The 52,440-nt window shown below is 39.7% G+C and overlaps 1 protein-coding gene across 2 annotated transcripts; it reads right to left on the reverse strand.

The window, feature by feature from the left end:
• Positions 1-10,778: 10,778 nt before the first annotated feature.
• Positions 10,779-48,326, reverse strand: LPIN1 (lipin 1). 2 transcript variants are annotated; one of them, XM_008943329.1, is made up of 20 exons: positions 48,132-48,326; positions 47,036-47,131; positions 45,446-45,780; positions 44,965-45,084; positions 43,749-43,856; positions 37,955-38,084; positions 35,301-35,610; positions 33,699-33,792; positions 32,312-32,499; positions 31,409-31,502; positions 29,957-30,026; positions 27,936-28,028; positions 26,477-26,553; positions 24,247-24,391; positions 22,521-22,669; positions 20,725-20,811; positions 17,408-17,560; positions 15,470-15,584; positions 11,754-11,857; positions 10,779-10,948 (listed from the first exon to the last, which is right to left on the reverse strand). In XM_008943329.1, the coding sequence occupies exons 1-20, from the start codon at positions 48,321-48,323 to the stop codon at positions 10,789-10,791; spliced, it is 2,820 nt and encodes a 939-aa protein (XP_008941577.1). In that variant the 5' UTR covers positions 48,324-48,326; the 3' UTR covers positions 10,779-10,788. The 2 variants fall into 2 exon arrangements, with proteins under 2 accessions (XP_008941577.1, XP_008941576.1); XM_008943328.1 differs by lacking the exon at positions 43,749-43,856.
• Positions 48,327-52,440: the final 4,114 nt, after the last annotated feature.

Below are 52,440 nucleotides of genomic sequence, written 5' to 3' on the forward strand. Positions count from 1 at the left end.
AGTCCTCCAGAAAATATGTTGATCCTGGCATGCCTGTTTATGCATCATGGTAACAGGTCTGATAGGTATCATGGCATATCTAGTTTAACGTGAAATTCTTTATCCGTACTGGAAAATCATGAAAGAATGAGTAGATAGAGATTTCAAAATGTAATCCCTGGAACAAGAAAGACATGGACCTGTTAGAGTGGGTCCAGAGGAGGGCAATGAAAATGGTCAGAAGGCTGGAACACCTCTTGTGTGAGGAAAGGCTGAGAGAGTTGGGGTTGTTCAGCCTGGGGAAGAGAAGGCTCCAGGGGGACCTTACTGCAGCCTTCCAGTACTTCAAGGGGGCCTATAAGAATGAAGGGAGGGACTCTTTACCAGGGGGTGTAGTGATAGGGTGAAGGGTAATGGATTCAGACTGAAAGAGGGTAGATTTAGATTAGATGTAAGGAAGAAATTCTTTATTGTGAGGGTGGTGGGACACTGGAAGAGGTTGGCGGGACACTGGAAGAGGTTGGCCAGATTAGTTGTAGATGTGCCATCCCTGGAAACATTCAGGGTCAGATTGGACAGGGCTCTGAGCAACCTGATCTAGTTGAAGATGTCCCACCTCCCCGTAGGGGGCTTGGACTAGATGGCCTTTGAAGTCCAACCCAAATCATCCTGTGATTCTGTGACATTGCTGAGTTGGGGGTCTTGCTGGGAACAACTGCCTTGGAAATCGCTCTTGCCGGAGCCTCCATCAAGTCTGAGCTACACTTACAGTTTAGTACAGTAAGAATAACTTTGGTGGGAGTGCTGAGTGTTTCTTGACATATCAGTGTAACTTTTAGGTTGGGTTATTTTCAGCATTATAGTTTGTTCTCCTTTTTAATGTAACTAGTAATAATAAAGTACCGTCAGGTATACATGAGAAAACTTGAAGCAGCATTACTGCAGAGTTAACAATACGTATATGCATAATGGTGCAATACTTTTTGCATACATCAAGCCAGTGTCTATTTAAAATTTGGCCCAACAGCCCTGAATGGCTGAAAGTAGCTATAAATGCATGCTTCTCTGCTGAGCAGATTGTGGGTCATGGCCATCTCTCTGCACATCTTGACCCTCTCCACCAGCAACCAGCTCTGCCTTGGCTACCTATCACTTGGCTGGTGCAGACAGTGCAGGGTATGGAGGGAAACTGAGGAAGGACTGCATGTAGCTGGAGACACCTTGTACTGTGGTCTGGGCAGCAAAGAGGGCCTCATGAGGACTATGGATGGTGGGTGTATGAAGTAGGATGTCAGTGCTCAGGTCCCTCAGCCAAGGTCAGGCTGCAGCTGGGGCTGAAAGCCAAGAGCTGGCTAAGCCTGCTGCATGGGTACAAGTCATGCCCAGCCCCCCTGGCAGGAGGGGGTCCCCATCCCCAGCTGAGAACTTCCTCCTGGGCACCCTGGGAGGCACCAAGCAGGAGACACAGGTGTGTCAGCCTCTTTGAGTGCTTTTTTTCCCACAAGACAGGACTAAAAAAGGAAATGAGAAGTGGCCTCCTTCATGGCTGAGATTCGTTCTGGAGGGCTGCTTCTTGCCTGCCTCTCTCCTCCTATGTTGCAACACAGGAAATTTGCTTCTGCTAACACCTGGTGTTGTTTCAAACAGCCAGATGGTCCTAACCTCAGCCTCCTGTAATTGATGGCCTCCTTGTCTAACCCTGTAACTATCTCTCACTTTGGACACAGATGCTGCACGTCTCTAAATACAGCTCCACATTAAAACACCCAACCTTCCTGTTTCGCATATCAATCAATACAGCAGTGCTTACAGGCACCAGTGTGGCCTGTCTAAACCAGCAGACACTGGGTGCAAGCAAGCAGAGCTCAAATTATGCAGCCTTAAATTACAAACTGGACGTGCAGTTCAAGGATTTGGACTCACATTGCAAAAACATCTGGGACATACCAGCAAGCAAATAAACATTATGCAGTGACCCCAGGGTAAGATCTTCTAGCTGTTTGGATTTAGTCCACAAAAGCCATGATGCCCTAGTATACCCTACTCTCTGTTACACTGACTAATGTTAATTTGGTATTTCTACACACCACCCTATCTATCTTCCCATCTAGCAAATCCAAACAGCCTTATGATTGCAATATCAATTTTCTGGGTTCTTCTGGTAGGTGTCTCTCTCTGGGTCTCTTACTGCAGGGATCATGACGAGACATCCTAGAGGCCATCACAGTACCACTAGTAAAGCAGTGACACTTCATTAGCTTGAAGGCCAGAAGCTTTTTACTTGACAAATTAGGGTCTTCCCTTAGCTCTCTGCTTTCTCTCAATCCTTGTTCTGAACAGACCAAAGGCTGACGTAATACCTGGGACCCTGACAATGGACTCAGAAAATTGAAGCTGAAGTTACTGATACTGCCAAGACCTTTTGCTCCCCAATGTTAAATAGAGACAGTGTTCTTCCCTCTCCCATGGGCCAGCAAGGACAAAACTTGACCATCGGGTCTTCAGAAGCTGAGAGAATGATGATGGCTCAAGCATCTTTCTTGGATAACCCCTCGCTTTCATCTCACAGCCTCTTATAGGTGCTAATGCCTCACCTCAGAGCATGCCTGGAACAGAGGAACTGCCACCATCCCCACCTTCTGTACAGGAACTGAGGCACAAAGCACATTGGAAGATTCACCTCGGCCAGCACAAAATATCTGTCAGGACACAGACAGGATCCTCTTCCTGACCTGGGGCCAGGATTTTCCTTCCCAAGCAGTCCTTCCATCTTGGGCAGATGTTTTTGATCCTGTGATTTCTTTACTCATGCCATGTCACTGCTTATGGTCTCACCTGGATGTGGTTATGCCCACGCTCTCAAGTTCATTCTTAAACACCAGGCATGTCACTTTATAAAGTCTGCCTTCAATTATACAAAATTACTATAAGAATAAAGAGATCAGATGTAGGATGGAGATGGACATAGTAAAATTTAGATTACATTTTCATGAGATATAGACAAAAGCAGAAGGTTCTGCTTCCCTCTGAACACATTTAACTCACAAATGCAGAACAAAACTATGCCAGGAGTACAGTGAGGAGGTGGTACGGGGAATCAGGAGGAGCAAAGGAGGAGACATAGTGACTTTTTCCTTTAGGCAGTAAAAAAAACCAGTGGATCAGATCAGCTGCCCGTGAAACCACAGCCTTGGTTTACAAGAATTTACTAAGTCAAAACAAAATGGAAGCAATTCCATGCCAACGATCTGTAGAGAGGAACAGTCCAGAGTGAGAAGAAATGAGCCTTTCAGGGAGGTGTAATACCCTCCAGAGAGCTCTCAGGTTTTGCAGAAAGTGCATTAGAAAGCAGCATGGGTTTGAAGAGCTGAACTGCTCCCTGCCTTAGCCTATCTTGGTACAATTTGTTACTGGTACAAATCAAACAAACAACCTCCCCCCCCAGAAAACCACGTCATCCTATCATACTTAGAAATAAGGACGTTTCCCATGTTACTTCCATTCATGCAGTACACGGATCAAAAATGAAGCCCACAATACATGGCATTGTATCTTCACATACCTGGATGCCTACAGGAGCTGGAGTATGACAGTATTTTGTCTCCCTCTGCCTTTCCACTCAGTACTTGCCTGATAAAGCTGCTTCAGTTTCTGAGCCTCAGAGTTTTTCTTTCCAACCAGCTTGAACTCAGCAGTTGAGGTGGGTAACTGGAAGATCATATTTTTAATGTGATCTGGTGAATTTCTGTTTTCTCAATGTGCTTAGTTACTCCCAAGTATGATATTCTGTACACTTCCATCCACACTTTGTCTCTAAGAGGCCTTTGCTAGCAGAGCTTTTTTATTTTTATGGCCCTTTTGCAGAACTGCAGGGATGCTCTCAGCCTCCCTAACATGCTTTAATATTTCACAGGCTTGCACTAGACAGGGGTGAAATCAGTTCAGGACCAGATAGTGCCTCCTCTTGAGAGCAAACTGAACCACAGAACTGAAGCCCCTCCTCAATCCCATAGGAAAAGGCCAGCTCATCCCAGAGCCTCTGGAAGGAGAGGTCCAAATACCTCCTTATCTGGCCAGCTGGGATGCACATGGGGAGAGGAACTAGCCCAGACCTACATGCCAGACCCAGCTCCTTGCCCAGTACAGCGTGGACACATCAGCAAGCCTGCAGAGCACAAGCACAGGCTCTGGCACACAATGACCCGTCCAGAATGCTGCCAGCATGGTGCCCAGCACGGTGCCCAGCACCACCTCGGCCAGCCCAGCTACTGCTCCTCCCACCAACGCCTGGGCACAGCCTGAGGGTCAGCAGAGGCCAGCGGTTGGTTACCCTGACTTGGCAGACAGGCAGCTGGACACTTGCCAAAGCGTGCCAGTTGGCAGGAGGGCCAAAAAATGGTCCCTGCCCGTTGCAGGGCAGCAATTTATCTGCACAGATAAAACCACTGAGCCTGACACATAAATAGTTGCATCTAGCAAAGGGGAAAGAAAACTGTCCTGGTCATTGGTTTTGATATATTTATGTCAGCTTCTAAACCTAAGATTTTACTGCTAACAGTCCAAGCTTGCAGAGGATTCTCTCCTTCTGCCACCATAATTTTGCCAAAAGTCAAAAAGAAATACATCCACATCTCCTACCTCTTTGCCTGCAGTATCTTCAAGCGGTGGGACTGGGAACTGAATGGAAATCTGTAACACTCGCTATTCACACTTCAGGGTGCAGCTGTAGCTGCACGTATCTGCGCAGCCACCCAGACTCTGATGGAGTTGCTCCTGTGTTAGTTAGATCAGAGAAAAGCCTCCACTGTTTAATTTTTGGATCTTTATTGGCTGTAAATCAAAGGGCTAACACATATTGAGATATCAGAGAAAATGTCTTTTTTTGCCTGTGTTAACAGCAATGTTCTAAGATAAAGCTGTTATTTTAAAACATGACCTATTTTCACTTTGCACCATTCTTTTTAACTGCCCTGAAAAGAAGGATGTTTATACAATTTTGCAAAGAAACGTGAACCGTTCTACTCCATTTACATTTCTTTGTTCCAAAATGTATTCCTCTTGTTGAGATTCCAGCAGACAAGGAAAGCAGACACAGCGGTTACTTTCCAACGTGAAACTTAAAACCACAATCTCCCGCTCAGAAAACACAGAATGAGTCACAGGAAGGGGCCACTTGCTTGCAAAACTCATTAAAAGCAAGGCAAGGCAAAATGGATTTCCTGTATCAATAAATAGATTTCTGGCAGCAGGCAGAACACCTGACAGTGCTGAAGGCTAAAAACTGGTCCAAGGGTAACCATTAGGAAATCCAGATCAATTCTTCAGCTCAGAAGCTGTATCTCCCCAGTACACAGCTTTCTCGGTATTAGCTGACTTAATCTAGCAAAGTGCTTAAGAATATGTAGAACTTTCAGTGCAAGGAGGGGTGACTTAAGCATGTGCTTAAATAAGCTGCTAAAGTGCATCTGTACTTATTTTCCAAAGCAAGCCTTCTTCTAAAGGTGCACGCATGGTACCACAAAGATATATATACTGCAGGTACAAGCTTTGTTTCCCAGGTTCATGAAAAAATACAGAAGCCTTATTCCTTGCCTAAGCTTAAAATTTAGCTGTAATTGCAACTTTGTTTTGCTGTTAGCAGTGCCCCTTGGACACTTAAGCATAGATTTCCTTTTGGTCAATGTTAATCTCTCCTGCTTGGCAAATGAAGATGAAATGGCCTTCTCACCCCTTCTGCACAATGCAGAGGCAGGATTTCAGGCACAAATGCTTAAGAGGTGAAAGGCAGAGCTCAGCACCTGACCTGCTAACACCTAAGTTCAGCACTGGGATAGAAACAAGAAGCTGATTTTTGGCCACTTGCTCTGTTTTCGTTCCCTTTCTTTAGTTCCTCCTAGAAGAAAACTAATTTCTCAATTATCACTCTTTTTCTCGCTCATATCTCAGTATCTGGAAAGGTCTGGATGAGGAGCCCTTCCTCAAAGGATCCAGGAGCTGTAATTCTCCTGCACCCCTGCCAGCTTTTCTTTAGAGCCAGCCTCTCCTCTCTCATTTACAACTAGCCCTTTCCTTGTGGATCTCCAATAGGTTACAGCACAATATGAGGGGCTGGGTGTTACTGAAAGCAAAACAGCCAGGACTGCCCGAGGTTGTGGCACTGTGAGTGTACTCCCTTCACCACCATGCTTTCCTGGGTTTCTGTGAGGAAAAAAAAAAAAAAAATCAGAAAAAAAAAACCACACCAAGAATAACCTCCAGGCTTCACCTTCTTAGACATTTGCAGAAGAGTTGAAAGTTACATTAGTTATATTTTTAGGCACTAGCTCTCAGCACTAACGGTCTTCAGCCTCTTGCAACGTATTGTCCTGAGGTACTTGATGGCATCCGCAATGCATATTGAATTAAGAATATTTATTTATAAGGAAAAAATTATTGTAGCATTCTGCAAATATTGCCTACATTCCCCATGACATAAAAAAACTCCTCACAACTTCATGGTGTTTGTTCCTTAGAAGGCCTCCTCCCTCAGACTTTTTTACCTCTAATGTTAATTGGGATATTCCAGGAGCAGTGAATATGTCCTTATAAAGTTTGGTTTGCTGATGCTAAAGCACCATTTCTCTGACTTTTAATTAAAAAGGCACCTTCATTTCAAAGCCTGTCTCCAGAGTTCCAGTGTAAATGTTTATACAAGCCAGAGACATACAGAAAATAGAGAAGATTGAAGCAGCAGTGACTACAGGCTGCCCAAATACGGCTGCTCTTGTATTTTTAACACAGAACTCGAACAGCCGCAGAGCCTTATCAACCACAAACATCTTTGTTTTCATACCAACAAGCCTGGCAGGATCATCACGCTGCCGTTAGTTTGCTCAGCAAACCTGCCAGAGGGAGGGAGCGAAAGGCAAGGCTGTGTTCTCAGGGCAGGAGGAAAGGGTGTTTGCCTCTCACCGGCAGAATGGCCAATGTCAAAGAGAAGAAAGGAAAAGAAAAGAGAAGCCTATCCAGTCTCATTGCCATGAATGACAACACTAACATTCAAGAGAGACAGCTAGTTTTTCCTTAGGTCACACCAGGAATTAGAAAAAAGGAAGATTCAAAAAAATATTCTAGGATGCTGTAGGATTCCTGACTGGTCCAATTTGCTCTAGCTCCCACCTGGATACTCTCAGGTCCTCAGTACTGCTCCCATACCCTGAAAAAGCTTAGAGTCCAGATCCCGGCCGTGTCTCTTTCAGTAAACTCTTTCCACCTGAAAAGCCTCTGCCTCAAACACTGTAGCTCAGCACCAAAAATGTTGCCAGTGCTGGAAATTGCACCAGACAGCTCCAACAAGAGACAGGCGATAGAGACTGGAGCTAAAAAAGCCACGCTTCACAGTTTCAGCAGTTATGCAGAAGCACTCTGCCATTTTCAACGCATACACAAAAACAGAAAAGTCAGGGAAAAAATTATATTTGCCTTTATTACAATATATATTTCTACCCTTGATGCATTCAGCAGATCAAAATGAGGTGTTAAAATGTTTTTTCATCATTGCAGTAGCACACACATATACAGAGTAAATGTTTTATATAAACAGGCTTTGAAATAATAACCCATATCTACAAATAAAAAATATCCAATACTTTTTTTCTCCTCCCTCCCCAAATTACAGTAGTAACATTTTATCTTCAATGTAAGTAACGCAACAAGTATGGTATTCTTTCCCTCACATGACACAGCTGGAGTGGTATGGTTATCGGCCTCAAGAACATAAATATTAGTTATTCAACAGTGCTGTGTATTTCACTTTGCATGTATTGTATACATAGGATATACTGTGGTTTTGTGTGTCTGCATATTTATGTTAGCCAAATATTCTTTCTGTAACAGAAACCGGCATTACACTGCAAGCAAGTTTGATTGTTTTCTTTCACAGAAAGAGTAGGAATATGTTAAACCATCTCTTTTTCTTCTACATGAGTTAACAATGCAGTTTAAATGTTATGCATAGAATTGCTCAGCTACCAGATCAAAAGGTCTTACACTCTGAAAAAGCATGGTGATGTTTCTATCAGGTCAAAACTCTGATTTTCCTAAGAGTCTTTTCTGCAAGCAAATGTGCTAAATGTTGGTTATAGAAACACATCCGTTTCACTGTCCATCTGTATTTCAGCTTTCAGACACAAAGATACAACATATCAGAAGTAAGGCCTTTAACTTCACAGAACCACAGAAATGTTGGTCAAAAGGGACCCCTGGAGGTCATCCGGTCCAACTTCATGCTTGAAGCTGATGATTGCCCACACTTGATCACAAGAGCAATAGCTCTGTTTAACCAAGCCTCGTGGAACTGCGGGATGGAGCTTCCGCAGCACCGCAGGGTTCCCTGCACCAGTGCTGCACTGCCCCTACACACCTGACAGAACTACAATTCATGCCATCATTTGGTTTGAAATACTAATGGCAACAAACAACCCTGGATTCCATTATAGTTAAGTTACAAAGAAAGTTATAAATAAATACAGCACAGGCTTTAGTTGTGGAGAACTTTCAGGAACCATCTTTTCTCGTGGAAGCTGCTGCGTGTGGTACCTGCGGAAAATAGATCTTAACTACTGTTATGGATAAACCCCACAAAACTGATAGCCTCTCACTGAACAGGGGGTGGGGTTGGTTTTATTCTGCATAATAAGTGGATTGAAATAGGCCTTTACCAAAACTGAATGAAAACAGCATGCAGTTAGTTTATTCATCCACTCATTCAATCATTGAAGACAAATAAGTGTAGCTATATTTAGAGATGGAAGCATCTCAGTTTGGCAGCCTGAAATCCCCACTGATTGTCTTTCAAAAAATCCATACCACATTTCTTCCATCTTGAAGTAAAAAGATCTTTATGTATCCTTTAAATTTCAAGAGAGAATGAGCAGTTTGGGTCATTAAACATGCATTTCTTCCCCTTTGTCTAACCCTGGTATCTCCAAGGTGGACATGTACCTTGCTCAAAGCAACAACGTTCATGTGAACAGGGAGACTCAGGAAGGGCTCACCACTGCACAGTGCAGCTGTATAAAGGATTGCACTTATATTCATTACTACTGAAGGCACAGAAGAATCACATATTGGCCCCCTGACATTCCAGATAAAGTCTGCAGCACTAAACAATAGAAAACTCCTACTGCAGAGTTACCAGCCTACCTATGTTGCCATCACTCTTGACATGCAAAACCAGTATTTGTTGAAACAGAACAGATGTAATACAGAGCAGCTGTTCCCAAACCTTTGGGTGCTAACTGACCACAATCACATCTTAAAAATTCCTCCTGGACCACTCTGCCTTGCTATTAAACTCTTAACTAAAACACCATAAAGCAGCTGCAAAACATGTACCATAGCCTCACAGATCACAAGGTGGCAGAGACCACTGTTTGTGAACCACTGTTTCACCCATACTGAAATACAATACACACGGAATCCCATGATGCTATTTTCAGTGTTTCAGAGAACAATCAGACTTTAAAATGTATTTTAAAAGGAGAAAGCTACAAGTACATTGAGACTCATTTGGGGCATGGTCACTTGATGTCCACATTTTAAGTGAAGTACTGCATTGTTTAAAAGCAGACCATTTGGAAAACATTATCAACTGATCTGCAGTATTGCTTTTAGCACACACGATGAAGTCTTAAGGCTGTCAGAAGCAGGTAGCAAAAACAAATCTACAGCTTGTGTCTGGACAAATAAGGAAAGAAAAAAAGATGGAAGAGAAGATTTCATTACCTTGGAGGAGAGTAAATTGCACTGCAAGTATCCATTCTTTATGGTACAAACAAAAAAAAAAATCTAACAGTAAAAACCTGAGATGCATCATTCACCAGCAAAGTTCACATTTTATCCAAAATAACATTTCAAATAATACTACTCTCATTTTGACAAAATCAGTGTCCTTGGCTCAGTAACAATCTTGAAACTCTGCACATTCTGTGGGCAAGATGTCTTTATTGAAAATCTGTGACTTCAGTAAGATGGGAACTAAGCACAGTAGCCTGCATGTTCCACCTGCATGCTTACCTTAATCCAAATAGCTATTCTTGAAGCATAGTACTTCATAGATTGAGAAAAGATGGTCAGATTCTGGCCATCTTATTTCATTTGCTTTCTATTTAGATTACACATCATTTCTTTCCTCAGAAAAGTGCTACCAAGTCAAAACAACAGGCCAGAATAAATCAACACGGCTCAGCTGGCTTTGATAGCTACACTGATGTGCAGCAGCTGAAGACCTAGACCAGTAATTAACTCTTAAACAGTTGTTGGTCAAGCAAGGGGAAAGAGGAAAAATCATTTGCTCCTTCAGAGAAAGGATTTTTGACACAGGTATTTCAGTCCCTCTGTCCATGCCACCAGAAGATGAGAAGTGGTGAGCACCTTCAGCTCCCTTTACTTGCAGGGGCTCTGATGAGATGAAAGGTGATTTCAGTGACACAGAAAAGATACAGAACCACTTTGTGACCTTATGGCATGTTTCACTGCAACTCCAACATCACTTTTATTTGACCTTAAATAATGAAACTGTTTGGCACAACTTGAGGAGCTGGGTGAAGAGCTAGAAACGCAGCTCCTATTCTTGGTAAGACTCCTTCTTGTCATCTGGAAATGTGACTAAGTATGAAAAAGCATTCCTAAATTTGCTCACAGCAAAAGAAAACAATGCTCACAACATCACAGATTCCAGCTGAACTGTCAACAGCAAAAGCCAAGTGGTGTCTCCTCAATACAAGACAACTCATTCTTTGAGCTCAAGCCAACTGTTTGGAGATGCAGCTAAGATGAGGCTGGATGTACATCCTGAGTTTCAAAAGGTGGTAAAGGTTCTCTCCAGAAGGTGAACTGACTGTAGGTATCAGAACAAGGGAAGTCTGAAGAATGGCTTCTTTTCAACAAAGGGAAAATGTGATCTACCACTTCACATAGTCTGACGTAGCTGGAAAACAGAGAAATAAAAAGAACACTGAACCATTTCAGATCTTATTTTGAATTCTTACAAGTTCCACACTAAGGCATGGCCACGTCACCCTCCTCAAACGAACAAAACTAAACTTGTTTACAGTGCCTAGTTTCCAGAGAGAGTTCACAGTTCAGGTAAGAAATCCATCCATTCTAAGCAGTAATACTTGCCTGCTAAGAAACAGATGTCCCACATCACCTGCTAAAATATTCAAGCCCCACATTCTGCTTCTCCATTTCTGTCCAGTTGGCTAAAGCAGCTCCCTGCTCAATCAATTATTCATATTTTATACCCATATGGCTCCCTTTCAATTAAGGACACTCTCAACATTACGAAAGGCCATTTCCATTCAGAGCTAGGTGCTCCTGTGCCTAAGCATCTTGCTGGAAGCTCTCAGCCCTATCTTGAGACTTTGTTTTCTGGGTCTTCTAGATAAGGGCTCCAGGAAAAGGAACTTTTGAAGAGACCATGAAAAGGAATATGGCTTCAGGAAACTAGCTAATCTTCATGAAGACTAAATCTTACACGAAAAATTCTTTTATATTATTAAAGTAGATGAAACATACTGAACTAAATACTTAATTTCTTTTTATCATTTTTTGGTGGCATTTTAACTGACAGTGAAAAGTCTGAATTTTATTCTACATTTTTTAAGCTTACTTTGAAATGTTCTGAAGAATCTTTCATTAGTAAAATCAAATGCATCTTTGGGTAATTTGAGTCAAACTAGAACAGCAAATTCATTTAGTCTATAAGGTGTTAGGGATAAGAGATTACTCACGATGAGATATTTGTCTTTGCATGCTCTTGTATAAGTTCTCCTTTGGGGTTAACTGTAAATATCCTGTTTAAAGAAACTCCCACCTGTTTGTATGAATAAACATCCTAAACACAAGAGAGAAAAGAAAAATCATTATATTTGCACAGTATTGGTACCAAATTTACCTACTGATTATATATCTGAAATTCTCCACTACGTTACCAACAAAGTCTAACAAAGCACTCATGAAACAGACAACTTGCAGTTGAGTAAGGAGTTTGCCACTTCAGTTTCAACTACTGATCAAAACCATATTCATTTTATCAGTAACTTGTTTTCACAGAAAAATAACATTAAGTACTCGTACTAAGTATCTTGCCACAGTGTGGAGAGGTTAAAACACAACTGACATGTAAAAAGTTATTAGTTTGTAAGGGCAAGGTGAGAAAAGGAACTCGTAATAACCATTGTCTACACTAGAACTCCTGGAAACATCTCTTAGCACCCAAGTTCAGATTAGTGCTGTGTCCATATATTGACTCCCTGTCAGAGCAAGGGGGAAAGAAAAGAAAAGAAAGCAAGGAATATATGACAAACTAGCAGCAGTGACCCACAGCAGGTAATGCAGATGCAACTCTGGGAAGTACAATTATAAGTAAAGAAATTAAAATTGTTAAGGAAAGGAATGAATAAGTTTTGACGTGTTCTGAAGCAAAGCATGACAAAGGAAGAGGTGAAAATAACTCCCAGAAGACTAGAGCAAAAACACTTTACTAATATAAATCATAGAATCATAGAATCATTTAGGTTGGAAGGGACCTCCAAGACCATCAAGTCCAACCATTGAGCCATTAGGGCTCTAAAGTCCTCTGCTAAAACAGATCAGAATCTGTCAGGGTTGGAAGGGACCACAAGGATCCCCCAGTTCCAACCCCTCTGCCATAAGCAGGGACACCTCCCAGTAGATCATGGTTTTAAAAGCTGTCCAAGTGAAAGACTGGAATGTTAATAAAGATATAAAGATTATTTTTATCTCTATATCCTAAAGACTTCCAAAAAACCTAAGTAACTGAACAAAAGTGAACAGCGGTCACTTCAAGAACTCAGCACCCTGGCAGTCCATGCACTATCTACACCTGTAATATCCATGAGTACTTAAATTTTACCAAGTTTGTTCTGGGAAGGAAGAAAAAAAAAAAACAAACCACACCAACACACAAAATGAGAAAGCAATGACAAAGTCAGTGGCACATCGCACATCTCACATCTGCAGGTGGCACTCCAACAGCGATCAGAGGAGTGAGTTTCCAATAATATCTTTAAAAACTTTATCTTAGTCTAATTTCTAAAGAAATGTACCTTTCGTTAGAAACATGCTTTACTTGAAATTTTATTGAAATATGTATGAAAATAATTATTTTATTACCCTGAAGCGCAAAAGAAAAAAAATAGAACTAGAGGTAGACATCATCCATAATACAAACCCACAAAAGTATTTAAAAAATTATTTCAGAACCATGTCTAAAGGTAGCTTGACAATGGAAGCTAAGCTGCGTATGACACAATTTAGTACAGCAATTGGACAGGGAGGACCTCCTGTCCTCTCTGATACAATGCTTTTAAAAAAATAATTTGCTAGAAGATGAAGCTGAAAAGGTCACTGCTCATAAATGTCAGCAACCCTAGAAAAAATATGAGACAGATGTAGAAACAATCCCATTAGAAAGGCATGTTGGGACCTCCCAAAATGTTCTATGCCAAACCAGGACACCCCTTCTGAAAGCAGGATGCTTACAAAGATTCTTAGTGAAACAAATTCTTAGTCCTTCCTTAGGCACCTACAATGATATCTGCACTAGTCAATTAAACAGTGTGAGAGTTCATTCCCAGTCTTGGAAGTCTCTTGAGATTACGTATTAGTAAACTCTCTATACCACTCTACTCAAAAAAAACCCCAAAACAAACAAACAAACCCCAAACAAACAAACAAAAAAACCCCACACAACTCCCCAGAACTGCCCCACCCTCACATACGCATCCCCCCAATGTGGCTATATGCAACGTCCATCAGGAGAAGCCCATAGCCCACACTAACACCCCAGTTACATCCACAGACTGCCTGGCAGCCTGCTAGCTGCCTGGATCAGAACAGTCTCTTGGACCACACTAACACTTTAAAAGGGCTTCCCACATGCCAGGTCCATACCTCTGCCCTGGCATCTGAGACTGTTTCCTCTTCTGAATGCATAAAGTATTCTTGGGAAGTAAGAAAAGCCCATAATGCCATTATGCAGCCTTCAAAGGGGTGACAGAGACCTGCCCTCCCTTCACAGAATCACAGACTCTTCAGGGTTGGGAGGAACCTCTAAAGATCATCTAATCCAACCTCCTCCCAAAGCAGGACTACCTAGAGCAGGTCACATAGGAACATGTCCAGGCAGGTTTTAAATGTCCTCACAGAAGGAGACTCCACAGCCCTTCTGGGCAGCCTGTTCAGTGCTGTCCCCCTCACAGCGAAAAAGTTTTTGCTTATGTTTCTGCAGAACCTTTTATGCTTCAGCTTGCACCCATTGCCTCTTGTCCTACCATTGAACGTCACAGAGAAGAAGCTGGTTCCATCCTTCTGACACTCACCCTTTGCATATTTATAAACATTAATGAGGTTACCCCTCAGTGTGCTCCAGGCTAAAGAGACCTCGCTCCCTCAGCCTTTCCTCATAGGGGAGATGTCACACTCCCTTAGTCATCTCTGTGGCTCCGTGCTGGACTCTCTCCAGCAGTTCCCTGTCCTTCTTGAACTGAGGGGCCCAGAACTCAGCACAATATTCTAGATGTGGCATCGTTAGGGCAGAGCAGACGAGGAGGAGAACCTCTCCTGACCTACTAACCACTCCTCTTTGAATACACCCCAGGATGCCACTGGCCTTCTTGGCCATGAGGGTGTGTTGCTGGCTCATGGTCATTCTGCTCTCCAGCAGGTCCCCCAGGTCCCTTTCCCCTGTGCTTCTCTCTAACAGGTCAGTCCCCACCCTATACTGGTACACGGGGTTATTCTTTCCCAGATGCAAGCTCTACACTTGCCCTTGTTGTACTTCAATAGGTTTCTCCCTGCCCAACTCTCCAGCCTGTCCAGGTCTCACTGAATGGCAGCACAGCCTTCAGGTGTGTCAGTCACTCCTCCCACTTTTGTATCATCAGCATATTTGCTGACAGTGCTCTCTGTTCCCTCACCCAGGCTACTGATGAATAGATTGAATAGTACTGGCCCCTCTGTGTCAAACAACGCACTACTTTGCATGCAAAGCAGAACCTTTTGCTTTCAGGGGGACATCCAAGTTGTTTTGAGTGTACTTAAGAGTTAGAAGTCTAAGTCCCACCTTTATTCATTGGAAAAATTTTACTGTCTGTTCAGAATAATCTCACTGACACTCTATCAGTGTGAAGTAAAATGAAATCAGTGTTTTCAGACAAGCTTCCTTTTACATAGTTAAGGTTTCAACCAGTATTTACTCTCATGCTAAGTTATGCAGACATAACAGTTACCTTGCTGCCCTTCCATCTCTGCATCCTATGTTGCGAGGTCTTTGAGGAAGAAGCTTTATATTTTCTTTTGCACAGGGCCTAATAAAATATTCTTAACTCGTATTTAAAGATTCTAGATTTTCATGTAACAGAACTATGAAATAACAGCAACCTTTCTGTTCTCTTCAACAGAAATAAATTCAGCTATTACTTACAGCAGGTCTGTTTCCAAAAGCAGCATAGAAGGGTTCTGTGTTAGGATAAAATAAATTTTTGATGTCTGTAAAACACTGAACTTTAAATTTTTCTGGCTTCTTTTCTATCACTTCCCTGAAATGATAAAAAAGGGAGGCTGAATAGGTACACATGAAATACAGCACAAATAATTTCATTTTCTTTATTCAACATTTTTCACCTAGCTAGATACTCCTGCAGAGCTGCCCCCCACCTCCTTCTCCAATAAATCTTCATTTGGAAAACATAGTGCCCATGAAGAAAAAATAGTATTTGCGAGCTTACATAATGGTCACAGTAAATAAATCCTCTAAAACAAGGGAACTTCTATCAAATACTATGTTGCCGAGATGTCTACTGAGCAAGGATAGTTGATTACAAGCAGTACCTGCTAAATAAGGACTAATAAAACAGATTGTCATCAAGTAAACTGCTTCCTGAGAACTGCAGAATGATTCATAGACTATATTAGCCTTCATCATGTATATATTTTTTTTAAAGGATTGCAATTATCGCATGTGCCAGAAGCACCCCCACCTACTAAAATACTTCTACAGTGAGGGCTCTCCATCACTGCTAATTAGCAGAAGTTAAGGAATCCTCTATTTCTCTTCAGTTGCTCCTTACAGAATACAGAATTCATTAATGAACAGAGAAGTTCTCATCTCTAGGCAAAAGCCCTTCCACACCAGCTTCTCTTGGCAAGGAGATTGAACAGGTGGTAGAGTCTGGAGTTCCCGTAACGTAGGGAGACGCCAGCATGACACAAAAGCCCTTCAGAAGCTCAGAATCCCACATCCTAGCACCAACACATATGTCAAGGAAGATGTGAATAGCAGAGAACTTCACAGGAGTAATACAGCCCTTTGGAACAGCAGCTCCATCTGTAAATCACAGAGCTTGGGAATGCGTAGAAGAGGAATAAAACCATCTTTTCTCACTCTCACATACACCTGATCTCAAAAGCTCTCAAAACCACAATGACTCCCTCTATGGTAACAACAAAGCTATCTGTTGCCCACACATCACAGTAGTTACAACAGTGTACAGTGAAAGATGGGCATTCTTTAGTCTAAACAAGATACCAAAAAGAGTATTACTTTAAATATATTTCTAGATATGAGGACCAGAAGATAACAGTAACTACCCTTTCACTGCATTTATTATTTAATCAGCCTAAGAAGTGCACTATAATACCACCAGTCTCTTATATTTAGAACATGACTGGTGAGACAGCCTGTAGCATGTCACTCAATCAGAAGAACATATCAACAACCTTCCATTAAAAATTCTAATGAATATATCCTGTCACGGCAGCTCTTAAGAGCTTAAAATATTTTCAGTAATCACTTCACATGCTTCACTGAATTAGGAAGAAGGTATGATATTCATAATCTATGCCATTATTATTCAGTTATTACAGTTCAACACCTAGAAAGAAGAGCACTGTCCAAGCAGAATATCACAATGCAGTTAGTAACATGAAAAGTTCATTTCACTTTCACATGAACTTCTTCTAAACCCACCAAGAAATATTCTTCCTCGAAAACAGACTTCTGCTAATTGGAACACCTTACAAGTCATGACTAGAGTGAAAGTTATTAATATGTGAACCTTTTTTTCCTACAGTTAAATATTAATATATCATGTTAAAAACTTGAGGTCAACAAGCAGTGCTTGCTAGTAAACAGTGAACACAGATGTATATTGAGGCATGTTTCAGAGATAAACTAAGTAATGTGAGTATCTACTGAATTTTGGCCTAACAAAATTTCTTCTTTATTAAATTTTGCATCAATATGTAAGAAAAAACCCCAAACATTATGAATGTTTTCATGCATTCCCGTAAAAAAAAAGCTGAGAATTTAACCTCCACCAACCTCTGAGTTTCTTTCTGCACAAAAGTGAAATTCCATTACCTGTGAAAAGCTGAGAATAAGCTGCTTGGACTCAGCAACACTGGCCCTTGAGGCAGCACAGTTCCTCGTTCGTTGACCCAGTGCAAGTACCCTCTGGTCATGTCTGCCATTCCAATGGCACGGGCTGAGCAGTACAAAAATTTATACCCATTTCTGTGAATGGAAGTAAAAGAATAACTTACTACAAAAACAAAGGAGGTATTTTGACATTAACAATTTTGTGGATTTATTTTTACATGAATCAAACCATGACTGTTAAGCAGACTTTTATTTAACCTAGACTTACTTAAAAGGAATAAAAATATTTATGCCAGAAACTTGGACAATTAAAATCTATCTAGCTCCACTGCAGTTAGTGATTTACACCTAAAGAGGGCTCATTTATCTCTGGTCTCCCCACAACTTACGACTGCTATGGTCTTCTATCCACCCCTGCACAGTGAAACCACACTCCTCAGAATTAACTGAAATGACATTTGTTAAGGGGAAAACACTTGGCATAAAGCAGACAATGGTGTAATAGCCTCTGCTATATTAACAGTGTTGTAATCCTGTCTCTTGGGCCTCTGCAAAAAACAACTACTCTGTGTGCAGCAGTAACATATTCAAGTCAGAGCAAATCTGAACTGCAAATCACAGTATGAGAAGTAATCTTTGACTTGACACTGAAATAAAAGCTTTGGCAGAAGTCACAGGTTACCCTTGTTTCTATTCATGACAGAAAAGATTCCAATTATGTTAGTCCAACTTAATAGCAATTTACTTTGCAAACCCCATAAAGAAGTTATTGTTCATAGAATAAAGATATATTGTATTCAGTGCACGCATGACCATTAAATCTAACTATTGAACACTTAGATGGTGTTCAGCTGTAATATCTAGCCACTACGTAATTAACTTGGTAATTTGAAAAACAATATGACTCAAATCTATTTTTTTCTTCTATGTTTATCATCACCAAACCCCTAACAATTGACAGTGCTGGCAGGCATAGAAATAACAACTGCAATTAAAAAAAATAAAGAATGTTTTCACCAAACATAATGCAGAGGTTATACACAGAACTAAATATTGTTCAGCATGTGAATTCCCTGGCTGTCCTGCCTTTTCTGTGACCATGTAGGTCTATAGAGAATAAAAGCACAGACAAATCTCTGGCATAATTTAGATTCCTTCATTCCTAATTTATAATTCATCATCCATGTAAAACAAAAGCCATAAACAAACCTTAGCATATAACTAGTACACAGAGCAAATCAGATTAACTAAATGGACAATTGTGATGTGTACCAGAAGCACTTCAAACATTTATGGTAATTTGAATATGTAAGAACAGCTGAATTTAACATAATGAAAGAAAACTAACTTTATTTTCTGTTTAAAGCAGAAATATCAACCTCAACAAACAGCAATCAGTTGTCTTCCTTGTAAAAGTCATATAATTTATTTGATCCCATTCAGACATCAATTCATTTTTCTCTTCATTTCCTTTTTTCTCTCAATTGCTGATCACAGAACTCACCACACTCTGTCTTTGTACCTCTAGTGCACACAATGGCTTGACTACATTGTAAAGTGTGTTGAGGGAACCAACAATGCACCTGTACTCTTGCACTGACCTTGCTCACCTAGGGGCATTCCCATACATCACCCCATGTGACTTGGTCTGATTATTTTTCTCCTGTTCACTAATATCAGAGGAAATATGCCCAGGTTTTTTTTTTTTAATACATTGTTCTAGGCCACACCATGACACTCTCCCTCTTAACATTAACTGCCCCAAAGCACAACTGATATACTACTGCCCAAGACTGCTTCAATGGAACAAATATTTTTTTTCAAAACATTATTAGATACCGGGTATCCTGAGCCATTTTTTGAAGATGATTGTCTTTCTCCACAGATTACATGAAGTGTACAAGTCACAAGTAATGCCCAGGGTTTTTGTTTTTTTTAATACATTGTTCTAGACCACACCATGACACTCTCCCTCTTAACATTAACTGCCCCAAAGCACAACTGATATACTACTGCCCAAGACTGCTTCAATAGTTAATGGAACAAATATTTTTTTTCAAAACATCATTAGATACCAGGTATCCTGAGCCATTTTTTGAAGATGACTGTCTTTCTCCACAGATTACATGGAGCATACAAGTCACAAGTAAACACAATGAATCCAGGTCCTTCCACCCACAGTGGCACAGAAGATATTTATTACTGTGTACCAACAGTCACTAGTGCAGGTCAACTACTGAGCTATAAGACAGCAGCTCAGCCTGGTGTTGCCAGGTAAAAGCCTGTTCCTCATGCTCTTCACAGCATGTCTTACTGGCTTTTAATACCTTTAGATTGCACTTTAAGCAATGTTTACTTATCACCTACTCTCAAAATTAACCAAAGACACAAAAATATTCTGAGACTGATCCTTCCTAACGCTGTAGTTTAACAATGGAATAACAACAAATACTCATACGTGGGAATAACTAAATAAATTGTACAATCATCAGTAGTACAGGTCATAGAAACAGAAAGTATTGGGTTGGAAGGGACCCCTAAACGCCATCTAGTCCCTACAGTAAGCAGGGATCATCAATGTCTTTGAAGCTCATCATTATTTATACGATAAATAAAAAATCAAGAATATTAGCAGTAAGTATCTGAAGTGGGTCCATTTCTACTCAAGACAAGACACTGTGCTGTGCTTTAAGATGAAAAGCCTAACGTTGAGACAGTTCCAGACCAAGACGTTTCACTAAACTCCCCTTCTACACACTGGAAAGAGAGGGATCTCCCCCAGACAGATTCATTCCCTTTTTTTTTAGATTCCATCCCCCCATGACTCCAGGTGAGTCAAGTTTAGCAAGAACTCCATCTACAGTGACCACCCTAAGCTAAACTGTTCTTATGCATTTCACATTGTCCTCAGCGAGGAAAGGGAAGGTGGGTTAGCATCTTAAAAATTAATGCTGCTGGCAACTCCCTAGTTTACAGGAAAGTTCCACTTGCTGCAACTGTACAACTCACTCAAATGACTACAGTTTTTAGAACTAACAGTGTCTATATGTTTGTGATGGCTGGAAGAGCAATCACTACTAATTGATAAGGGCCTTTTGGTTTTGATAGCACAAAGCAGGGTTTGCTCTGCATCATACAGCAGATGTTTACACTGCATAAGCATCACTGAAGTGACAAGAAATTGATGAAACTGCCACTTTTATAGGTTAAGAGAAGCCTAGAGCAATTTTAATGTTTATGTGCAAATGAATAAACACAAACAAGCCACAGATGCATGAACAGATGTACTGAATACTCACTGGCTCACTTTATGGTACAACTTTGCAATCCCTTGGTGTGTCCAGTCTTTGCCAAGAGTCGGTAAAATATGACCTAAAGTATCTGACCTGAATAAAGGAAAAACAATACAATTGAACTGAATAATAAACCAAAACCAATACTTATAATAATTGTTGAGGCTAATACAGTCTCTGCTAACTTACTTGGCTAGCAGCAAAGGAAAATAAGGTTTTCTGTAAGGTACTGATTGTAATTAGAAGAGAATGATTTTATTTGCCTTTCTTCTGAGATGGGCTGGCATGCCCAGCCTTGGCCATGTCATTTTAATTACTCTTGTCCCCCAGGACTTGTCTGCACGGATAAGCTCATGAAACATAATGCAACATGGAAGTGTAATATCAAAGTTACAGCATATAGGCTGTCAAAATCAGAACTGGGTAGCAGGCTGGCCAGTACTAAGCATACTTTTTGAGACTTACAATAAATGTTTTCTAAAGAAACCACATCCAGCCATAAGGGAAGTTTGTGGGAATTTGCAAGCACGAGGTAAGTCATATTCATGCTTACTTCAAAATAACTTCTCCACATAAAGCTAGAAGTTGGTCACATAGAAAAGTATTATGAAATACTTATACTGGTTTCAATGTATTTCCCATTTTACATGAGAGAAAATTATTTACACTATAGTAACATTTGGAAATTCAAACTAACAAGCACCCCACTTGACTAAGCATTATACAGATACGCAGCAAGAAACCCACACCTGAATTCCTGCATGTTCAAAGAGAAAAACATTGGGCACTGGCTTAGGATGGATTTGCAATGGTCTTGTAAGATAAAGTGATTCTGTAACTCTCTGGTTACAACAGCAGAGAGAATAGATCCCATTCACTTTACTGAAACTTAAGACAACAAAGCAGGGTGGATATCTCTCTGGTCAGCTCAACAGCAGAGAGAATAGATCCCATTCACTTTACTGAAACTTAAGACAACAAAGCAGGGTGGATATTAATTTGTATTGGCACAAAAAAAAAAAAGTTTGCCCTACAATGGACAAATCACATGGAAGAAAAGAGTTTCAGTTTAAATCAAGTATTTTAATTCATCCCAGATTGCTCTTGGAAATTATTTTGCCTTGTTCTTTTTTCTAATTAAATACAGCTAAGTTGGATTTTGAAAGAAATTGATTCTGAAACAAATCTAAGCATTTCATTTTAAAAGGTCAAAAGACAATGCTTACATTTTTATTATGTGTTTCTGTGTTCCATACACAATTGGTTTCCCCAATGTCAAATAAAGAAATAAATAAAAATCAACAAGTGAATGAATCACTTTGGTCACTCCAAAATGACACGTTTTAACCAAAGGAGTAATCTGAAACTTTCCATCAAATTCCAATCCTGACACTGATTTTGGAGTTTTTTCTTCTAAATAATAAGCGCTTTCACTGGCACACTCAAGTAATGCCTTTTAAAGCAGAATTCAAGTGTTTCTTCTTTCTAATGAAGCCAGCATACTTCATTAGAGTGATGCAGCAAAGAGCTGATTATTTTGCAAAGGTCCTTCAATAGTAAATATTATCATGAAACATCAACAGGTGACAAACCATGGGCACATATGGCATGTGTCTTTATTAAGATTTCGGCCAGTGATTCTTGCATTGTTTGAAAGCCAAATAAAAAAAAAATACCACCCTGCCCAATACACTAGAATATAATAATTATGTGACTTCAGATATCCTGTTGGATACTTTTTCCTTTAGTCCAAAAGACAACTTACCCTCACAGATAAAGCCTCTCCCTGCTCATGAACTCACCGTGTGATTGTTCCATCAATGTCAGAAATAACAACTTTATCATCCCAATTCCAAAGGTAAATGGTGCCTTCACAGCGGCAAGTGCCTTGATACTGCGTTGTAACACTAAAGGTCACATCATTGGGGCCATTTTTGAGCTTTAAGCTTTTCTGCAAGACATTATCAGCAAGATAATCAACAAACGGAGCATGTGAAACTGGCACAGTGCAAACACAAAGTCACAGATGACCGCTGACTTGGTCACACTGAATCAGATTTAGACAATAGCTCTGCTCAAGGCAGTAAGGGCAGCAGAGGTTTCCCCTGTGTGGTTACATTAGGCATTGATTTATAGAGCAGAACAAATGAACCAACCAAAAACTGGTTCATGGTCAGAGATATAAAAAAAAAAATAAAATAAATCCAAGACCTAAAAGTTCACAGAAACGATAACAGATTAAGGAACAGCAACTATCTATGGGAGTTTTCCATTCTGAGAAAGAAATACATATGCAGAGAGAAATGTGGGTAACGAGGAGTTCCATGAGCTCTAATCAAGAGTGTTTATATGGAGTTTGGTGTTCTATGGTATTAAATCGCTCTCCTACAACAACCCACCCATGGTATTATATGGCCTATTGCCCTTCAGTCTCCACCAGCTTTCCTTAACTCTCCCACTTCCCCGCCCTTCCCTCCCACTGTCTCTTGTGTCACCAAGCAACATGCTGGGCAAGAGATTTGATTCTCACTGTGGGTCTGACTATTCATTTTCACAAAACCTAACAGAGTGGATTTAAGTGTCTCTTTCTCTTAGTTATACTTCACTGTAATTTTCCTATTAGTTAAAACGTGAAAAGGAGGTGAGAATGCAGAATCACTAATGGGTAACTGATGAATCTCACTCACTGTTTCATCACAAGATCAATCTAAAAGTAGTTTTAGCTTCAGCTAATTTCTGCAATTTTTCTAAATCTGAAAAGTATCAATATATTCATGTAACCCTTACTTTTTGTTTGCTAAAGAAAATTACCAACACATCCTATTTCTCAGGAAAAAATCCACATTTCTTACAAACTATTCAGGCAGTGAGTGATGGGCTGTTTAATGCCATATGCCTTGTATGCGTTTCCTTCAGAAAATCAATTGTCTGTAGATAAGACAACAAAAAAGTATTTCCCTGAAGTAGCCCATGTTTCCAGATCAAACTGGAATGTGCAGAACGTAAAACACCTGTCACAGAGGAAGAGAACTGGCTCCAAAGAAATTAATAGCCTGGCCTCAGAGTAAATTCACAAGCAACTCTTTCAAAAGTTACTAACAGAAAACCTGTGTTTATGTGAAATGTGACTGACTCCCTGTGAATGAAGGGAAAGGAAAGGAGAGAATAAAATAAAAAAGCAAAGAAAGGTCTGTGGTTTAACGTATACACATTTACATAATACAAAAAGGATGTGGTTCCAATATGCTTATTTAGGTGACAAACACATACTCTGGAATTTAATTTGGTATTTTTTTAAACTGGATCCCTGTCTCCCAATCTCTGAACCCCAGAACTTGCTGCAAGGTACAACAGTCATGCTTAATACTGAAAAGAGAAGGGAAAACATTTTTTTTTAAGAAAATATAACAAGACAGTGAATTAAACTTAAGACATAAGAGCTAATTAAGCCTTGCAAGCCTGAATAACAATATTGATCATGTTGTATTAGAAATGACATTTCAGGATGAGGATGTAAAATTAACTCACAAGCTGGTCAGAAGTGAGTCGGAGTGTTTTTTTGTAACTGATGCCAGACAATAATGAGAGATGACTTGAGTTGGTTTGTAATGACCCGAGGTTTTGTTTAGCAGCTCTAGGGTCTTCGTCGCTTGAAGAAGACTCATCTTTTATTCTGGAACATTGCACACACAGAAAATGATGTTATCATGTCAGTAAATGCATCTCAGTATCCATTAAAAATGCATTAACAGTGAGTCACCAAATAAGTCATTGATTCTCTGCTCCTAAGCACTGTCTCACAGGAGGTCATTCACATCATAGCTCTAAATATATCAATGAAGTGCTGAATTTTCATTCACACATACTACTCATTATCCATACTTGGATTGCTCTAACCATTCACCCATCTATAAGCTAGTTTTCATTACTTTTAAATTTAAACAGATGTAAATTAATGTACCATACTGACTTAAAAATCTCATAAGTAGTAAAAAAATCATACCCAGACACTAACTACAAAAATTCCTCAGTTCTCAGAAGAAGAAAGGGGCATTTGTTATGCTGGGTTTTTCTTCCTCCCTTTCTCTTCTCCCCCAGAGAATGTAGCAACTGATGAAAAAATTCAGATGACGGTAAATTTACTATAGAAAATAATTCCTCTTCTTTCAACGACCTACTTTACATCACTGGATTATTTTTTTCCAGGATTTGCAGGATTATTTCCAGGATTCAGGATATTATGATGAAAAGTCATAAAACCTGAGCTCCTTAATGCAATTCTGTTTAAATCCACATCAGTATAACTGCTGCTTTTTCTGCTACATTTTTGTCTGAGAAATTTGTTAAGGATACTTTTCTTCAAAGAGAAACTTTTCCTACAGTAAACAAATTATCATCTTAGGGGGAAGGTAAAATACCCTTTCAGATTCTACAAATGGCATCTTTAAAACAACCAGCATTTGGCCTCTTATTTCAATCACACCTAGATGTTGCTTAATGTTAGGAAGTCTTGACCCAGCACCAAGGTACCATATGTCATGACTAGTAACATTTAAAAGCCTTTTATCCTTTGTAACATCAGATCTCAAAAGCTTTACTCAATATCCCACTTGCCACATTTTGATTGCAAGCAATAAATTCTTCATGACAGATTCCTAAGGTCAGTTAAAATTTAAACAAAGAATACTAATTACAGAATGTAGTCTGCTTGAAGTCTTAATCCCGCTTTAAAGCTTATCTTTAAACAACCACGTAAGAAACAGACCTAAATGTCACTTGTCATCCTTAAAAAGAAAATCAGCCTTTCCAATCTATTCTGTGGCTCTCACAAACTCAAGAGAGACAACTGAGACAACAGCTTGTCTTCCATAGAATGCGGAATCTTTCTTCCAGTACAGTTGCCTGAACTGCAACTGCTGATCCCCAGAAAGAATGACAGCTGATGCCTTTTTGTTTCATAAAGGTGATCCTTGAACTTAAGCTAATGAGCATAAAGGGTATTTGAATCTAGCCCTTTCCAGCTCTAAGTACAGGCAGCACACAGACAGGCTGTCTTTACAGTAAGAACTGTATGTACAGAAACCTGTCAAGGTAGGCGAGCTGTCTCTGGCTAACTCATCCCTCCAAAGCCTCCAAATCAAGTCAAAGCTCATCTTATGGAACCCTCCTCCTGATGGAGAGGTTCGGGCCGTGCAGTTTGTTTACTGAAGCATGAGAATGAAGAGACTTCTGCAGTGCTTCAAAGCAGTAACAGAAAACCATGACTATTGCCCGTGAAAAAGACTCTGGAAAGTCTTAGGCCTCTGAACTTCCCAAAATATTCAGGAACAAATTAAGTTGTCAGGCCATGAATAAGTAAATCAGAAATTTTAGCAACTAGGATCTGACAATAGCATGGGGTCATCTACAGTGTTCCTCTGAAAATGCTATAGAGAAATACACACAGCTTTGGAGAACTTCTCCAATTATTGTTTGTTTTCAAAGGGCTGGAATGTGTGTCACAGAGCTGCCAGTCAAACCACAGAACTGCCAGAGCACACTCGCAAGGTCTGCACCCTGTCAGGGGTGGAGCCTTCCCACCTGCGCCTCTTCGGTGCAGCGAATAACTCATTACACGTGTTTCACTGACACAGTATCGCTTTGGTCAAATATATCAGTATATATGTGTTATATATTATTTAACAAATATAAACTGTATCAGGTTCATTTTTAACTGATAACTCCTGCTCATTTTGGGTAGAAATAATTTTGGAGGTACCTGTTTGCCATGTTCATCTGTGAAGAGCCTTCTCCTGTAAGTCCACTCCCACTCATACCTTGCTCTGGCTTTGTCTCCTGTAAAAATACAAGTATGAGAAGCTGTGCATCTCCTGCTGGGGACAGACCAAATGTTTGTAGAACAATATTGGAAACATAAATTCTGTTTTCTATATAGACTTGGTAAAAATCAACAGCATGTTTATTTCCTTTGCTGGTAGGCAGAGTAAAGCCTCATGGTTTTCTTAAAGAATAAAGGCTGCACAAAGAACTAAAAATTGCCAATATAAAACTCAGAAGAAAAACTAAGATTTAGTTCTACATGGAAGAAGTACAGAAACATCAGATTTCACATCTAGTACTGCTGAAGTTCTGGGATAAAACCCATAACCACTCAGTTCATGCACCTGAAATAGCTAGATTTCACCTGAAAAAGCAAAGCAACACTTTGGAGGAGAAAAAAAAAAAAAGCCTTTCACAGAATCATTGATTTCTTTAATCCAGTCAAACTTTCCAAACTGCTTTACCCTGAGTAAGTGCTAAACTCTATCAATTTTTAAATAGTCAATGATTTTGAGACACTCAAACAACAATAACATCTCCATTTATCAGTTCATGGCTACCACAGCTCAAGATATAACCAAATACTTCCACTCCAAGAGAAATCCTAAAAACTTCAACAAACTGTAAAAACTACAATCTTGTGCTCTGAAGTCCATACCCACAGAAAAGTACAATGGTTATTGTTCACAAGGCTAAAAAAGTTCATAGACTGCGGCACAACCATAAAACTGCATTAGAAATCATTTTCTGTTCTCAAGTACTAATGCTTCAGTAGTATAAATTAATATGAAGAGGTTTTATTAGCCAACTTTAAAGATTAAATATGTCTAGACAGGAGATCAATATTTCATCTAAAGTTCTGCTTTTTTTCACTGTTCTTTAATGTTCATCCATGGCTTTGAGACTGTTGCCACAAACTTTTAATGCTCAGAAAAGAAATTCAAAAAGACTTTAAAAGTAATATATCATCTGTTTCCACCTTAGGTTTTGCTGAATTTTACAGCTTACACTACTCATAAACATGTCTGGTCTCCAACTATCAAAAGCAACTGCATAATGGTAGGTAATCTGCGTGAAAACATTTAATTAATGGCATGGCTCTTCATTTCTATGTTCCAAAACATAAATTTAATCATTCAGATAATACTGCCTCAGGTTTGTGTAATGAAAGTTAACGCAAAACTAAAACACTGCAGGCAACTGTTTCAGGGAGAGTCTGATCCAAAGCTTTCTGAAGTCAAACCTTAGACCCTGTTTAAATATCTTTTAATGCATATATGCTCAGCCAAATTGAATGTTGAGTTACTCTCAGAAGCAAGGTTCCGAGGGATGAATATGGAGGTATCCAGCCCTCCCACCACCACCAGAAGGAAACTCTGCTTGCTTGTTAAACCTACCTCTTTAATAGTGCTGTTTCTCCCACGCCATGAAAACCACCACCTTCCACCTTTTTTGGGCATCTTGTCTCTCATTATAGATTCCACAGTGGCCTGTGACAAATGGATGGTAACATAAAAAAAATTCCAAAACAAAGGACAACCTGACATACGTAAATGAAAGAAAGTGCGAAACACACAATTTTAACTGATAATAAATAGAATAAAAGTAAACATACTGTCTGTGGACCATAAATTCTACTAAAGCAAAACCTAATGGTATCCAGAGCTGCTCTGAAGTAACTTAAGCATGAATACTTATGGTATTTTTAAAAGGAAAATGAAAAACAGATAAAAATCAAAGAAGAAAAAAAGCGTAAACAGATATTAGTATAGTGTCTAGAATGGAGAAACTACTGTTTAAGTTAAGTTACTTCATGCAAATCATTTTTAAAAAAAAAGAAAAGCAATTTCCTGAAGGAGCTCTCATACAAAACACTAACAAACTCACATGCAAATTTTTTGTTCTCATTTTAAAATAACTACAAAGTTCATATTTAAACATCAGTTTGAAAAAAGCAAAGACGTTAGTTACTAGCTTTATGAGTTTGACTGACAATGTTAGAACTGTGGGGTTTTTTAAACCCTGGCTATTTTTCATTTATTAGATATACTACACCTGAGAAGAGAAGTTTCTTTCAATACCCATAATGACTGGAGCCTTATGCATTGTAACAAGGAGAGCTGAATTCTTTCACTCAAAGAGCTAGCAGAAGGCAGAAGGGGAAAATACTACAGTGTATGGGGCCATAGCTTTTGGTACATCCTAGAATAGCTTAGCCACTGGCTTTCTGAGATAATAGCCTCCACTGTAAACAAAGTCATCAAAATAAAATCATGACCTTGATTAGTGATTTAAAAAAAAAAAAAAAAAATTATTCCAAGAACTCTTAGCAGGTAATAAAGAGAGTTAAGTTCAGCTACTGTGTGGGACAATGCATCCTTTTTCTCAATTTTCCATGGGTTCTCTTCACTATACTATCTAAAGTATATTAGAAAATAAAGAAATGTCAGAAGAATAAAGTTTAGCAAGTAAGTTGAGAAATTTTTTAACAAAAATAAGAAAACCAAGCTGCAGATGGAGCTACTGATAACGGAATGCCACTGTTGAGAACAATGGCTACAATTTAAGGAGGTTCTCAAACATATGGCCAATTTCAAGCAGATGTCCTACTGACTTTACTCAGATAAATCCCATGCTTACAATTAGACATGCACTTATGTGTATTTTGCAGAACATGAGTGGGTTTTTTGCAAAAACTCCAGTTTTCAGTCACTTCATAAAGACTGTTTTGATATACGTTAGCATTTCAATTCCTTAGTTGCATTATTACAGTAAATCAAAACTCTAATTAACTAGTCATCAAGAAAAACACTAGGATGACTGGTAGCATAAATGAGTAATTTTAGTTTTCAAAGATACACTTCAGCCAAGTAAATCTTTCCAGTCATAGAGACTGTTCAAATTATAAATACTGGCTTCTCCACTAAATTAAAACTGCACTGTCTAGAAAGGCATCAGCATTCAGAATATTAAGTTAATCACTCAAAAAAACCCGCGAAATACTGATTTGCACACTTCATTAAAGTCTTTTCTTAAATAATAACCTATATGAACAATGGTGTAAGCATAATGTTGCTGAAAGAATTGCCATTTCCCTTAACTTAACAGCAAAAATACTTCATACCATTTATTTCCACTTACTTATCCTAGGCAAAACCCAAAACATCTGGCTCAGGCATCAAAGTGTTTAATTAAAAATGCAGTTACCTTCAAAATACCTTCAAAATATTTGTAATGAACTTAGCCTAGCAAATACAAACACTATTCACAGACCCAAATTAGTCCTGCTTATTTACCCGTTAAATATAAGCCATATGAATGGTCATGTGTGGATAGATATTACCCATGTGCAGATTCTTTTGTACAACAAAAAACTGTCACAGCTCCTACTCTGACCAACCTTCATGTTCAATCTCACCTTTGGCAAAGGTTTCTGGAACGCCTGCATTGCCAGCAGAAGGGGACCAGCTGTCGTCCAGTTGTAGTACCTGGGCATGCAAGAGAGATGGCTACTGTGGTTTGTAATCCCAAGGTTCCAATTCAGAATCTACCTAGTACTGATCATCTCGCAGGTTAAAGCCATGAATCTTCTTTGGCACAGGTCAAACTCTGGCCTGCACCACTAATAACAGATCCACCTTATTCCACAGTCTGCTCACAGGTATTTACAGCATATACTTTTCAAGATATGCAAGAGAAGCTAGATCCTTGAGTAGAAAGGGTATTTGTCATACACTCCTCATGTCCTTACTATACCCTATTATGACATCAGGAGCTACATTTTTACAAGCTGCTTTCACTGTTTTTCCACCAAGGAATTACACAAAACTTAGGGGCTATAGTCTGTAGGATGTTAAGTTTTTGCTATTCCGTGCTGAACATGGGTCAAGTCCTGTTATACTGAAGTATATAGTGCTCAATACTCGAGTACTACTGTCCATCTGTCTAGGGAAGCTGAAGCTGACATGACATCCAGAGACTGGCAGTAAGATCCTCATTAAGTACTCCTCTCTTCCCTACATACCAGTAGGCAGGTGGGCATTACCATCCAGTTCAGAGAACTATGGACAGGGAAGCACTAAGTGACCCACCTCAGACCACAGCAAGGGTCAGGTACGAGGCCATGGCAGATGCAATCCAAACTATCACATAAGGATGCACCAGGCCTGTCAGATCTGTGCAAGTGACGTCTGTGACTAAGGGTAACGTAAGCTCTAAGTGCAGCACAATGCCATGATCTCCCCCTACTCTGCAGCACTGCATGCCGGGTGCAAGCAGCTCTCAAATTAAAACATACTCCAAAAAGCTGCGTCTGCCATAGACCGTAGTGCTGCACTGCTGCCAGCAATATAAACATATGAAATAATGTCAGCCTTGCAGAAATAGAACTCACACTCAGTGGGTGAAGCTTGACAAGTCTGGAAAAGCAATGCCTCCATAGAAGCATATTAGCAAAATATTCAGTATACACAGACAAACTGTTGGGTACAGAGTGCTTGCAAGCAGACTGCCATATCCTTGTAAAAATTAATTATTCAAGCTGGCTCAGGGCAAACCTTAGCGAGTTCACATCCTGTTTTATTTTCACTCTCCCAATTGAGTGAGAATGCTATTAGCATTTAATACTAGCTTCCTGAAATGCAAATTGTGTCAGCTGTAACAGGTCTTCTGAAACTGCTCTTTACTCTAAACTTAGAGAAAGAAAGGCAAATAAAATAAATTCAGAGAATTTACTCTTTCTGGATGAATCTAAGCTAGAAACATTCAAAGCCTATTTTTCAGCTACAGTTAAACTGATTCAACACACTGAAGTACCACTGAGGTGGTTTTGTTACAGCAGTAAAATATATTTTTCCTCAAATATACTTACTTATTTCCAATCTTTACCACAAGGTTAGGGTCATCAATGATAGCAGGATTGTCCACAAACTGCTGATACGTTACTGCATGATCTAAAAATTCTTCTGTGGGGGGAAAAAATGACACATGTAAAGCATGCATTTATAGATGCCTGTGATGGGCCAATCTAATCCTCTTCGTATTTCTCAGATATGTAGGTTTTAAGTTCAGGGTCACCCCTTCATTACTAGGGTGCTGAGATTAGCAGTAATATAGAAGCAAGATGTTAAGACTTTCAGTCTCAGAAGATGCTGAGGGTTTCTTTGTCAGCTGCTGGGTGTCCTTCCTGTTCAAAGTATAAGCTAATTGAAAGCTCACAGGTGGAACTGTGAGGGAGGAAATTCAAGCTTCTAAGCAAGGCAAGGAATTATTTTGCCATGCCATTCACTGATCTTCTGTCCAAGTTAGGAGCAGGAACTGATGGGATCAACACACGTTAATCCACAGCCAGAAACTCAATGATCACTTTAAAGCCCTGCAGCAAAGCAAAAACACCTACGATTAAGTACCCCTTCCACTGGCTGCGACTCTTTTCACAAAATCTGTGTAATCTGCAAGTGATTCAGATAACAATACAACTCCAGTAAATCACAGTATATTTAAAATGTTTTAATAACTAGCTTCAGAACAGCAATCAGTGTAGCATCAGGCTCATGTGATTTTATGATGCCATATTACTGCATTAAAATATGTTAAAAATCTTATATCCTATATCAGCCTACTATTTTAAACTAGGAAACAGCATTAGAGGGGCAGTATTTTATCTTCTGAACACATTCTCGCGTACAGCCACAGGAGGGCACTGCTTCCTCGGTCTAGGGGGCTAAAACCTGGCTGAGGGCACACACCTGTGGCTCAGAAGGTCATTCTGTACCTTTGGTTATTTCTTTGTTGTCAGTAAGGCCTCCGCAGAGAGAAATGGCAATGGAGGGCAAATCTCGAATTCCATCCGAGGTGCTTTCAACTCCACTGTCAAGACCTGAGCTCCCAACAGACTGTGGAGACTGGCTGGCAGACTGAGGTCCCACGTCATTCGTGGTCTTGCTTTGGACATTATCCCCACTGGAAAAGAAAAATCAGGAATTCAGTCCCCATGTATTCAGTCTCAGTTTCGCTCCCTTCAGCAAGCTCTGTTTATGTCTAACACACACTTCACTTACAAGAGACAGGAAAAAAGGCAGTAAACAATACAGTCTTAGTAGACAGAATAATGCTGCTATATGCAGAGCTTATACCAGCAGAGCAATTCCCCACAGGAACCAGCATACATGTATTAGTTAATTATTTAATTTATATTGATTTCATAAACTGATAGATAACCAAAACGTGTGTATGTTTCTGTATTTATGTCATATATATACACATAAAATACTCAACATAAGCTAATAGGATTGAAATTTTAAGAAACAATAGATTGTTATACCCACTTAAAAACCTATGTGTAGATGAAATCCCTATTACAAAGCACAGGCTCATCAAACTCTGCTTTGCATTCTAGATTTATATGAATTTGTGATTTATTCATGCATTTGAGAGGAATTTTCAATCCAACTTCTTTCTCCATATTACTGATCTTTCTCAGTTTTACTGAAATGCTAATATTACAATAGCTGAGTTGAAGCAAGTAGGAACAAAAAATATGCAAGCTACTTTAGCTGTTGCTCAATGACTTTAGTCATATGACCAGAATATGATGTGGAAAGAGAAGTAAAAATATTATGAGGCTTTAATAAAGATTGGAACAAGGTAGAAATTCTACATTCAGAGCGCAATATTTTCATAAATAAATCTGTCATATGTCTCCCAAATATTATTTTCTAACATTCATATTCACAGGTGATCACCCACAGTAGAACAACATTAGAGCAATAATTTTGTGCTAATACTGTTAAGAGTAAGATACGTTCTTCATGGTAATAAGCAAGGACATGTGGTTAAATATATCCCAAGGCCAACTGCTCTCCCAGGGCACATGAGTAACACTCAGAAACATCAGTGTACATTACATAACAATCCACAGTCAATACAGGACGCCTAATTAATGAAAACAGGAAATCTGTTCCAAACACACTTCTCCCGCCCATATGTAGAGCCTTTCAAAAGCTGTAATACTCCTCTCTACAGAGTTTTGTTCTCCTTTTTCACCTCTGCTTGGACTCTGAAAAAGGGGTCTGATCTGTTTGGTAATCGGAAGTTTGATCTAAATCCGGAAGGTGACAAGAGCTCTTTAAATAGTAAAAATATAAGCAAAGGACTTATACTTCTTGGGGAAATAAAGTGCAGCAACTTCTGGATCCATGTCAGTGAGGTCATCTAAATAGACACCATCAGCACCAAGATGCCGGCTTCGTTTTTCTGTAAGGGATGGCACAAATAAGCCTATTAATGAGCATTTTCTGAGTATCAAGCCAGAACTCTTATTACTGTTTAACTATTCATTTTAAGATTGAGAAATTAGACAAGTTATAACAGTTTGTGAACTGTATTTGTATAAAATAGTACTGCCAAAAATTTCAAAGCAAGTTGCTCCTATACATAGTTCAGATTTTGAATACAACTGGGACAGCAGAGGACTGGTTTTGAGGCGTGCTGAAGCTTCCCCATTCCACACAAAACCACTGGGAACTAGAAGTCAGTGGTCGCTGTAGGAAAACAGCAAAAGGAAAACTCACTGAGTATTTGCATAGGCCTGTTATCACCGTAAGGCAATCAGAGCATTTAATCTCCAAGACCTAATCTTCAATCCCCTCTTGCCAAAGGGAAGTAACATAACAGACAACACTGCAGTCACTGATACGCCATAACTGGCTCGTTATGGAGACGTCACATTGTTCAGCACATATAACTGATGTGTCGTGTGGGCACGTGCACCACTGGCAGGGGACAGGACAACCCTCCTAGGTCCTTCACTAGTACCAACACACCGAGTCATTGCTGTCCTGTTGCTGCTGGTACCTCTAGACAAATAACCTCTTTAAGGCCAAAATCAAATTTGGAATTAATTCTAAAACCTATGACTTCTTACTGCACCCATTTCCAACATCAAACATCAAAAAAGCAATCAGAAAAAGGTTAAATGAAGATTGAATAGTACACACAGTAACACCATCAGTTTTTGTCTTCAAAGACAGTGGAATGCATGGGGAAGCAGCTAAGAAACTTGTATGTTTACTGATTAAAAAGCAGCTGCACAAACTATACACAAGGGCTTGCATAATTATAAAATAAGAACTCTAAATCATATAATTTGTAAGCAAATAAATTTAATGTGAAGACTGTAACACATTATAAAATATCATGGATCTAAAGCCCAGAAATTAAAAAGTAGAAAAGCAGAGAGAGTTAGACTTCATAAATTCAGGACATGATGTGTACCACATAGAATTTAAATTGCTCATGTGAAACAAAAGCACCTTATTTTATAGCACATTGGAGTTTTTTGTGCAAAAAAACATTCTACAACTTTGTACTAGAACAGAGAAGTTCCCCAGTTTGCAGCGACCCAACTCAGGAACTAGTCAGGGCAGGTGAACCAGCAGAGTGACAGTGTGCTTGTACCCCAAAGCGAAACCTCTGAATCTGTTAAATATAGATGAATTTGGAGCAAGTTCTGCAGTCTTGCTCATATACCCAGAGATACCAAAAATCCAAGACCAAGGATTTCTTTCTATCCTTCTACACAGCTACTGTTAACAGCCTGCTGCACAGCTCAAACTTTGAAGGTTCTCTCCAAAGTTTGCTCCTTCCCAGATCTGAAAGTGCCTTCAGGGCACAGATTAATTTATATGGCAACGAGGTGCTTTATCACCACGAAATCTAAAGACAAAATCATACATATAAAAGTGCAGAATCAACAGCTTTACCTTTCTTTCTGGAAGGGGAATCTGTCTTGACAGCTGGTTGGGCTGAGCAAGCTGCAGCCTGTTTTATTTCTTCATTGGCACGCAAGGGTGGTACTGCTGCTTCTGGAGACTCTGTCTCTGGCTTGTTAGTCTCAGCTGGTAAGGGCTCACTTTCATCAGCAGTTTCTGCATCTGCTTGTCCAAGGGCAGGTAAAGGAGACACGGTGTTAAACTCCTCTACAGACGAACTCTGGATGACCCGAAAGTGAGTGCTTTCAGAAGGATTTACATCCACCACACTGGGTTCCTTTGCTTTAAGCAGAGAACTGGCCTGGGAGGAAAAATAAAGATTACTATAAAGAAAAGCTCTTTAAAAATGCAACCACCAGAGTTTAACCTGTTCTGTTCACTCCAGTGGTGCAGAGGACACGGGTCACAGCAGCGAGGCCCGAGTAACGGCACACACCGATGCGATTAACGGTCGTTCTCAGTTTATTAGCCCAAATAGCCCAGTATATATCGTTTCAGTTATGCACGCGCTTAGCATACATATCAGGATTGGTTAGAAATAATTATTCAAGCTCATTATTAAATTAATATTAATCATATTGCCCTTGCCAAGCTTTTACCCCCCTTACATTTTTAGCACCCTGAGAAAATTCTGCAAAAGGCTACTATAGTATCGTTTATGTTGCATCCTAGGCCCTCCAAGGATGTCTCAGGAACAATCTACACTTGTTCTGACACGTGTGCCTTGGCACTGCTGCCTGGATTGTTCACTTCTCAAAAGATGTAGTCATGTCCAGCCTCCTTGAGGAACACCTCCACAAAGTGAGATCAGATTCTCAAGGTAACCAACTACAGCAGAAAGACTCCTCTAACTGAGGTAGATACAACGTACAAAGACCTCTCTGCTGCATGATGGCTTGCAGAAAATTCATCTGCACTTTGGGGGCAGGAAAGCATTTGTTCTGCAGCACACTCTGCAGTCTTCATTTTCCACTCACCTGCCTGGGAGCATGTCAGAGCCCCCAGGCTGCCCTCCCTCTTCCTGTGCAAACCCTAGCTTTTCTGCAGAAGGCAACCCTGACACACCTGAGAAGGGAGTGCAGACTAGAGTCCTCACACAATGAAGATGCTCTCAAGGACCAGGACAGGGGTACACTGTCACTGATCTATAACCCAGATTTAGTTTTTAAATAATTTTATAGGAAGAATTCTGGATCTTCTTTGAGTATGGGACAGTAAGTGTTCTTAAAGAGGGGAGCTGAAATCCTACAGCTGCAGCTGTATAGCTGCTATAACCTTCACATCAAGGCAAACAAACAGGAAGATCAACAGCATCCAAAGCATAACTCCCAGTTCAGGGCCAGATCAACTACTAATAGCTTTGCTAGAGACAGACAGGCACTGCAGAGGGAAAAGCCTCCAGGAATAAGATTTGCAACACACACAAGGCTGTGTGACTGGGATAAAAATGAAATGCCTAAATTTACTAACAGGAAATCCTAAATTCTAGAGTGGAAATGCCAGTCTGAAACTCCTGCCTAGACCTGTGCACTTAAAGCAGTTCTATGCACTTAAATTAGTATGTAGAAAAAAAGGTTTGAATTTTCTTTCTGTTTTATGTACACAAGGAAGAGAATACTGCAGAGGTGATGGGCATCTCTGGCATATTAAAGATGACACCAAAGCTTTTCCACAAGAATTAAGAATTCTGGATTCCCATCCCTGATTTTGTCACCAGCTACCAACAGTGAATTAAACATAAATTATAATAGGGCCGTTATAATCCTGGTGCCACCACCAAAACACAGTTTTCTTTTTGAGGAGGACACCCACTTCCCTGTCCTGCAAAGCATGAATTCTGCTTCTTATACTGTTCCTTACCCCATCACTCCTGCAGTCCTTTCTGCAGAGAAGCCAACCTTCCACAGAAGTGGCCAGCTATGCACCATCCCCACCCACACACGTGCACTATGCCACTGGAACCTGACCTCTGCTCCTCTGGCTGTGAGGCAGGCATATGCCCTAGGTCTCCCCTCTCCTGTGTGAACGTTCTGACTCCATAGCTGTCACAAGGAGCCAGGCAGAACGTGACTGACCTGCAGAGCATGCAGCTGCACATGGCCGCTGTGCAGCATGGGAGACAATGCTGCTGGCTCGCTACAGAACCTGCCACCTAACTGGGCCAAATGTCTTCAGGCAGCAGACAGGCACCAAGCCTGCTGGCTCAGCACGTCCAGGCACACAGAGATACAGAGCTGCAGGTGTCTTGGGATGCTTATGTACTCCAGCAACCAACTTCACTTTCCGTGGATAACGCTGCTAATACTAAGCACCTATTATCTATCTAAGGACATTTATGAACTCCAGTGATTCACCAAAGGACACTGGGTTTGAATTTATATGTTATTTAAACTTCTCATTTTTAGAAGACTAGGTCTCAGGTACTTCTCCATTTTCTGTTGTATATCATGGGTGTTGAGAACATCCACCACAGAAGGTTCTTTACTGTATCTCCTAAGGAGCAAGATGCAATTCTCTTACATAAAACATTGCAACTTTATGTGAAAGCAGGATCCATTCCCTCTTCATCAGTCTGCAATACAATAAGTAGATGTGCCCCATTAATGCACAACCGATGCTAGCAGGAATTAGATTACATTGGATACCTTGGCAGCCTGAGGTAGCTCTCCCCATGCCCAGTGCATTTGGGGATTATTCTTCAGTCCACTTCTGTCCATAGGTTTACTGACTAGTTCTGAGTCACTCTTAGGTGTAGGAGGGCGTGAATCTGATGGACTGAACAAAAAACAAAAAAAATATTACAAACCCAAAAGTAAAAACAATACACTAAGTACTTTCCACCAACCCAATGCACTGAAGAACTAAACAATCATTAGCCCGTTGAAACTGTGAAAACATGGAAAAAACAGTTTAAACAGTTCAGGATCCTCTTAAACTGGCAATCAGAGGTCTCATCCATTTTTTAGTAACTGGTGTCACAGAAATAGTGTTTGAGAAGCTGGAAAAGATGGAACAAGAGCACCGGATCTGAACATTTCAGAAGGATTTTTGGTTTTCTGCGCAGTAGAAAGAATGGGGATGGCACCAGCAGTAAAGGAATAGATGTTAGTATTGTTATAATGGATACGAAATGCAGAAATTACTTGCTTGCATCAACAAGACACTTTATGCCAAGTAAAAATTAGACTAAGGAATCCAGTTGACTACTTTCTTCTACTAACTTGTTCAGTTCTACCCTTGGATGCGTGTTTATAGGGAAACCAGCAGGAGAGCTATACAAAAATTTGAGCACTCCCAGTTAAAAAATATTTAGCTGTTTGTTTTCCTAACTACTCAATGTAATATATTTAATAATTAATTAGCAAATTAACAGTTTGTATATTTTTTATGTGATGATATCAGGTCAATCATTAATAAATAATGACTTACTGATTTCAAGAACAAAACAAAAAATTCTGATTCTGACTCTGCCTTTCTACATAACACAAGTCATAGAAATTCAGAACTCCCCTGAACAAAGCTCATTATTTTTCGTCTGAGCTATACCATGTCTTTGGTATATTCATGAAATCCTCATTTAAAGCTAGAATTACTTCCCACTAACACACAGCTTTTAACAATCTATGAATTAGACATCTAAAAAAATAGCAACATAATTATCTACACTATTCCTTGTTTCCATCTATTTTGAAGCAAAATACACTTTGAACAGGACAAGCACTTGACTTTTTAGATACCAATAATGTAATTATCAGTAGCTAACTAAACTATGAAATTTATATAGCAAAACCACTGGGAAGATCTTTTTTGGTCCAAAGAATTTCAAATTTTTATTAGTCCTTAGGGTGTAACCTACCATTTTACAGCTCTTTAAAGTATTTTAAAACTCTAAGGATTCAAGAAATGCCAATGGGGTTTTTATCAACTTTTACATCTCCCACTGAGAAGTTTGTAGGATTACACATATTTTAAACTTCAAAAAGTTATTTAGAAAAATCCCCATGTTCACTCACCTAGTCAGACAACCTGAAAGCATACAGGCAGTGTTTCAGTTTGGGCTAGGACCTCTGCATTTTGCAACGAGAACACTGACTGGGGTCAAGCAGAGGGGAAACTGCCTTTTATGTTATTTTCCCTGAAAATACAGTTCCTTTGTACACACAGATGAGTGGGAAGACGCCCGGGCTGTTATTCAGCACCAAGCACTATGATGTGTATTCTCAGACCCACACATCCAAGGGGCAGAAAGATGGCACTTGCTCATGTGTGAATGTTAAAACAGGTTGAGTTCTGCTCTGAGAAGGATCTTGCTGGGCAGCCATCTGGGTTATTGGTCCAGAGTAGATTTAGCTACAAGTATAATGATAGCAAATTAGGAACAGAGTGAACACCTAATCCCCAAAATATTGCCCACTCTCTCAAAACAAAGTACACAAAACACACACTAACGAACTTTTGACACAAGCTCAACAAAGACATCTTAATTCTCATTCTCTAAATAAAACACGAGGATTTAGTCGTAAGAAAACGTGAGATCTTCACAACTCTTTTCAGTTGATTTCTCCTTGTAGAGTACCATACTATCTCAATATATGTACCATACACAATCTTAAGGTAGACCAGATTTATTGCAATGTCACCTTAATTCAAGAGGCCCAAGACCAAATCAGACTGCAAACACATAAGGCAAAGGGGGGGTAAATTATTTTCCTTATGTAAAAGGATACAAAAGCATTCTCATTCCGTACATCATCTGGAACATGAGCTGGAATTTTCTGTCACCCACAAACATTAATACAGGTTTGGTGGCCTCCTGATGAGAAATGGTTTTCCATTACAGAGAAATACCTTTATTTTTTTCTTCTTATGCCATATTCCTGTTCAGCACTCAATAGCTACTCTCTCACTAATATCTTTCTGAACAGCAACAATAATCTCTAGTTTATGGGCGCAGATGGCAGTGATGCCCACTACAGTCCTTTTGTATGCTTCCTCTTTGCATAGTTCTGCTTCCATATGGAATGCCAAATGTTGTCTCCTATACCTGCTTGGGACTACCATGGCTGCTATTCCCTTCATACTATCACCACCAAAGTGAAACGAGACTGAAGACTATCAAAGCTCACAATCACATTCCTTTATTTTTTTTTAGCTTGGTTAGGTCAGATTAAACCTTGAATTAATGTTATGCTTGTACTAGGGGTCAATAAAGCTGAATACTAAGACCGTGTAGGATTTGTAACCCAGTGACAGTATCCTGCAAATCCATTCATGGATCTGACTCAAAATGAATTCTTTATTCCTTCCTTACACCACCAAGACATTTGTCTTGGGCTGAACTATGCCTTGCAATTCCCCTATCCTTAAGTTAGGCACTGACACAGCCCAGCTGAAATTCTTTTGGCTTACATAAATAGATAGCTGAGATCTTGCTGCAGTTAGATTAGCATATCCAATTCACATCTGATAAATATTGAATATTTGTGTCTTACGTATTTCTTAACAGCTGACTGCACTTAATGTTGGCTTACCTAAATAGATAGCTGAGATCTTGCTGGTCAAACTAATGCCACCCACCCTGACAACACTGCACAAGAAGGAAGGGAACTTCAGTTCAGTCAGTTAGATTAGCATATCCATTTCACATCTGATAAATATTGAATATTTGTGTCTTACGTATTTCTTAACAGCTGACTGCACTTAATGTAATCCAATGTGAAAGAATGAAGAACTTGGCCTGTAGTTGGCAGTTCTGCAATAGCAAATCATCCTGGTCTTTGCAGCATTTCCCACAGAAAGCAAAGAGAGCCTTGAGAAAGCAGCAGTGTGACCTGAGAAGAAGTCCTGTCTTGACTGAGGACAAATAAACTGGGAAATGATAGCCAGAAGTTCACAAGGTAGGCCTCTTTCCATGTCACAAGAGCCAAGAGATTCTGAATCTCCTCTGAGGCGACCATAATAGAGTTTCTTATTTCACAGAGAGGAAATATGAGGAACATGAGGAAATATTTCACAGAGGAAATACTCTTCTCTCTTAGAAGGAAAGGCTGAAAGACCTTGATCTGTTTAGCCTGGAGGAGGTAAGACTGGGAAGAGATCTTATCAATGCTTACAAATACCTAAAGGTTAGATGTCAAGAAGATGGGGCCAGTCTCTTTTCAGTGGTGCCCAGTGACAGGACAAGGGGAAATGGATAATAAGTACAACACAGGAAGTTCAACCTAAACATAAGGAAAAAATTACCCTTTGAGGGTGACAGAGCCCTGGAACAGGCTACCCAGAGAGGCTATGGAAACTCCTTCTCTGAAGACTTTCAAATCTCACCTGGACACGTTCTGTGCAACCTGATCTAGGCGATCCTACTTTTGCTATATGGTTAGTCTAGATATCTCCAGAGGTCCCTTCCAACCCCTACCATCCTGTGACTCTGTGAAACAGTTGCAGATATAGAGGGCCTACTCACACTTTAGCTGTGTATCTATACTTCAGGACAGGTGAACTCCAAAGCAAACTTCATGGAGCCACCCAAAGCACATCACTGATCCATCCCAACCAGTAGGCCTGACCTTCCTTCCCATCAAAAACACTAAGAACAGCCTTAAATGCCCCAGGATTTCACCTTGACCTGGTGCTGCAACATGGTTAGGTTAAAGAAGTTAGACCTTGAAATGCTGGGGTCTGAACCCCGAGCCCCGAATTAAGGTTGACATATGGGTGATCCCCACAGCCCTTCATAAAGAGGGGGTGAGTTTGCCTTATAGCTTCCCCCCAGGGTGCGGCCGGCCCTGCAGGGAGAGCCAGAAGGGAAATGAGCCCCAGGGGTCCTGCATGGAGTTGACAAAGGTCAGGTGTCTGCTTGGGGATAAAGCTGGGACCACTGGCAGGAAGGGAGGAGTGTCTGTCTGTGAAGTGGATACACTCCATAGAGCTTCCTGCTTAAGGAGAGACCTCCTCACTCTCCTGGAGCTGGGCCCCGGTCAGTTCAGACCTTTACGAACACAGGCTAGTTGGGTGGGAGTTGCCATGTGGGCACCTTTGTGTTATGTTTGGCTTTCTGGTCTGGCTGTTTCCCTTGCCGTCCATGGGAAGCCTTGGCTCCCTGTTTATACCACCTGTTGTGGGTTGGATTGTGTCTTTTCTGGGATCGTTGGGGGTTGTGTTGATTGTATGTGAACTGGTTGACTTGTTTGTACCCCCAGCGGTCATTCATGGAATGTCCTTCTTGAATACAATACAGTCTGTGTACTGGTTCGTGTTCCTGCTGGTGCTATCATTTTTGTTGGGGCTGGCCATTGGCAAAACACACACGTACTACTTACTGGTTTGTCTCTCTGCTGGTTGTATCATTCTTGTTAGGCCTAGTCATTGGCAGAACAGACCTAGAACCTGGGAAAACCCCAAGACAGTTTTGATATGGCCTTAGGCACCTAATATGGCACATATGTTGAGATAAGGAATGAGCAATTCACCCTGACTTATTACTTAAAGCTTCCTCAGCACTAATGGAGAATTGTAGATCTCGTATTCAGACACCTACTTTAAATTTTTTAACTGCGTTGCTGTGACTTCTCTCCACTGACTTAATGGTGGAAATTCCTCCACCACTCAAATATGGTTGTAAAGTCTATGCACAACTGCCAAAATCTAATGGTAGAAACTGCCTGGCTGCAGAATCTTGAGGCATCTCAAATTTAAGATATCATAAAAAGCATCTGCATCCACTTTTAGCTCTGTAGAAAAGAATCCATAGTCAGAGCAATCCTACACTACAGCAAAGGTTCAAGTCTTGGTCTCCTAAACGTCAGACAAGCTGCCTTATGTATTGTGTCATCTTTATATGTGCCCACGCTGCAATCCAACATACAGAAAGTCTTTCCCTCCCCCAAACCAGGGAACAAAGGAAAAGAAGTTCCCTTTTGGTACTAGGCTCCTCCATTTAAAAGTTTTGCACTCCTTATTGCTCATTTAATCTCCAAGGTCTTATTTTTGCCTTAACTTTTGCAGACCATGCATAAAAAAAATAACTCGGGAAAATCATAGGATAAAAATGTAATTAAAATATACACTGAATTAAAAAAAATAAAACAAAAAAATGGAAATGTCAATCTTCAGAGGAACGTTAAGTTTTCATTAGCTACATCCTTCCTTTTTTTTTTGTTCTTTTCAATCGCCTTAATCAACTCCAGTTTTATCCCAGGTTTTCATTGGCCTAATTTTATATTAGTCATCTTCATTCAACAAATGATTCATCAAGGTAACTTAACTCCAGTCAATGCCCACAAAGAAGCAAGCAAAGCAAGTGGTTTTCAATGTCACTTTCTTTCAAAGCATCTGGATTAGCAATAAGTGCAGTTATAAATTCAATGAAGATCACATGCTATAAATATGTTAAAAGAGTATTAACATGTTAAAAGGAAAGAGGGAGGACATCCGTTCTACCTGTCTGGAGGAGAAAAGTGAGAAGATTGTTGAGGACAAGAGTTAGATAGACATCCATCTGCTGGAACAGTGAGAACAGAGGATTGCCCTGTGCAACCTATGGGCTTACTGGACATCACAGCATGTTGACAGAAAGAAAAACAGGGTGTCATTATTCAGAAGTGCTGATTAACATAAGCTCTTTGTGCATTAGCTACATGAATGCTGAATTTACATCTAGAGCTTTCAAAATCTAGAATACTGCAATGAATAAAAAACCAGAACTTACAGTTCACAAAACCATCAAAGGGGCAGGGTATTGACACATGCTATCACCAGACTGAATGCTGTACAGTCATTGGAGAAAGTTTCTTCCAGAACGTGTTTCAAAGCATTTACACTAAGCCATTGTTCTAAAACAATCTCCTTGCTCTCCCCTCTGCTGTCCCTGAACTACAGAGGCAGTATATTGAGATCAGACGACTTAGAATAAAGTCTTGTGAATATTACTCTGCTGCAGCAGTCTGCATGGAGGATGTGGGGCACTGCACATGGAGGCACACACACAGAGGTTTCACTGCAATTATAATGCAATGCATATTAAGCAGAAAATTGCCCCTTTTTGACAGTGTTCCACAGACATAAGAAAGGAGGCCCAAACTGATTGTTTTGACATCAAAGGTATACACATGCACACAAATACACATACAGGAAAATGTAAAAAACCTACTGTATGTGTTTTTTTCACACAACTATTTCATGTCTATCTAACTGTGCAATTCAATAGGTTGGCTTTGAAAGGGACATAGAAAGCTTATATTCTTATTAACTAAAAAAAAAAAAAACACCCAAAACTTAATTTCACATATCAACTCAAATCTTGCAAGCTCTTAAAAGTACTATACCCAAGGTGTGTGCGTCAGGCAAAGATTCAGATTTCACAAAACGTTTCACAAAACAGTCTCTACACTATTTATATGCAAACAGTGACACGAACAGATAGAAATATTCAGAATTTATGGATCTGAATTTGTATGCATGCGTTTGTTGAATCGAGGACAAAGCCAACCTGGAGTTTTTCTGTGCTACCTGATTACACATACAGAAAGCATTCATCTAGTAGTTGACAGTGACCATGTTTGATACCAAGATTTTTTAAGACTTCATATAGCACTACCATATAAGATATGAATGGAAAGAGGAAGATTTTTTAGAACTGTAATATCAGCAAAAGTACCTTTGAAGAGGTGACCATTCTCCATCCGAACGAGGGTAAGAAGAAGACTGAGAAAATGTAGAAACTGCAGGAGGCTTTATGTCAGATATATCATCAACAAACACATCTGGAACAGGGATCCTAGGCAGAGAGAAAGACATGACATTTAAAACCCATACTGGATTACTGAACTGTCATATACTCCAGATAATGAAAAAACCCTACTGCAGAGGAGAATTAGTATAACCTGGACTAAAAGGAGATAGAGGGAAGTTATCTGATTCACTCCTTGTAGTTCACAGCATGATGGAGGATTGTTCTTAAGTATTCCATGCCATTTTCATTATTTTTGTCACTAATATTCCCAACAGCTCTCTAGCCTAAAGCCTTTTCTTAAAGAAACACGTTCATCAGCCACATGTACTGACTTAGATAGAAATTACTATTAGAATGCATGGAATAGAACATTAACCCAGTAGCAGGTTTCATTCCACTGTGATACCTTGAATTGTCCAATGGTTCTTTTTCTTCCTCTGAGCTGATCTCTATAGGAAACATGTCTTCATCTTCTGATGTGTCTCCAATGTCTTCTCTTTTCAAACTGTCTATTTTATGGGCAGACTTCCTCCTCTTTTTCCTCCTTTTTTTCACAGAGCTACAGACTGGAGATGTTTCAGTAGAAGGCTGGGATCCATGGCCTTGGGGTGGTACTTGTGAGGATACACTGGTGTCCAGGTTTCTTATCCTGTCTATGGAGTTCCTCTTCAGCTGAGCCTCCATTAAAGCAGTTCCCTCAGACAGAATAGGAGATGTGCAGAGATGATAAGGAATTACCTCCTGAGAAAAAAAAATCAACCATAAAACGTATTAATTCCTCTATGAGTTAGTCATATATCTGGTTCTAAAATCTATGCACAATTGTCAAAATCTAAGTTGTTCATTCCTCAAAAAAGTAACAAGGAATAGAGATCTGGATGCTCAATATGATCCTAGAGCATATGGAAATTGTTCCATAGCTTCATCTCCTTAGACAAGCCAGGAACTTGTAATAAAGAGGATCCTCTGAGCATCTAATATTGGCCAATTTGTGGCATGAGTCTCTACCCACCTGATGCTGCATACAGAACATAAACCAAATCCCTGTTTATAAACAAAACATTTTGTAAAACCCAATTCTCCTTCACAACTCATATGACAGATAGTAGTCAGATCAGTGGTTTATACCTAAGTCACACAAATGTCCTCTTATTCAATCACATCTATACATCTCTAGACACTCAGGGAAGCCTTTCTGGCCATTTTCAGTCACCAAGTAACTGTTATCACTCAGAAAAATTAAATATAAAGATCAGTAGATTAAAACACAAAGATGCAGAGATGAATGCTGCACATGCACTCAGCTCTCACCTGAAACTAGTTAAATTGCACTCTATACAAGAATTTGAAAACTCACCCCACTCTGCATCATGGCAGTTACAAAAATCATTTGAGCTATCTGAAGAGAAATACCTGTAAAAAGCTTTTCTTATGTTAGGTTACATGTGGACTATTAAAAATTAGTATGGCCATAACTTGTATAGGTTGGTTTTTAGTCACACAGCTCAAGAGCAGACATTCTCATTTAACTATAATCCCACATGAATCAATAGTTGGAAGATCACATCTTTGGTCAGTACCAGAACCACTACGTGCACAGATGTTTACAGAGCATGTGCATTTTTACTGGCAGTCTGCTGAGTGCATATGTTCAAAATAAAACTTTCTGAAAAAGAACAGGTCCATGGACATATTGACCTCTGTTGTACACATCTTTGGAGCATGTGAACTTTGCACGTGTTCTGTTCACATGCACATAAATTACAATTTATTTTTCAGTTATGTGATTACCTCCTTTAGGTTTTCCCAAATTCCATCAACTCAAAAGATGAAGTAAATGCATAGTATTGAATTTTCATAGCAGAAAATTGTCAGAAACTTTCAAAACTATAAAATGAGTACAGATATATTTTTCAACAAAAGTCCTAAACTCCAGACTGAGTCTGAAGAGCAGGAATTGATTTTTTAACAAATTAAAATTAGTTTTGACGCTTACTTGATCATTATCCATCTCCTGTACAAAAAAGGCCTCTCCATTGTCTCCTAGCTTCATGTGCAAATCTACAGACTCTCCATTGATTTCTATGTCAACCTGGAAAAAAATAAAGATATTCTTATATGAAAATAAAGTTACTTAAGGTACACAGTCCCTGCTCAGCTATCCTACCACTGTCACTGGGAAACTGTTCCTCAGGGAAGTGTAGGAAACCTTACAATAAACATAAAAAGGCTTCTCTGTCTCTCTCCTCACCCCTTTAACAAGGCCATTGATGACAAAATATTTTTCTAACTCACTCAGCTCACCACTGTCTTTTCCCATGTTTTCTTAGGAGGATCTCTCTTTACATATAATCATTCTTGCCACCAATTCCTTTTTTTCTGGATTTATTACTGAGACATGGACAAGTCTATACATATGTCATATTTCAGGAAACAGTATACTGTTAGCACGTTAACATTCAACTTTTTCCCATCCTAAATATTAGCATTCCTCTCTTATTTATGTAAGAATTGAACAATATCCATGAGGACATTAGGATCGTTCTCCTCAACACTTATAGCTACGTTAGAACCTAGACTGTCTGTAGTCATAAATTTCCTAAAATAATCTGTTGTGCATTACTCACTGGCAAGTTTGCATCTGATATCATATCACCAGGTCATTCGGCCTGGTTAAATTTATCTTATTTTAAAGGTCTTCACTGCTTTTTCTAGCTTCAATTAACCTTAATTTTTTGTTATCTGAAAATATTACTTGATTACCTCCCTTTTTGTAACTATCGTTGAACACATTAAACAAAGGAGTATTAATACAGAGTCACTAATGGACTCCAGTATAGGCCCGCTACCACATTCAAAATTTTGCTTTATTAGAAAAAAAATGTTACAAATGTCATAGTTTGATTTGGTTTTATTATAGACAATGTTTCACAAATTATGCTTTGAAATGCAACAATCAGTTACCATGATGTTAACCGAACCTTACCTTCAATTTGGGAACTCTGACTAGCATACCACAGAGCATTCAGTACCTTTCATGCCTTTAGGGTTAACTCCCAGATGCAGCGTAGCAAAGCTGCCACTTTTCTTACCACTTTCTCCCTGGAACGCAGAACTCCCATCTTCCCAAAGCGCACGTGGAAAGGGGAACACTGAAGGTTTCCATCCGGCTGACGCACGACGATTATGTCTATACAGCCCGAGAGCGTGGCTGGGTTTAGTCCCTTATAGAGCTCCTTCACAGTGACAAACACTTGCCCTGCCAACTGTCCAACGTAATTCATGGTTTGGACCTGAAAGGCAAAAGAACAAATAAGATTTGGCCCCTTCTTTATATTTCAGAGACTTTTGAGAGACAGAGATTCCAGCAGTGGGGTATTGTCCTGTTGCACAAATTCACAACTTCTCATGAAATCAGCACTTCCCACCTAATTTATTTGCAGCTGACGCATATTTGTAGAGAGCTATTAAAAGACAAAAGCAAAAGAGACCTTGTAAATCAGAGAATTGTAACAACATTCAAAACTTCATAAAAGCAGTTGCATTCAAAACCAGTCAGACTTTTAGACTCTGAAGCTCATAAATGTCTCCAATTATCGCTGAAGAAAAAACCACTGCTTCCAAAGTAACATTTCCTATCATTTATTGTGCCCTTGACACCAAATATACTCTTCTCATGTACTCCTACAGGCTTTTAAGGGCAGAGCAAGTGAATGGCTTTAAGCACATCTTATTTTCCACTACAATGAAGTCAAAGACTATTTTCCCACTTTACAGAGATTTCTCCTGTTAAAAGATTATTATAATGCATATGCATAATAGATACACATTAAGGGTTGACAAGCAACCTTCAGTCCATAGGATCTGAGCTTTACAGTGCTTCCTAATGCAACTTTACTATTCTTGTTTTAAAACAGCCTTTTAGCATCTGTAGGTTTATTAAAAATTAGGCATATGTTGATGGTTGAAGTGATTTGTTTTCCTTCTCCTGCTCCTGGATTTATTTAGTACTTAGCACTTAGTTTCCTGCTGCTACTCTGTTAATGCACATCCTATTTGTGATCCCTTAATACACTTAGTCTCCCAGACAGGACAGCACGCATATTTAGACACACTTAGAAGTTCAAAAAGCCTTTTAAGGGCTCTCAAAATATGGATGAATTTAAGCAGACACCTTATTGAAGAGCACAGATTTTAAGGACTTACAGTGTCTACCGTTTTCATTATTTTTCCAACACCTCTTGCAGATTCCAAGAAACTGATCTTTGCACAGTCTTTGTGCACTCCGTATAAAGAACATATCTCACATACAATTTCTCTGCTAGGCTGCACTACATCACCTGGCTATCAGTAGAAAAAGACATTTGCAGAGTGGGCAATGCTGAAACTCCTCTTGATGGTGACGAGATGAGAACAGAACTGAGCTCAGAGTCTGAGAGACAGTTACTGCACTGAGCTGAGCAGCATGTGTTAACCAGCATCATCTGCTACAACAGAGGCTCTTTCAGCTGTGCTCTTTCAGAAGCAACAAAAAGATGTAAGAGAAATGCTGTAAAAAGAGCTCCAATTTTTAACTGTGGTTTATACTTGGAAACAAAAGAATATTAAAAGAATACAGTGAAAGCGTTACAGTAAAAAAAACTGGAAAGTTAGGAAATGTTATCATTTAAGGCTGGTCTCATCATGCATAACTGTCCCAATTAGTTAGCAATCACCAGTGGGTTTTTTTCCAAAAGTCCCTCCACACTGGAAGGACTGAAGCTTTCCTTTCTTCTGTGTTTCTGTTGCAATACATGGGTATCAGGACATAAGAAGGAAGAATTATTTATGTCCTTTTGGCTTTATGACAGTCATCTCTACACTGCCCCTGAAAAGCGATGGATGGTCTAACAACTGGAGAGATGAATCACAAAAAGGATTAAGATTGGAACTAGGCACTAACTCTGGAACCCAAACAAACCTTTTTTGATGTATTTTGTATACTAAGATGTTAACTAATGAAAGAACAATCCCTAAATACTGTTTGGAGAAGCATTCCAGCACAGCCCTCAGTTCAGACATCTAGAGAATGCCACCTACTCAAAAGTCATAACACAAAAACTTCATGGCAGAAAGAGCAATTATATTCAGTTCTCCAGCATTCAGCTGGTATTAGTGCTTCTGGGCTCCTAGAATACCTTAGAAACACACCCTCCTGAATGCAAATCTAGTAGTAAGCTGTTTCATAGGGAACTGCACTTGAAACTCATGCCACGCCCTACGCTGTGTCACAGAACAACAGGTTGGTACAGACCTCTAGACGTCATTTGGTCCAAATGTCTGCCCAAAGGAGGCCAACTTGGACCAGTTTGCCCATGACCTCGGTCCTGTTCTCAGTGTCTTCAAGGATGGAGATTTGTCAGCCTTCCTGCACTTTTCTACATTTGCCTGTCTTCACAAAGAAAATTTTTATCCCAGTATCTCGTCTGAATTTCCCTTGTTGCAACTTGTGCCCATTGCCTCTTGTACTATACCTGTGCACCTCTAAGACTCTGGCTCCAATTCCTCTATGGCCCCCAACACTTCACTGAGAACCCTGAGGACTAAACAAAACTAGCTCTCCCATGGTCTCCTTATAAGCCTCAAGCTCTTAGCCCCCTAATTATCTTCGTGGCCATCCTCTGAACTCTTTAAAAAGCTGGCAACACACAGGCACAGACGTAAGTTCAGATGTGAGTCTCCAGGGTGACAGATGTAAGCAAACTTTAAAAATTATCCCTTTGGTTTGGAACAATACTTCAGTTTCTACTGGGGATTTTTCTAACCTAAAGCAAAACAAGAAACACATTTCTTATTGAGCTAAGATTAAATTTAAAGACAGCTACGATTAGACTCAAAATTACACAGAGTAGTTCACACAAGTTAATGCTTGGTCTGCTGACGCAACAAAATTTCTAGGTGTAGAACTGCCACAACTTCTGTGGTGAAGGAGCTGCTGGGACAGTACATACACACCACTGTTCAGGAGAATTTTGGGAAAACAACCCAAATATGTGGACTCACAAATCCTCTTTAAAAGCTACAACAGCAGGTCTCCTAAAAAGATAATTTTGCAACTATGCATGTTCATAATAACTCTTAGCTGCATTCCTACCCTGTCTTTGGACACAGAGATTATTTTTATACTCGTGAATGTACAAAGCTAGACATCATCCTCAAGTGGCACAGCACAACTTGCTTCCATACAGTGAAAAATCTCTTATTCCTTGAAAAGAGAGTGCCACATTCATCTGTCAGTTGGTGATGAACACTCCTTTCAAGCTGGGCTGAACCTGGCCTGTGCAAAAAATCACTGTGGAATGAAAAGACAGCCTGGTAGGCTAATCACATAAACATCACTCTCTCAGGAAGCAAGACAAAAGTGGTTTTCTATTTCAAAAGTAGGGAACAAAAGATGACGTAGTTAAAATGAGGGAGAGTTCAGCAATTGGACTCTGATGGATGTAGGCCCTTTACCCTAACTTTTATACATACCAACCAAAGCTGAGATTGTTTGGAGTCTGAGGTTTTTAAGTCTATACTCCAACCTAATTTCAGTCTATACTGTGTCAGTATTCCAGGAAAACAACATTCCTCAAACCCCACAGCGACTGCATGCGGTTTTCGACCAACATTCTACTCTGGCCACTCCAGGAACTCTTTCACTCACTAAACAGGCAACAGCAACTTCAGCAGTAAACATGAATTTATGTCATGTGCTAAACCTCCAGTGCCTGCCTCTTAATTATACTGAATTTAGTAAAATGCTTGCTCTCATACCATGCTAGTGGACATGGCACAGAATGTTTTTTGCTTCTGTGAAAATTAAGATCCTTTTGATCTAAGCTTGCAGCAAGAGAACAGTCTGTCCTGCTCCTGTCAGAATTCTTAGACAGCTTGAGTTTTGTTCTTTGCCAGGAGACACTCCACAACTCTGTCATGCATCTATTACAAAATTAAAAGCATTTTCTAGTATCATTTTTAATGTCAATTTAACCAGCATCACCTGTCAGGAGGTATTAAAGACAGCAGTCATTTTTCAGAATTAATCATTCCATGGAAAAATAAGTGAAAAATAAATAGCTAGATGTTCCCTTATTACTTAAGTGATTTATTAACTTGGCAAAGATTGACATAAAAATAATTCTTTCAGTCCCACTCTACTAGATGCCAGAGTCAGATCAAATGCAGAGTCATCTAGATAATCCGCTTCTTTCATGCAGCTACACCAGACTATGTCCCAATTCCACCAAAAAGCCAGTAATTGTACCCTTCGTGGCCTGTTTTTTCAGTCTAGCTCTTCCCCATACCATTTCATCTTTCTTCACTGCATTTTGTACAATAAAATACTGGAAGTATAACATATATATATATATATATAAA

Source organism: Merops nubicus, unplaced genomic scaffold (assembly GCF_000691845.1).
Source record: "Merops nubicus isolate BGI_N331 unplaced genomic scaffold, ASM69184v1 scaffold3217, whole genome shotgun sequence".
Taxonomy (NCBI): domain Eukaryota; kingdom Metazoa; phylum Chordata; class Aves; order Coraciiformes; family Meropidae; genus Merops; species Merops nubicus.

Bases quoted from the DNA above. Each gene is read 5' to 3' on its own strand.
- LPIN1 (XM_008943329.1), bottom strand. From the start codon at position 48,323: ATGAATTACGTTGGACAGTTGGCAGGGCAAGTGTTTGTCACTGTGAAG. The intron at 35,611-37,954 runs GTATCCAATGTA...TTTTCCTCCCAG, and splicing joins AGCTACCTCAGGCTGCCAAG to GCCAGTTCTCTGCTTAAAGC. The intron at 28,029-29,956 runs GTGAGATTGAAC...CATTTGTCACAG, and splicing joins TCCAGAAACCTTTGCCAAAG to GCCACTGTGGAATCTATAAT.